Genomic DNA, 66,676 nt, shown 5'->3' with positions numbered 1-66,676 from the left:
TGTTTTATCAAGTTTTGCGAGATCTGATCAGATGCACAGACGCTCGTATATGGACATGTACTATGGATTGGGGTTTGGCAGTACATGTGTACATGCCCTAGATTCCATAATGATGGTGTTGATTAGTGTGTGGTTGAATATGATAAATTGTTATCATATAGGGAGTTATTTGGAATTTGCTAATTTAATTGGCTCTTTATTTAATTAATGGATTTGATGCTCATTGTAATTATCCATTAATAATTAAATAATGAATCTAATTAATACTTTCCCTATTAGATTCTGCTTCTTCACCTGTGTAGTACTTTGAGTTTAAACTGAACTGCCAAACAAAGAGAGAGAGAGAGTCAGACTCTCACAGGGGTTCTATTAAATCCTACAAGGATTTAATTAAATCCAAATAATATATATAGGGGACCAAAACGCAGAAGGGAAAGAAGCTCTCCATGTTTTTGAGCAGACACTCTCTCTCTTGCATTTTTTATTTTCTCTCTCCCTCTTGTGATCTCTCTTCTTCTTGCTTCTCTCATCTGTGTTTGAGAGTTAGGGTTTGAGAAACCCTAGATCTGTGTTGAAGAGTTCGAGAGCATCTGGGATTGGCTTGAAGAACCTTGGTAGCACCATTGGAGGTTCAGATCTGTTTGCTTGGAGCGCTCACTGGAGGAAGAACCACTGTCTATTGGAGGAGCAGCACTTGAGGCACACCAGGTTAGCAGTTCTTTATTAATTCCTTCAGTTTATTGATTATTAATATTTATGAGATGCGAAAGAAACTCGAATCGATTAATTTCTGCTGCGCATTCGGGTATGGGATGGATCCCTCTTGCCATGTGATGGACTAGAGATGAATTTCTTCGTCCCTATTGTGATAATTAATTTTATGGGACACAATAGGGAAGGAGAAACCCTAATATGGACGCCCATGGGAACCCCTAAAATTTAATGGGGCACCTATGGGACACCATGGGATAACCCAGGGCATGCAAAACCCTAATTTTTTTGTATATTAGTTTCCCTAGGGAACCATGGTTTGATCCTTGGACCGTTGCTTGACCAACACTACACTCTTTCCCCTTCTTCCCTAAACTAGTTTTAGCAAATCTCTCCCCTGCTCTTTATTGGCATATTAGGCATATTAGAATAAGCTTTTTATAAAGTGTAAGACACACATGGAAAAGGGAGATGAAGTAAATAAAGTTTACTCTTTAGAGTATTTTTCAGAGCTTCAATAGAGTCTCTAATTTGCAAATCGATTCCCTGGTTTTGATTCAACTCCATATGTGTTGGTGACTGCAAAAATTGACTCTCTCGATCCTGACTTCCATCGCGGCTGCACCACTACAGCTCTGTATCGTCGTTACCTCTGAGTTCTGGGTTTGATCTGCAATTAGCATATGGAAAAGATGATTGCTGGTTCGGTTTTGGGTTAGGTGGATTATAAAAGGGATACAAGGTTGAAGGAGCAGGGTGGAGTTGTAGGAAAGGGGTTGCAAGAGGAGAAAGAAGAAGAAGAAGCCCTCTGTTCTTGCTTCTTCCGCCATCAGATCGAAGACGATGAAGAGAATGATGGATCCGACTCCTCTACTTCCAAGGCAGGCAGTACTTCCGTGCGCCCAGTTTTGCCCCACATATAAGGCTAGCGGAAAGTACCGCCTTACCCCCGCTCGGGTAGGGGGGTTGCAAGAGGAGAAAGAAGAAGAAGAAGCCCTCTGTTCTTGCTTCTTCCGCCATCAGATCGAAGACGATGAAGAGAATGATGGATCCGACTCCTCTACTTCCAAGGCAGGCAGTACTTCCGTGCGCCCAGCTTTGCCCCACATATAAGGCTGGCGGAAAGTACCGCCTTACCCCCGCTCGGGCAGGGCGCTTGGGCAGGGGCAAGGCGGTACTTTTCACCGCCTTATATGTGGGGCAAAGCTGGGCGCACGAAAGTACAACCCGCCTTGGAAGTAGAGAAGTCTCTTCCAGAGAGGATATGATGCATTTGGGGTTTTACCCTTAAGGGTATTATGGTAAGTTCATCCTTTTTTAAGGGTAAATTGGCCATTATAAAAAAACTAACAGCACAAGCCTAACAGAGTGGACTAAGTTGAAATATAATCATAAAATAAGGGTAGTCTGTGATATTTTTCAAAGTTTGGCATGTCTGTGACATATTGTATACTGAGAGGGGGTGTCTGTGAAATTTACCCATATAGTTATGTGTGTCCTTGTGGTCCATAGATCAGCTTTACAGGCCAATGATCTCAATATTATATTAAAGCCCTTGATCTGATTATGGGTAATCAGATCAAAAGAGCTTGAGTAAGTTGTGAAAGGTGGAAAATGAAATCTCTAACATTAATTAGATAACTCCATGAATTAAGTTGGCCTAATAACCATGCCATGGAGACAAGGAAAGATGATGCAAGGAAAATATAAGGGAGAGAGAGAGAGAGAGAGAGAGAGAGAGAGAGAGAGAGAGAGAGGAAATTAAATGTAAGAAGATAGAAATTCAAAATATTCTTGTGAATCAGAAATATGTCTTTAACCTGTATCCATTAGATGCCAATGCCAGCAATCTCTTTTCCACAAGAAGGAAAGTTTGTACAGATTTGACATAGTTACTAGTAAGACCAAAGAAAACAAAAAAAATAAGCTGAAAACTATAGCAGCTTGGCTTCTCCAAAGAAACACAAACATCCCCAGATTAGAGAGGGGGGGGGGGGGGGTATGAAAACCAAGAAGTAAATGAGAACTATTCAAGAAACTAAATTAAGAAAATTAAATCCCATGCTATCATGCACTTTTCGACCACTACTTGAGTCTTAAAAGGATCCAAACAAGAAAATTCCACACATTATAATCCGCTCAACTAGTTAAGCAAAAGTAATACAAAAAAGATTACACTTCCTATTTCAAACTTCCATGTGGGACAACATTTTAATCTCGGAAGAAAAGATGAATAATAGAAATAGATACAACAATACGCCATATGCTAACAATATTTCTAATATTAAACACTACATAGTGTTGAGAATCATCTCTATGTGTTTAAAATCGAACAGGGTCACAAACAGGATCGCAAACATGATCACGAATAGTAGTGGATGATGAGGACTTGTCAGGCTTGTGGTAGCTAGCTCACCCACATGAAGGAAAATTTGAATGATCCTCATTTGTAGGACATATGTAAAACCAACGACCGTAATTTTTCTCAGTATATGTTTTCTTCAACATCATCTCACCTTGTCCACATGAACACATAGGTCTTGAAGTGTTCATTGTCCTACAATATTAAGAAATTTTCATTAAAGAATTTAAAGGCATTTGTACTCTGACCAACAAAAGAAGGCATTTCCCCTAGTCAACAACCTATGTCCCTTGCACCCTGATTATATCCAATATATCAATTTCAAACAAGATACTTAATCGTGTGTACCATTCACTGTGCAATGCATATCAATTACAACCAATAAACAATAATCAATCAAGATATCAATGAAAGGAATGGAAAAAAAATTTAACATAAACAATCTGTATCTCTCCTAGATCTTTATTCTGTGTCCCTCATTCCTCTACATCTCAATCTCAATTCATGAGTTTATCTCTGGTGACAAGTCACACCCTAGATATGCAGTGATTTGTAAAAAGTTTGAGGAGCTGGGAATTTAGATGAGCGAAGATGGCTATTCTGTGGAGACTTCTGTAATGTTGTATGATATACAGGAGGAAGAGAAAGAGCAGGCAATTGGTCATCACAGTGAAAAATTGGCAATCATTTGGTCTTATCAGCACAACACAAAGATCTACCATACGGGTAGAATTGCCTTAACCATGGTCGCCCTGACAAGGGCTACCTCTATTGGAGGTGGAGACCCAAGCATTGTACGCTCCCCATGTTTGAACCCTCCACCTTTGTCACACCCCAAACCACCCCCTAGGAGGTTTGAGCGAGCGACCCGGATATCCCACGATATCCGCCAATCCACTAGGATCCAGAAGCAGTACTTACATGTCACAAAACCACAACAAGGGTAGATATATGACAAAAGTATATCAGAGGCAACGAAAGATAAAAACTACCCAAAAGATAGATTATATTAATTACAGTAAAATCTTAAGTACCTATGTTACCTATATTGTATTACCTATGTTAAATCATATACATATCCATTTATGTTCAAAGTACAGTACACAAAAAGATTACGCTTCCGAAAGGATGGAAGTAATAAAACTACAAGATCTTCACGGGGCAGCAAAGTACGGACGTTCTACAGCTTCATTAACAGCTTCATCGCCCATTGGTAAGTGAATCGGTACCTGCAAAATCATCTAAAAATAAAATATTTCCCGAGGGATGAGCTCCACCGAACCCAGCAAATGAATAATAAATCATACAAGCAGGTACAACCATCATCATCATCAATCTACATGCTGGGTTCAATTTTATTACTCTAGTCCACCTAACAACACAACTAAGTCACTAGGTATATGCTACTTGCAATGACTCGGACGACAACCTCAGTCGCTTCTCATCCGTTCTTCGGTTGCCACCTCAATCACTGTGGGTGGAACCTGCGCTGGGATCAGGAGCACCGACTCCCTCCCTTGGCAAACCCCAAGATAACCATAACAACCTATCCTGGATTCTACAACTCCTCGGCTTTCAGGAAGCTATGATCACCCAACACATGCACGCCTGTTGGTAAGGGCTGTAGCATAAGGGTATGTTCACCTAACCCAATGATCTACATGATAAGTATGAGTTGAGTGGTGTCAACCATATCCCATTCTACAGGCTACCACAAACCTCATTGCCAAGTATGAAATGTATGGTGCTCCCACAGCCCATACTACGGCTCACCATACCTTTCATTTTCAAGTAGTCTATTACGACATCTAATCTAACAGTTCACACAACATGCATTTTAGTCATCAATCATTTTATCAACATGATCATAACCACAATCCACAATCACATCTTTAATTTCAATATCCAAACATAATTAAATAATAATATATATCAGATATCAATAAGGAGAAGTAATTTGTTATCTTAAAGTGTTCACAAGGTCATACCTACAAGGATGATCCAATATCCACTCACCTTGACTATACTCCGCTGGTTCCGAAAACTGTGGATCTGCAAAAGTGCTCGGATATGCATCACCGGGAAAATAGTCAAAGCCTAGGTAAATAAATTAGAAGGTTATATTAATACGCACCAAATTACTCTAGGAGACTGGGGGTACCCTTGGTCTAGCTTCTAAACCAAAGTAGGACTCAAAACTGCCATGACAGCAGCAGTGGTCGATTGGCACTGGTCTATCCAATGGACCAGTGGCAATGGACTAGTAGGCTGTTGTGGCCCAAAATCAAAAGGGGTTTATACCATTGGCTCAAAAGAGGTGTTTCAGACCTTGGGGTAGGTTTGAGACAACACAGGGTTAGGTTTCCTGCAGTGGTTGATTGGTACTGGTCCATTGAATGGACCAGTAGCAATGGACCAGTAGGGTCATAGTTGCAAAAAGTGCAGGGGCTTCCAGGTAATGGTTATGGTTTCTCATAAGGGGTCCCAGGTGTTATTCCAGTGGTACCAATCATAGGTTCTTGCCTTGGTTCCATTTAAATAAGGTTTTGGTCACCTGAAACATGTCTCGAGATGTCAGACTGACTGCAAACAGAAGGTATAGAGCTGGGATGGATGGGGTTCCAACACAAAAGGCCTTTCATAGTGTTTCATAGGCCATGGGCTGATCAAGCTTGAAATTGGACAAGGTCTTTGGTAGTGGTCAATTGGTATTGGTCCATCCAATGGACCAGTGCAAGTACAGCTTGAAATTCTTAAGAGCCAGCACTGTTTTGGCTTGGATCTTTGGATTAGTAGCATGCATGGATGATCAGAGGTTACAGTAGGGCTCCATGCATGACAATCAACATATATATGGTGAGAAATCAAACATGCATGGGGAATCTGGGCTTCTTGGCATCATGGTTAGCATGCATGGCTTTGTGCACTTGGATCTACAGATTTTCAGATAAGGAGGAGTCTGATTAACTCCAAATCAGTACTGCAGTGTGGACATGGTTGAGGAACTATATGTTAACAAGGGAAATCATGTCATACACCTTAGAATCATGTTCTAGGTTTAATATAGACATTAGGATCAACCATCTAAAGCTGGGAATGGCTGTTACAACAAGTATTTAGCATAAGGAAGGTAGATGGGAGGTCAGACATGGAAGATCCATACATGCATGTAAGGTTCCTAGCTCCTAAGCTAGCAATACATAGTTGTTGTAGTAGAAAACATGAGAACACATGGTTACTCAGCATGAACCAGAGATTGATCATGGATATAGCCATGGAAATGGCTAGAAATCAGCATAGAACTACTGAGTTTAAGGCTACCTTGTTGAATCCAAGCACAAGGGGGGCGGGTTTCCAAGCCTTCTCCTTCCCCTTCCTCTTCTTCTTTCTCTTTCTCCTTCTCTTTCTCTCTTCCAACGAAATGTTTAGAGCAAGTTTTTGGGCTGAAGGCATGTTTATATAAGCCCAACCACTAAGGCATGTTTGTTGCCTAAAGCAGTTTTATAAAGAATGCATTCTTGAAATTCATTCTACAATGTAATTGGCTTCAAAGTGGGCCCCACATGATCACATTGTTAGGGTAATATCCCCACAAGTCATTCTAGGTACGGGGAGGTGATCTGGGGTGCGAGACACTGGGTCCCACACATCTGAGATGAATTTTGTGCAGTACAACAACACTGGTCGATCCAACTAGTTGATCCAATCGACCAGTAGGGATGGACCAGTAGATGAAACCTTGCTGTTTTTGCATTTGGGTCCCACAGAGGCCTATGCCATGCCTAGGGCATTGTTCTTGTATAGATTGTGGCCATCAAACAATGTTTAAACATTTTAAAATGAATTTAAACCTATTTTGCTTAAGCAGGGGTTGTACCTTAGGTTGTTCATCAACTATTGTATGGAACAACAACACAGGTCGGGTAGTTGCCTCCGGACCGGTAGGTATGACATCACCAGAGTTTTCCCTTCAAGAATGACCACCGGGTCAGTGCACCACAAGTTGCTAGTGGGTAAGACCCAGGATCCATCGGGTTCCGGACCCACATTCAGAGTTCGGGTCAGGGTTTGGGTACAGATGTAACAACCTTTCTCACCCACTTTACTTCTTATAGAGAAGAGTTTCCCTTCACTTTATTAACTAAACGACCCAGACCAGATCTTCTAACCCAGTTCTTGTTATTGGGCGATTAACCCAGGGCAGATCGAGTATGTGATAGAGAGAAATAATAGAGAGATAGAGAAGAGAGAGAAGAGAGACTTACATTGTTGTCTGCACACACACAACAGAGAGCGAAGCTGGGTCACTAGCAAGGTTTCCTCTATTTCTTCTTCTCTCTAAAATCCAGATCTAGGTTTTTGAATCCTTGAATTAGAGGTTCGGCAGCAAGGTTTCAGGAACAGAAAAATGAAAGTTTATAGTTAGGCTCCAATAAAGATGAACCATAATCGACAAACAGAACAGGGTGAGTACTTATAGATCTGGGTTTTTTGATGACTTGAATTCGAGCATCTGCTTGACAGCAGGGTTTCTTCACATAGAGGTAGACGAGGAAGAGCAATTTAGATCTTCGATCTTCGCCAGTCCATATGAGGTAAGATGGTGCAAAAGGACGAAGACGATGGGGTCAAAGTTCTTTCGGGTTTTTGAATCCTTGAATTCGAGGTTCTTCCAAAGTTCTTCACACAGAGGTAGACAAGGCTTTTAGGATTCAGATCTTCGACCTTCGCCAGACCAAAGGAGGGAGTGCAAGAGGAGGAAGACGATGGGGATGGGTTCGAAGGAGGAGGAAGAAGACGATGTGAGGGTTTTCTGATTTTGGAAATGGGAAGAAGGGATTTGAAACGTGTACTTTTGTTTAGTTGTAGACCGGTCCGGCTTGTCAAACAAAGACCGATCCGGGTAGGTTTGGTTTGCCATACTTAAACCACTTTAACTCTTAAATTCAAAAAATTTTAAAAATTACCATTGGATCAACCACTTTACAAGTGTTACGCTAGTATTACAGTGTCGGATGATGGTTGCTATAGCCTGGGCAGTAGAAGATCTGAATCCATGAAGGTGGTGGGTTGGGGGGAATAGACCCTAAGAGAGAGGGCATAGTGGATGAAAAAGGAAAGGAAAACTCATTGAAATGGACATGCCTGGCAATATAAACTTTATTAGTAGCAATATCCATACAACTATAACTAGAGTGAGATGGACTATATCCCAAAAACACTCAGGGCGTGGAACAAAACTCCATTTATGCGAATGGTAGGGCTTGAAAAAAGTAAAGCATAAAAAACCAAAGATGCCTAAAAATTGATAATCAATAAGGCGATGAAAAACTAGTTCAAAGGGAGATTCACCTCTAGTAACACGTGACGGCATACGGTTGATTAGATAAACCGCCATCTCAAATGCAAAATGTCAATATTATTGAGGCACTGATGCTTGAGCAAGTAAAGCTAATCCAATTTCAACCATATGTCTATGGCGACGTTCCACAATGCCCTATTGTTCATGGGTGTGGGGGCATGCAACTCGGTGTTGGATGCCAATGTTTGCAAATTTTTTTGAAAGAGATCTAAACTCACCACCCTAATCAGATTGAATTGCCTTAATTTTTCTGCAAAATTGGCGTTGTACTAGCACTTGAAAACGCTTATAAACATCAAACACGATTGACCAAGGGATAATACCAAATATAACGAGTATGATCATCAACAAAAATTAAGAAGTAGTAAAAACCATTGACAGATATAAAATGAGAAGGTCCCCAAACCTTCGTAAAAATTACATCCAAAGGTGAAGAACTACCAAAGTCTGAATTGTGCAAACTAAGTCTACTAGACTTCCCAGGTTGGCAAGCCGTACAAAGGGAATTAAGCTTAGAAGAAAAAATAGGCAATTTATTACTACTAATACTGCTATGCAAAACACGTTCATGGGGATGCCCATGTCGTCGATGCCACCCGTTAAAGGAAGTACGCTCAACAATATTGGCAGAAGGCGCATGAGGTGCTACAGGAAGTTGGTAGAGACCACCACTACTTGGACCAAAAAGAAGAGTATGGCTGGTTTTCATGTCCTTCAAAAAAAAAAAAAAGAAGAGGGAACATTATTATCTTGTGTAATACACTGAACAGAAAGAAGTGATTATTGCATATCAGGAACACAAAGGACATTAGATAAGCGCAGTGAACCATTGGAAGAGGGAAGAGAAGTTGTACCAGTATGAGTAATAGGAAGACCCTTACCGTTCCCAATGTGGAGCTGATCAGTACCTGAGTAAGCATCATATGAGGAGAGAGATTGCAAATCCGGTGTGACATGATGGGTGATGCTAGTGTCTGGATACCAGGTGGCAGTAGAAGGTGGGGGAAGGGCAGGGTAAGGCATGTAGGGTTGGGGGTAGAGGCTATGGGGTTGGCCAGGGTAGGTTGGAGGGTTGGTGGTGGGTAGGAAAGTAGGAATAGTAGGGGGTGGGGTTTGGGACAGGGTTTTGAGGTTTGGAGTAATAGTTGGCGGTGTTGTGTGTATTACAGTTGCAAAAGATGCACCATAGGCGACCCTGTTGGGGAGGGTGATAGCCACAAACACGTCCACCTCGATTTTGATGTCCACCACCACGCCCCCTCTAGAGAACCCACAATTAGAGGGCATGCGGCTAGGCTGAGCATTGTTGGGAGTGTCACGAGTGGCAATGTTGTCTATAGGTGTAGAGCCGCTGCTTGCATCAACTAAGGACAATTTCTTCATTGAAAAAGAGTGCATAAATTCATGACTCAGGAGCAAAGAGTGAAGTTCATCATAGGAGATAGTTGTTGGGTGTCCCATGAGCATGGGAATGACTTCGTGAAAATCAGACCGTAACGAGCAAAAAATGTGTGAATTGAAATATGAAGTTGATAGAGGAGAATCGGCAACATTGAGTTCATCAGAAACTCCCTTTGCACATTGCAAAAAAATTGCAACCGATTCATCAGGCTTGCGTACTAGGTCTTGTAACGCAAGGTGGAGAGAGAGAGAATGTGAGTTGAAGAAGCGGAAGCATAGATCATTGTCAATGTTTCCCAGATGGCCTAACTAGTATTCTTGCCAATAATAAGAGAGAACACCTCTTCAGTGAGAGATGAGACAAGAAGACTACGCAAAACTACATCTTGTTGACGTCAAGTCACAGCAGTCGCAGGTTTAGTTGGACAAGAGATGGTTCCATCAAGAAAGCCAAAAAGGTTTTGGCCTTGTAGAAAAGCTTCAATCTGTGTATGCCAATATAAAAAATTCTTTGGAGTTAGTTCCAAAGACAAATAATGATGGACATTAGGTATGGTAGGAGTGGTAGACACGGTGGGTAGAGAAGGAAAGCTAGGCAACAGATTGGAAAGCCAAGCAAGAGGATTAGCCAAAGAGGGGAAGGTGGAGGCGGCCATGAGAGGGAAAGACATGGTGGCAATGGGAGCAGTGTTGGTGGAGGAAGAAACTGTGGTTTTGGTGGCAGCGGTGGAGGTCGGATCTCCCATGTGAAGGCAGTTGTGTTACTCGGCTAAGGAGAGAAGAAAAAAAAAATAAAGAGAAGAAAAAAGATGCTCATTGGAGCTATAATGGCTCTGATGCCATACTAGACCAATAGAAATTGTAAATAGAATTGGATTGATGTAAATTGCCTTGTCCTACATGAGACCACTATTTGTTTATATACATGAGAGAATGAGATCCTTGATAGGGATTCTCAACAATAAACTTGCTATCTACAATAAATGATGTATAAGGAAACTTCTTATTCAACACACATAAAATATAAGGTAACTCAAGCTAGAGATTGGGTTACCGTTCGTGTGCTGCACCATAATGGAAACTCCAAGAATGGAAGGTAATACAAAGGCAACCAATTATAGCGTGCCAAGTAAATCTGGCATTGCTATATTCGACTGATAATGTTGCACATCAAATTCAGCATGTAAGGGTCTCCCTTGTCCCATATTTCTCGCCTAACCACATTACACTTCCATTAGTTAGTCCCTTTAATCCGCACATCCATATTTCTCCCATTAATCCTCACGTCCATTCATACATCATTACATCATTTACTCCACCCATGTGTTCACAAGCTCATTCATCTTCTAATCCATCAGTTACTCTTCCCATTTATACACATGTATACTCCTCAACCGTTCCATCAATTACTCGTATTTTGAACTCGTCTATTTCAACTAACCATCCAACTACTTTAAACCCACTCACTTCCTCCATTATTTCAAATATCGTAGAGTTACAAACCCATAACTCTCAACCCATAACCCATAACTCTCCCACTCAGTCATTTCAATATGAGGTATCACAACTATTATTCTTCTTAATTTCCCACTTAATGACTGTCTCTCTTTAGAATCCTAGCCCACCTAATACCATAACTAATGCCGGAGGCCATTACGGTCAATAAACTCTCCATCAACTCATAATAGCCAAAACACAGTTACATTCCAAAGAGATTCACCCATCATCCCATGTTCCTATGGACATCTTAGAGGCTGTTGTGACTACTCTACCAGAGACACCACAAGCAAGTAATGGTCGACAGGATGAACCAAACCGAGCACGCACCAAGTCATCTATCATTGGGTCTTCTCCAAGTCATACCCAACAAGATTATTTTTTAGAGTTGAACCCCGCGGAGGCTAGGGATTTGCAGCTCCACGGGCATATATGAAGTGTCTGAGTTGGAGGGACTGTCAGAGTATTGGGAGATCTCAGACAATTCATTTTCTCATACAACTCTCTCCCATAAGGAGCGACCATATATGATTTTTCTGATGGAAACTAAAGGAAATAATCAACATTAGATAACTTGTGAGATTATTTACAAATGCATTCTATTGTTACTGCTGTTCATTGTCCGCGTGACACTCATGGAGCTCATTGTCCCCCTGACAAGCTTGTTTTACCACACCTTATTCGACAGTTACAGGAGGAAACTCTTTTCCAAGCACAATTAAGAAAGTCGGTACATGTGACCGTAAAGATTTGGTTGCCATTCGTGATGAATTTTGACATGTGTTACTAAGGGAAAGGTTGCCATATATGGTCTCCACACATCTCCACCTTATGACCATTTGAATAATACGAACATGATTGTCAAATTTGCTACTCCAATGCCTACAGTGACTCTACCAAGTGAGAAGGATATTTTTAATATATCCTATTGTTTTGTTAGCTGGAATTCTAACTTCATTTCTAGGGATATTAATGGTTGTGTCCATTCCCTAAATCTCTCTCTCTCTCTCACGTTTCTCTAATTAGATCGCCGCAAAATAGGGAGTTCTATCTATAATTATAGTATTTAATTCCCAGTCTAGGAAAAAATCATAATATTTTATTAAATCATTTTAATTAAAGGAAATCCAATATCAATTATTAAGCAATTGTAGTTTTAATTACGGTAAATAAATAAGAAAAAAATATGACTTCTAAATTTTCTCCTTCAACCTCTTTAATCTCTTTCATTCCCTTCCTTCAACGGTTCAACCTCTATATATAGTTAAATCATATTTGGGGTACCCAACGTTTGGAGAAATTGTACATTAGATATCTTTTTATGAAATTATATTTAAAGTATCTAATTTTATTTTTCCAGTTATACCCTCAATCATAGTTTTACATCGTCAGCACCACAACTACCATCACCAGCTTTAGCCAACTTCCACTATTGCCCCCACCATCACCACTACTGCCATTGCCGCTACAATTGCCACCATTACTACCATTGCCACCACAACTACCATCACCACCGCTAAGCAGCCACACCGCACACCATCTATATAGGAAGGGTGTAATATACCTACTGCTTTTAGCCTCCATCCTCCCACACTCCCTGCTCTTCAATTCCCTCTCTCCCCTCTCTTTATTTCCTCCCCCACCCTTTGATTCCTCTCCCTTCCCTTCACCCTCCTCAACTTCTCCTACAACTCCCACAACTCCCTTACTGGCACTCTCTCCATCCCCTATGCCACCCTCGCTCTGGTCCTCCTCCTCCACTTGCCACCCCAATTACGATTTTCCCATGCTTCCTTTTTCTTCCCTAAAAAGAGTGAATTGAAAGGCATAAGGGTGAATATACGAAAAATTATTGAAAATCCCAAGCTCTACAGATACTCGAGATTAGGCACAAGGGTGCCTTCCATGCTAAAAACCAAGAGGAGTGTCATCTGGAAAGTGATTTTGTCGGACCCACGAATCCAAGCCTGCATAAGAAATACAAGGCAGGCTTCAACTGATTACAAACATTGGAAAATCAAAAGTCTGGGGCATCGAGTGATGGATTTGGGGATATCTTGAAATGGGACTACAACATCATTGAGTAGGAAATCAAAGAGACAGTAGAGATGGGTGTGGCGATCGTAGGTGAGGAGTTGAGGGTGCATTTCGATGATGCGGGGTTGTGGTGTTGTAGGTGGACAAGGAAAGGGATGGTGTGGAAAGGGGCGGAATGGGGCCACAGAAGGTGCCGGGGATGAACAGGGTTGATGGGGAAGGAGTTGCAATGGTAGGGGTTGGGGTCGGGGTTGGTTGTAGAGGGGATCTGGGATAGGGAAAGGGATGGTGTGGAACGGGGTATGATGGGGTTGCAGAAGGTGTTGGGGACGGATATGGATGGTGGGGAAAGGAGTTGCAGCGGCAGGGGTTGGGGTCAATTTGGTTGTAAAAGGAGGAGCGGGGGGGGGGGGGGGGGTCTGCCGCTACAATGCTTTACCTCCCGTTGCTAGAAAACTCAGCCTCTCCATCCCTTCCTCTCGCTAGCTCCACCTCACTGTCCCCACCCCCAACCCTTCGTCTTCTTCTTTGGTTGACTTGCCTCTGCTTCCCTGTCCTCCCCCATCTCCCCTACCCCAGTGAACCTACAACAGCCCCTCCTTTCTTGCCTAACGCTCCCCCTCCCTCCTCCCCTGTGCTCTTTCCCTATTCACTTCCATCAGCCAAGGAAACATGGTAAAATTGGGGTTATAAAAAATAAATAACCTCAAACATACTATCAAAGAAACATGATGTACCTTAAATTTCATATTTTGGGCATATTTGAGTATTTGAGATTTTGATTGACCATAACTATTAAGGAATCAAAATCGGACCATCTCGTCGTTACTAAATGGGATCAGATCCTAGTTTTGGGGCCCCTTGGAACCCGAACCAGTAAGAAACTATATGATTTATCTCGAACTGTCTCATTCGATCCCAAAAACCTTAGAATTGGCCATTCAAATCTGCAACACAATGATCTGGTTTCAAATACCTTAAAATCGACCGCTCTAGAATGGGCAGAATCAGGATTGGTCTAAAAATTCGATTAATCCAGTTCTGATTTTTGAAGCCATATCAGTGAGGAACCTAATTGTTTAAAGACAGTCCTCTTTCATTCACAGGTGTAAATGTAATGTAAGCTATAGAAAGCTGTCTATTACATGTTAAAACTAGCTTACCATCCAGATTGTTTCCCTTCCTCCACCTCTTCTCTTTGGACTTTGATATGATAAACTCTCTCTCTCTTTCTTTCTCGTTATCTCTTTATCTCAATCACTATCCATTAGGTTCCACATCAATGATATAACAGCTCAAAGATAGAACGAATAACAGTGCAAGGGAATCTGAAAAGAGTTCATATGTGCAGGCTGAGGGAGGTAACATGTTGGTATCACCCCTCCCAAGTGCAATAGGTTGGTGACCTCCATTGCACTTGGGAGGGGTGCCCGCCTAACATCTTCCCAAGTGGAAGAGTGTACGTCATAATTTGTGGCAGAGGGGGTACGCGTTCACGCGGCCCTTACCATTTCCAAAAGTTAAAAGCTTTTATTGATCTTCTTCTGTCTTTCATAGATGGTTTAAGTGCTAGTATTCTCTCTGTAATTCAAAGAGTGGCTATTTAATCATTTAGATTCATTAAGAGGACTTGATTATCAATAACATTCCACAGACTGCACGATTTTGACCCACCCAGTCATGATCCCCAAGAAGACAAGTAACAATCCTCAGCCCCCATCAATAACTTAACAATACCCGCCAACCGTTCTGTGAGGAAATATAACTTATGAATTCAGACAAAGTGAATGAATGATACATAGAAACATAGAGAACAAACAATGTTTTGGGTTTGGGCATCAGAGAAGGCATAAACAGGGGAAGTGAATACTGACCAAATCCCACATCGGCCAGAGAGGGAAGAGGGATGTGAAGACAAGGCTTATAAAACAAAAATAGAGACAGTAGACAAAGCATACCTTTCTCGGCCTTTTGGCTAAGATCAAGTGTAGTATCTGTTCTTATCAGTTTAATATCTGATACGTGGGTCATCGATCCACATGATATTAAATTAATTTTTCTAGGGAGAAGGCCCACAACGGTAGCTTGCTGCCAGGGTCTTTGAGCGTCGCTCATGCGTTGCACTACTGCACGGGCCTGGCGCATCCCACCAATTCAAGTTTAAAATTGTTTACAAGAAAGATCATAATCGGATGATGTCTAATGGAGATTAGAAATAAAACTCTCCGGTGATGTCTTAAGAGAGTTTAGAAATAAAACTCCTTTTAACAGGTAGGGAATCATATGGTGGTGGTCTGTTGTAATAAACACTGGTAGAGGAGGTTACTGCTACTCTTTCTTTTAACAGTTCAGGGACAGATTAATTTGGGCCTAGAACGCTAAAACATGAAATCGATTTGTTAGGAATGGTTCAAGAACGTGCCTCTTGGTGTGTTGGTCGTTGCTAGTGCAGTAGCCCTGGCTCAAGTCCAGGGATTTTCGACTCTCTCATCCGATGTGTACAACCTGTTACCCCCCAGCCCTTGGCGGCTTGTCTGCCCTTCCTTGAGTTAGGATGCCAACTCATAGTGGCCTATGGACCCTCCATGGGAGATAACCCAAAAAGAAGAAAATAAAAAAACAAGGGATGGTTTTGGGTGCTTGTTTAGACTGTTAAAAGAGACGATTTGGGGAGCTAGTTTTGAGACCAATTGTTAAATAGGATGCATGGTTTTGAGATGACTTTCCAAATGGGTCTAGAATCAAAAGCCCAATAAGGAAAGTGTTCGAGTCAGAACTGTTAAGACCCATTTAACATGCTTAAATTCATTGTTTAGGGTGAGTTTTTTTTCCTGTAAATAAAGGTCTATTAAAAGACACGTGGTTTGGATGTTGGATTACAAAGCTCCATCAATCACGGAATGGACTTCAGCCAAATTGTTGTACACGTGATAGACATGGTCTTCTTGGCTAAAGAATCCACTACAAAACAAAGTTGGATTCTTTAGTAACATAGGAAAATGAACATTTAACAAAGTAAGAGGCTAAATGAAGGATATCTGCAATGATTGGCTACGTTGATAGAGTAACTGATTGTCTTGGGCCCTGAAGAGAAGATATCAGGTCTTTGCAATCAGATTCAACCATGACAAATTCCACGTACAGCGAAATGGCCTCCAATAGCCCACTGTGGATGGCTAATGAGCAGGCCGATCCTGTAATTTTTATGATCGACGTTCCACAGCGCATCACTATTTAGTATATAGAAAGGCTTAGAGGGCGGAATCCACCCATGGGCTTGGGCAGGATGCTCACCGCTTGGACTATATCTATGGATGAGGATGGAGATGGGCCTTGGGCTTGCAAGAATTCATAGTGAGCAGCTTGGGTCCTTTGCATAACATTGCCTGGGCTCCGCATCTTGCGGCCAAATGTTAGATTGTTTTGAGCAATCCACAAAAACCAAGCAATGAAACTGCATAGCCCGCTATCCCCCTAAACTTTCTGAAATACACTCCAATCTCCAATCCATTGTTGTAGAGTGAAATCACCATGATGGGGACTTCTAAGGGAAAGATCACACCCAAACTATCTGTGACTTATATAAGGGTTATGTTGAAACTATAAGGAAAAACTAAGGATTATTAGTTATGTTGTTAACTATTATTATTAAATGCTAATGACATTGTCACATATTTGTATACTTCAAAATTTAGGACATATTTGAGTGTTTGAGACATTGATTGCCCATAATCATTAAGGAACCAAAACCAGACCATCCAGTTATGAACTAGAAGTAGATCCTAGTTTTGGGACTGTTGAGTAAATAGAACGGTTTTGGAATGGGCCCCTTGGGATTGGAACTAGCTAGTAACTGTCCCGATTACCTAGAACAGTCCCGTTTGACACGCCTGGATTTGGATCTGGATCTGGATCCAGATTTGAACTCGGTCCCAAAAACCCTATAATTGGCCCCTCATATCTGAAACAAAAAGATTCGATCCCAAAAACTCTAGAATTGGAATCGATCATGGGCGAAGCGGTTAACTTGACCAATCCTATTCTGATTTTAAAACCATTTCAGAGAGGAACCTAGTTGTTTAAAGACGGTCCTCTTTCATTCACAGGGTTACATGTAATGTAAGTTATAGAAAACTTGTAGGCTGAAAAAAGGTTAAGAAGTCGAATACTACCTGCAATTTGAAGATCAAACTAATCCGTCCAAAGCAGAGAGTAGAGCAATTCATTTCTGTTAAGTGGGAAGCACACTGCCAAACGGTTTTTTTTGTTCCTTGTAATTTGACTGCTTCTTTTTCCTTAAGATCCCTGGAAACAAAGCCCAATTATCATCCAATTAAGGTCGGTGAATCGCACGGCCTTGACCGATTCAATTGATTCTGCTCTGTTACCGATTGATTCTGACCGATTCCGATCAATTTCGGCTGATCCAAATTGGAATCAACAGTGACCAATTCAGATTGTTTCCCTTCCTCCCCTCTTTTTTCTCTTTGGACTTCGATATGATAAACTCTTTATTTCAATCACCATCCATTAGGTTCCCATATCAACGATATCACAACCCAAGATAGAACAAAGAAGCAGTGTAAGAGAAGATGACCAGAACTCATATGTAATATGATATGCTTGAATTATTCTCATTAAAGGGAAAGAAGAAAGACCACAGAAGGAGCCAACATGAGGTGTGTCTCTTTTTAGTTCCACATTGGTCAGCTACAGAAGTAGATAAGGGGAGAAGTGGATAAATAAGGCAAAACAAGAGAGATGAAACATACTTACCTGGACGGGGTGGATGGGTGACCAAGAAGGCCCATGGCCTAGGTTGGTGACCTCCATTGCACTTGGGAGGGGTACCTGCCTAACATCTCCCCAAGTGGGAGAGTGTACGTCATAATTTGTGGCAGAGGGAGTACGCGTTCGCGCGGCCTCTACCATTTCAACCATTTAAAAGCGTTTTAGCCTTTGTAAGATTTTGGGCTAAATTAATTATTTGGGTTGATTAGATGGAAATTAAGTTACACAGACCGGTTCAATTCACTCTCAAGCTTAGGGATATGCTGGTCCAATCCATTGTGGTTTAGGGTTTAGGGTTAGGACAGTATTATTATATATACTCTATCCTGGGTTCCCACAACATTTATTCGTTCTTCTGCACTTTACCACTAAAACGAGAGAGCAAACAAGGAAGTTTGAAGTGTTGTGGAAGATCCAGAACCAGGGAGGAGAATTTCATTGGGTACTGAATCGAATCATTTCCAACATACCAAGGTGCAAGGTACGCTTCCATTCACCAATTGTTAAATTGATTCGTGTTCTAGTGCTTCTATGGGATATGATTTAGGATTTATGTGATAAACCCCAATTTAGATTTTACATTTGGCATCAAAGCAACCCATACAGGGCTGGAATCAATTAAAGTATGTTATTTATATTGATTTAGAGTTTTATTATTAAAAAAAAATATCCTGGGCAACCGAAGGCGGTGCACGCCCACGGTGAAAGCATTTCCACTGCGTTCATGCTACTTGTTTCTTGCGGTGTTCTGCAATTTATCGCTGCAACTTTGCGAGTAGAATCATGAAAGGAAGTTAACACTAGTTGTCTTGAATAAAGTACTAAAAATAAATTGTGTTAAATGTCTTGGGATTCAGAAGTTAACAATCTCTAATGGGGTTTTTTTTTCTTGTTAATTGTCGATGAATTGTTAACCTTTCCTCATCTCATCTTGGACACAAGAACCAATTAAAAGGATTGTGTAAATGGGGTTTTTTTTTAAGAAGAATGTGAAGTTTTGGTTCGGCTGGACTGGTGGAGATTGAGTTGCAAGTCATATGAGGAGTTTGGTGTGAGGAAGATGATCGATTTTGGGATTTTTAGATCCAAGGGTAAAATAGTAACTCTACACTGGTCAAGGGTAGTTTAGGGATTTAAATATATTTACCTAGCTAACTTCATCAGTTAACAGTGTAAAACTAATAGTAGGGACTAATCTGTAATATAGGGCTCTAATGTAGGGGGTGTTCCGAGTATTTTCAAATAAGAGGGGGTGACTTGAGTATCGTTCTATTTTCAGGGGGTGTTTCATAAATTACCCAAAAGAAAATAGTAATAACATATAGGGGCGCTATTCTCTGTGCCGCAGCGCAGCCTGCGCCCAAGCACATGGGGGTGGGCGCAATGACTACCTTGCCCCCTGCACAAACTGCCCATGTGCCTCGGCGCAGGCTACGCTGCGGCACAAAGATCATTCTCTCTAGGATATAATAGATACATAAATGGAAGGAATTGAGAGAATTAGAAGAGTTAACTGATTTTGGTTCTTTATTTTGGATTCTCAGACATAATATTTTCTTTTTAATCTTCTTCGAATTCCACTTCTACTTTTTGGGTTTTTTTGGTTCTGCAATTCAGTCACAACTAGTTATTAGAATTCTTCCCGTTTCTCAACTCCAATACCCTGTTTTCTAATTTGTTGCTCTAGTTTGGAAGTATATTTGATCTGGTTTTAATACCTCATTCATAGCAAGTACAAGTTTCTGGTTTTGATTCACAAAGTGGGGTTTTGACAGGAGATATAAAAGAGAGAACAGCTGGTTCTCTCTCTCTCTCTCTCTCTCTCTCTCTCTCTCTCTCTCTCTCTCTCTCTGGGTAAAACTTTTCGTTCATTCATGTTGTCAATCCAACCAAGTTCCAGAGGGAGCTACTGGTGGAGTTGAGCATGTCGTAGGACTTTTGAGGACAGCCTGGAGGTACTCTCTCTCCTTTGAGCGTGTCGGCAAGGGAAGGTCGTTCTTGCAGTGGAAGTAGCAGGTAAGGTCGTTACATGGTATGAAACTTGGCTGCCCACTTTGCTGGTTTCTGTTTGTGAAGGTGTTGATGGAAGAAATATCCAACACTCTCACAAAATGGCGTAGGGATAAAATAAGTGCAGGGCGAGCCAGAACCTTTGATGCAGGCTCAAACAGGCTGGGATTTGCCTATCTGACTTTCAACCAGGGAATCTAGGGTTCCCTCGTGCCTGAGTAACTCTAAGGACCTTTGGGTTAGAATTTTAAGGTATCGGTCTCGATGGGATTCTTAATAATAAAGCGCAAGATTGTCAACAGGAACTTATATGATATGCAAAAGACAAACACAGAAATTGGATAAACTGATTGAATAATGGAAAGTAAACAAGCGAATATTAGATCATACCATTCTATTGAGGTAGACGAGATCCTGATTCCTCCCAATGGCTAACTCGATGACTGTAACGTACACTTCCTAGAAGAGAAAGAAAACAAAATGAAGAACTAACAAGTAAATGCTGAAAGGTAAATGCTAAAAGTAATATGTTGAGTTGTTGTGTGTGTCCTTTTGCGCGATAGGTCCCTTGGCTTTTATAGATGGACCCAACAAAGACTCTGCCTGGCGGTTATAGCCGCCATTCCTTCTAGTGGCCTTCATGCCCTATCCCCTCTGGTCACCACGTGGCCCCTTGCTGAGGCGTTTTCCTGATCATGTCCCTTCGTCTATGCTGTTGTGGATGTGGTGGGCCTTATCCCTAAGCTGAAAAAAAGGGAGCACTACTCCCTCTTGGGTGGTTTTCTCTCAACCGTTCTCTTTAACCTGGTCAGCCTATGCCACCCTCATCTGATGACGTGTCAGGCCCATTATTGAGCGTGAAACGGGTCCCATCAATGCCCCTCACAACCTCTTGTGGTGATGCCACGTGGCCTAACAGCCTTAGGAGGTTGTGCGACTCCTAACGTTGGCCTTTAGGTTCCCAAGACCCCACTGATTACAGAGCCTAAAACCTCTCTGCCACGTCAGATTAACACGGTCATTGGTTAACTTCTTCTCATCCTTCTCCAAAGTATCAACCTTGGGGTTCCCCCTTCGCCCCACCTTGGCCTTTGCCTCAACCGTCGGCCTTCTTCCTAATGGGAGAGGCAATCACTCCTCTTATTTGAATTTCAAAATTCAAACCGGTGCCAATTTTCCTCCACTTTGGGTTTTCCTTTAAATGTGTAAAGCCCTAGACTCCATCGCCCTCTACTGTTCATCGTCTTCTTCAACTCCTCCATCTCTGTTTCTGCCTGCGCTATGGAAGATCTTCCACCTTTTCTTGTCATTTCTCAGAAAGAAGAGGAGCTGGAGAGGACTCTAAAAGCAAAACAAGCTCTGCTTCCAACCTCTTCTCGGTTTGAGGTACTCATCCCTAACCCTGAACCTCCTTTGTTTGCACTTGGCCCAGCTAAGCTTTTCACACCAGTCCCTATTCCCAACTTCCCTCAGCATAATGAGGATGTTTTCCTTCTCTGTTCTCCTATGCCCTTCAGTGCCAAGCCAAAGCCTTTTAGCCATCTTTGGCCATCATATCTTCCTGATTGGGAGACATGGTTAGACCAAGTTATAGATAACCAGGATGACCGTTTGTCCGCCTTAGGGATTCTCGATGCTGTGGAGATGTCTAGCATCTCTGTCCCTCCTAACCTTTCCTTGCTACAAGCTGCCTTCTGCTTCTGGTCCTGCTCTACCAATACCTTCCTTTTTCCCTATGGCCTTATGAGCCCCACCCTCCTGGATGTGGTTGCCTTGACTAGCCTCAAATCCATTGGCCCAGAGTTTTATGGACCATCTGCTGGGACCCAAGATTCAAAAGGGTTTGAGGTGCATCATGATCTGAATTTCATGAAAAAGGCCAGCTATGGCATGTACCTGTTCGTTGTTTGTCAAACCAAGGGCCCAGTTACTAAGGTCGAATTTGTGGCCTTTCTCCTCTTTTAGATTTGTTGCTACCTCGCTTGCATTAAGTCCAACAAGATCGCCAAGACCTATTTCCGCTTGGCCAATGCCCTATCCCAAGGCCGTTCTATAGACCTGGCTTCATTTGCCCTGGCATCGCTTTATCGAGGTTGTAATGCCATAGTCCGGTCTAACTTTGAGTCCAGTGGTGGACCCTTTTGGCTTTTACAACTCTGGCTGCGGGCCTATTTCCCATATTTCTACACTCCTTCCCTCATCTTTGAGTGTCAGACAATTGGCCTCTATTTTATGCAGGAATTGAAGGAGGATGAACAACCTTCTCTGGAGGAATATCATTCCTTTTTTGTCCAGCTAGAGAAACATCGCTCCCCTTCCTTGTTTATGCCCTTTCACACTCATAAGGATCTTCCCTCCTGGCTGCTCGTCGCCTTATGCAGTCCCCAGTCTGATCCCGTATTGTGGCAAAAATTCCTATTTTACAGAGATCTCCATTTTGGCGTAACCCTTGAACCTTCAAGGAACAACATGTGCGGGGTGGAGGTGTACAACCCCCAATGTTATGCTCGCCAATTCGGCCTTTGCCAGGCCATCCCTCTTCCTTGCTACTTTTTTGATAATAGGGATGGACCGGATCGGCCTGTCCTAAGGAAGCCAGACCAGATCGATGGAGTCACCTCTTTGAGCGACTTTGTCTTATCCAGATTTCACTCTCAACCCTTCGATTCTGAACCTTCGGCCTATCCTGAGTTCATAGTCTAGTGGTCGACCTTCTTTACTGTCCTGGTTGCTGAAGCCTATCCGCCAACTACTGATGATCCTAATTTTGGTTCCAGCATGCAGATGGAGGACACCAAAGGCAAGAGCGCCATGAAGACCATTCTAAGTAACTCACCCTTGAACTCAATTTTAAAGTATGAGGAGGCTTTTGGCATCAAGTACCATCCAGACCGAAGCATCATGCAAAGGCGGCATGACCTGGCCAAAAATCGACTGCGATGCGATGAATTCCTAGCCCGGCCTGTGAACGCTCATAAGGTTGCCAAAAGGGCCTATGTGGACATGAGTAGCTTTGACCGTTCTTTCAAGAACTTTATGGATAGCCAACAACCTTTGCCTGACGAGGGTCTTGGCATGGCAGAACTTGTCAATCCCCACCTTTGGATGTGGTCAGGTGGCGTTGAATTCTTTGGTGCATATGCCGATGACTACGACATGATTCGTACGAGGCATTCTGTTCAGGCCGTTAACCCTGCCAAGCATGGTATCCTCGTTATCCTGTCCCTATATGCTTTTTTGGCCTTTTCTGACTGGCTGCCCTTATCTTTGTGCTTTTGCTGAAGCTCGCCCTATCTGGCCTGTTTCTTCTTAATAGACTGGCACTGAGGCCTCTCTCAAGCGAAAAGCTCCTCCTCCAGGCCCCACAAGCCCGTTGTCAATAGGGCAGTCCCAAAGAAAAAAGAAGCAGGTCACACGAAAACCCCTGGAATGTTTCCCTTCGAGAGGCAACCACCAGTGAGGAGGTCTCAGAGGTGCCATCAGGCCTCTTGAGGCGCTCTAAACATAATTTGGGGAAAGCCCGTTCGTCGTCCTCCCCAACACTCCTGAACCTTGCCTCAGACTCAGTGGAGGATGCACCTGCCGTGGGCTCCCATGAAGAGGTGACCTCAAAACCACCGGCCCCTGCTACTTCATCCCCACTTTCCAAGCTCATAAGCTCGGGTGAACATTTTGGCACCTCCAGCCCAAGTCCTTCTCCAGCCCGGAGTCCTTCTCCAAATCTCTTGGTATGTTATCATGCTACCTTTCCTGCTCGTTCATTGGTTTTATGCCCTCCTTTGACCATGTGTTCCCTTCCTCCAGGATTTTGATTTTGATTCTGCTTTGGCAGACTACCTGACGGTCCCTGGTGAAGATCTTGTAGCAGAAGCCCTAGGCCCTGCCCCTTCAGAAATCGAGAAGGCCAAGGGGTCGTTTATTGAATTTGTTGAGCTTCTTACTGGGGAGTTCAACTCTGACCGATTGCTCGCTCTAACTACACCACTCTAAGTGCTCTCAGCCTGTACCTCCCTTCCAGATCAGGCCAAGGTGTGGGTCGCAAAGGCTGCTCCTGCTATTCCTGACTTGATTGCTATAATCCCTCCCACTCTTAGGTCTGTTCGAGACCTGAAGAAGGCCATCAATGATGGAGATGCCCTCTCTTCCTAGTGGGAAGAATCCAAAGCCATACTCCAGCAATTAGGCACCACTACCAAGCAACTCCGAGATGAGCTCACCTTTTTAGACTCTGAGATTGTTCATTTGAAGGCCGAACTTACTCCGGCCCGTCGTATGAGGGGGGAAAAGGATCAATTGGCACAGAGCTCGTTCGTAGAATTCAATGCCCTGTGCAAGGCTGTGAAACCTCTTAAGGCCGCTGCTACAGAAGCGTCCAAACTGAAGGCTGGGCAAACTGCACAATTGGCTTTTGCTCAATAGGCAGCAATCGAGTTGAAAGCCCGATGGGATGAACTCTGGGGATCATTCCCTAAAGACAGTTTTATTTTATCCTACACGCTTGTCCAAAATCTAGGGTGTATATCCCCTAGTGTGAATACTTTTCTTATTCTCTGGTATTTTGAGACTTGTTGCGGCCTGACCGAATTGTGTCGGTCATGTTGAATACAATGAGGTGGTTCCTCATCCCAGGTCTCACATCTTGGGGTAGTACCTTTTTAGAAAATTTCCATTGATGGGCTTCAAATGGACTGCCCCTTCTACTTCCTTTATCCTGTAGGCCCCGCCCCTGAATGCTTGGTGCACTATGAACAGCCCCTCCTAAGTAGGGGACCATTTACCATAGACCGGATCCTTAGAACCAACTGGCAGGACGGCCTTTAGCATCAGATCTCCTTTCTGGAAGTTCTTGGTAACCATCTTTCTATTATAGGTTGTAGCCACCCTTTCCTTTTGTGCTAGTAACCAGTCAAAGGCCGCGAGGCGCTCTTCATCTAAGTCTTCAAGCTCAACCAACATGGCTTCATTATAGGTGGCTGATGTGAACCCCTACTGGAACGCTACCCTGGCAGACTTGACACTTATCTCTATAGGTAAGATTACATCGTGCCCATATGTCAGGGCGAACGACGTAGTCCCTGTACTTGTCCATTGCAATGTCCTGAATGCCCATAAGACTTCAGACAACAACTCTGCCCATCTCCTTGCGTTGTCTTCCACCACTTTGACTAGGCAATTCTTCAATATCTTATTACTTGCTTCAGCTTGGCCATTCCCCTGGGCGTAGTAAGGAGTGGAATGTGTTATGGTGATCCCATGGCTTACAGCAAAAGTAAGGACCTGGTCCCCAGTGAATAATGAGCCATTATCGCAAGTGATGGTTTTGGGTAGCCCAAACCTATGGATAATTTGGGTTCATAAGAACTAGATGATATCAGTCTGAGTGACTGATCGCATGGGCTTGGCCTCTGCCCATTTGGTGAAGTAGTCAGTTGCCACAATTATGAAACAATGTCCCTTTGTAGTAGGGGGCGTTACCTTCCCGATTAAGTCTATGGCCCACCCTCTAAATGGCCATGGTTTTACTATCGGGTTGAATTCTATGGTCGGGGCCCGCTGTACTGGACCGTGTCATTGGCAAGCTTGACATCCCTTGGCATATCTTATGCAATCCGTCATGACGGTGGGCCAGTAATACCCATGCCTGCTGATTAACCACCTCATCTTGTGACCGGCCTGGTGTGCACCATAAATTCCTTCATGAACCTCAGCCATTATTACCATTGACTCATTGAGGTTGACACATTTGAGAAACAAGCCATCTTTCCCCTTTTGAAGAGGTCCTCTCCAACCAGAATATAGCTCAAAGCTATGCACTTAGTTCTCCTATCCATATTGAGGCTAGGGTCCCTCAGATATTGTATTATTGGCGTCCTTTAGTCAGGCTGGGTGTCTTCCACCTGGTCTAGGTTGAGGACCAACGAAAATAATTGTTTTTGTATCACAATGGTCTTCTTGAGACAATCTTCCAGGAAACGTAGACCTGATGCTGCCTGAGCCAAGCTGTTGGCCGTCTGGTTCCTTAGCTGGGGGACATATCTTACGGATACCTCATCAAATTGAATGACCAGATTACATACCTATGAATGATAGCGAACCAGGTGTTGGCTTTCACAACGATATTCTCCTGCCACCTATTTAATCACCAATTGGGAATCCCCACTTATTTCTACCTATCAGGCTCCCATTGCGAGGAGGATCTTCATTCCTATAATGAGGGCCTCATATTCGGCCTGGTCATTTGAGCATGCAAAGCCCAAGTGCACCGCTAGCTGGGTTTCCACTCCCTCTGGGGACCGAATGGCTATCCCCGCTCTGGCTACCTAGCTGGTCTTAGATCCGTCAAATGATAGCAACCATGGGTTAATGGCAACATACGCGACTTCCCGTGCTTCGTCCTGTACTTCATCCCTGGTGATTTGGATGAGAGGATGGTCGGTCAGAAAATCGGCCAATGCCTGACCCTTAACGGACTTCTAGGGAACATACTATAGGGCGAATTCCACCAGCGCCAAGGTCCATTTCCCAATTCTCCCTCTAGTGATCGATCGAGTGAGCATATACTTGATAACGTCAGTTTGGCATATTACTTCAACCATCGTGGGTAACAGATAATACCGCAGCTTCGAACAAGAAAAGAATAATGTCAAGCAGAGTTTCTCCATAGTGGTATATCGTTGCTCAACCTCCGTTAGAGCCCGACTAAGGTAGAAGACGGCCTGTTCGACTCCTGCTTCATTATCCTGGGCCAACAAGCTCCCAATGGAATGGTCTATGGCCGAAATGTATAATTTCAAGGGTATTCCCTTTCTTGGCGGTGCCAGTACAAGCGGCTTGGCGAGGTACTCTTTGATTGCTTCGAATGCCTTCTGATGATCGACAGTCCAACAGAAATCCTTGCATGCTTTTAATTTGAACAATGAGGAGAATGCCTTGGTTCGGCCAGACGAGTTGGAGATGAATTGTCGGAGGAAATTAACCTGCCGAGGAATCTTTGTAACTCCTTTTTATTGGTGGGTGGTTTCGCTTCTTTAATGACCTTGGTTTTATTTTGGTCTACTTCGATCCCTTTTCGGTGGACCAAGAACCCCAAGAAATTTCTAGCCGCCACCCCAAAAGCACACTTGACAAGATTCATTTTGAGGCCATGGAGCCTCATCCTTTCGAACTCTTTCCTTAGGTGGCTGAGGTGTTCCTCCTTGACTTTAGACTTAATCACCACGGTAACGATGTAAAGCTCCAGAAACCTGCCAATCATGTCATGAAAGATGGCATTCATGGCCCTTTAGTAAGTTAAGTCGACGTTCTTCTGGTCGAATGACATAACGACCCACTCATAGGTTCCAAGCACTCTTGGACAGCGGAACGTTGTCTTCGGCACATCCTCTTTTGCTGTGAATATCTGATTGTACCCTGCGTGTCCATCCATGAAGGACATTATCTGGTTCTTAGACGCAGAGGCTACCAGCATGTCGGCTATGGGCATTGGGTATTCGTCCTTAGGAGTGGCTTTGTTGAGATCCCAAAAATCGCTGCATACCCTTAGCTTTTCGTTCTATTTCGTCCTTGACTTTTAAGACGACGTCCAGTGCCATACGTCTGGGCAACTATTTTACTGGTCTAAAATTGTCCTTGATAGGTAGCCACTGTTCTACCAGCTTTCGGTCTAAACCTGGCATCTCAAAATAATCCCAAGCAAAATAATCTTTATATTCCTTCAGCAAATTTACAAGCTCAGTCCGAAATGACTAGTTAAGTAGACTGCTAACAAACATGGGACACTTGTCCTCTTTTTCTGTAAATTAATTTCTACTAATGGCTCTTGAACTTCAGCCAGGGTCTCCTCCATCTTGGGCGGCGCAGGCCGTAAATCCTCTATTCTAATTTTCATCCTGAGTTCTGTTCCTCTTTTGGCCATTACTTCGGCCTCCAAGCTTTCTTCCTTTGACATCCTTCTCTCCAGGCCAGACACCACCAACCTTTGTAGGATGTTCGTCACTGTCTTATGGTTTTCTCTTAATATAATTTCCGTTGGCATCTGATTGCCCGTCCCTGGTGGATGGCAACCTCAGTGGTCCAAGAGTTCCCTTCATATGGAAGGTCTCCTCCATTATGGTGGCGAAAGTGATCAAGGATGTTGGTCGCCCATGTTCATCGGATCCTGCAAATCTGATGGGGCCAACCTGTCCTCCATATAAAATGGCATCAGTGTGACTTGCCTCTATAATGAAAGGCCTGCTATCGGCCGTGACTACCTTAATATCCCCTCCATCCTGCCAGAAGATGAGAATCTGGTGGAGGGACGAGGGAACATAAGCGTTGGCTTGGATCTAATCTCGTTCGAGCAAGGCATTGTAATGGGCTGAGGTATCCATGATGAAGAAAGCCATCATGGAGACACATTCACCAATCCTTAATTCTATCGAAAGGACCCCTCTTGGTTTGGTGGCCCCGCCTAGGAAATTAGTTACAGACACTTTTTCCGAAATGAGGTCTGCTTCATCCTTCTCCAGTCGCTTCATCATTCTAGCCGGTAGGACGTTGGTTGCGGCCCCGTTATCTACCAGAACTCAAGGCACAAGCTTGCCTTCCATATGTGAATGAACATACAGGGGTTTCAGGTGTTGGCACATCTCCTTGGAGGGTCTTCCCAGCCCATCTGGTATCCTTTCTTGGACTATGGGGGTGCGGACTGTATACTCGATTTCTCTAGTAATAACGGTTTGCACGCCTTCTGCTTGCTTATCTTTTTCTTTGAGGGGAACGATCTTACTGTGCATCACCCCGGATGTCATCTCTTTCAATACGTCATCGTAAGGCTGATTTGCTTGACCTGGTTAGTACTCAAATATTCTAGGCAGGATGTAAACCATGGAAACCTGGACTTGTGTCTGAACGGATCCAAACATCATACTCACGAAGTCTGCAAAGTCGGCCTCTTCTGGTTTAGCCTGTTCTTTTGGACGTTCAACCTGTTCGATTGTGTGGTTGGCCTCCTGGCTCGAGGGCTGCTTTTTAGAGATCTTGAAGTTGCTTTCTTCGATCTTGTAGTCGGACACTTCAGACTCCTGGACTGGTTTCCCCCCTTGGAGTTTTTGGCCTCTTGACTTAGCTGTGGGGCCTCCGGGGTTGGTTGGTTCTTGGTCATTATTGCATCCGTGGTTTGGCCTTCCCTCAATGTCCTCTGAGAACGCCTAATGGTCACCTGTCTTTACTGCCACCTTCTTCTTTGGGTCCTAGTCATTTCGGTCCACTTCAGTTCAGCTGGAAATTTGGGATGGCGGGCAACGGTCCAGTCTTCCCACTTTATTGGTTTTGGCATAAACTCTCTCGATCTGATGGTGACTTTCGTGCGGTAGCGGCCACTGGTGTCCGCTGGATACGCTAGCCCTGGTTGGTCGTATGTCAAGCGTTGCCTTAATGATATCCTTCCCAAACAATCTTTGGCCAGTGGCCATGCCGTATGTCTCTCTTCGTTTGGATCATAATGAGTTCTGCTTGACTTTAGGCGCGGCCATCTGTTGGCCTTGCCCCTTAGCCTCTCTTGGGACATTGATGATGCTTCCACTTCAGAGAATGGTCTGTCCCCCCTTCGTGGTTGTTCTTCGATCAGTCGCTTACAATGAGTGCAAACACCCCACTGGAAAGTCTGTGGTTCTTTGGATGCCAGAAAGGCAGGCCCGTCGCTCCATTCTTTAAATGAACTGAATGGTTTCGATCGTGCCACCCTTTTTTCCTTTATTACCTTCCTAGGAGGCTTCCTCACGCCCTATAGATACTTTATATGCTGGGGTCACTTCTGGGCTACTTCGGACACTTTCACTGTCACTCTGTCTGATCCAGGTGCCCTTGCAACCCTTGGGGAGACAGGCACAGTCTGAGTAGGACCTGCCCTGGTTTGAGAGAGTATGGTTTGTGGGTTTAGACTATTCTTCTGGGTGATCTTGATCTGTCCTGAGAATTCAGGCTTCTTTGGTCTGCTGGAGATAGCCGCGGCATGGCCTAGGGGTTTGGCCATTTTTGACAGATCGACACTTATCATAGTAACGGGAAAAGGGTTCTCATCGACAAGCATCACCCCTTTCTCCTTCTCGAGAAATTTGATTTGCCCTTCTGTGATGGCTTTCTGCAAAGCATTTCACAAAACAACACAGTTAATGATTGTATGTATGCGAGTATTCTACCACTTACAATATTTCTGATATCTGAGATCACCACTTGTCGGTATCTGATGGCCTGGGGTCAATTTGATCTGCTTATCCTTAAGAAGTTGATCAAAAATAAGCTCGGCCTTTGATATATCAAAGGAATATTTAACCCCGACGTCAAAAGTCCGCTGAGGGGCCAACCTCATCTGTTCGGGCTGCCTATCGGTCGCAGCTTGTTTAGTCAGAGCCTTACAAACATAGGGTTTTCCTTCAGCTATTTTTGCTACATCGACTTCACAATCCATAAAGCCGACTGTTTTATGTTTGCCGGCCCCTAGAAGCAAGTAACTGCCATCGGTGGGGTCCTTATAATAGGTCCCGATGGAGGACGCTTTCCACTGATCGTCCTCTCTCAATAGTGCCTCGTAAGGTACTACCTGGACCACCAATTGGCCGAGATCTGTGAAGTTCTAGCCAGCAAATCGTTTTCTAAGTTTCAGGTGTAACCCGCCAAGCGCCATTTTTACATACTCGCTTTCATGTAAGATGGTTGGGCATTTATACTTGGCTAACTTAAAGCGGTTGACGTATTTATCCACTGCCTCCCCTGGTTCCTAGCGCATTCGGGCCAAATCCCCAATGGTAGTCTCCGGTTCAGTCCTATAGAACTGTGTGTGGAACAATTCCTCCAGCTCCTGCCAACTTTGGACCGAGTTAGCTGGTAAGTGGAAATACCACATAAAGGCAGAGCCCGTTAGTGAATTGGGGAAGAGTCTAAGTTTGATAGCATCATTCGCTCTTAGGTTTCCACACTGAACAATAAAGTGGGCGATGTGTTCAATGTTAGACATATTGTCTTCACCGAAAAACTTAGTAAACTCTGGTATCTTCCAGTTCCTCCTGAGATCGATGTTGTCCATATAATCTGGGTAGGGCTTCCTATAAACAGGCCGTGCGACTAGCCTGTAAGCAGGATCTATGTTGTTCTGTATCAATTGGGCTAACACTTCATAATCAACTGTCAGCCTGTTCCCTATGGGTGGCTTTGGGTTTGTGGCCGAGCTTGGTCCTGGCCCCCATGGACCGGTTGTAGGCCATGTAACCCGTGGCTGATCGGGAATATCCTCTGGCCTGGAGCTATATCCTACTCCCCTTCGACCTGGGTTAGGAAAAGGCATCCCGGCCAGGTTCTGATTGCGGTATCCATCCAAGTGTTGGCCAAGTGTGTGTCCATCAAACCCGATTCGGTCTGGTTCAACCCGGTTCACCTTTGTGTTGAACATTCATACATTCTTGTTTAATATTGTCACATGCTATATAAACTTTTTGAGCATTATGTGTCCGTAAGTGATACTTAAAATGGTAGTCGCGACTAGAGTTTGGGCTGGGCACCCTTATCATATGGTCATCGCATTGGGTATGCCTAGACATGTGATGTCAGGGTACGAAGGCGAGTGCTCACATGTTCGATGTGTGCATTGGCAAAGAATCTACTTTGTTGATTCCCTCATGTATTACTGCCAGATGTAGGAAGGGATAGACATATGTCACCGACACCTTGTACCTAAGGGAACCCTGTCACTGCAAAGTGTGATCGCATTCTTTGGTTCATCAATGACTGAGACTCAAGCGAGTCAAAGCCGGTGTTCTGGGAATATGTGAACACTTTGTGAGTGAAGGAGTTATCCAACACGGTCACCACTACCCGATTGGGGAACATCAAGATAGAGATTGTCTGTGCATGGTTGGATCAGAATCTGGATCTAGTGCCATTTTGGAAATGGTTTTGCAAAAATCTATTTTACATAAAATGATACATTATTTATAATTATTTGAACAAAGTATTTTATTGAGTTTTGCGGGACCCGATCAGATGCACAGACGCTCGTTTATGGACTTGTATTATGGATTGGGGTTTGGCAGTACATGTGTACGTGCCCTAGATTCCATAATGATGGTGTTGATTAGTGGGGGATTGTATATAATAATAGTTATCATATAAGGAGTTATTTGGAATTTGTTAATTTAAATGGCTCTTTATTTAATTAATGGAATTGGTGCTAATTATAATTATCCATTAATAATTAAATAAAGTAGCTAATTAATACTTTCCCTATTTGATTCTGCTTCTTCCCCTTTTAGAAGCACTTTGAGTTTAAACAGCATTGCCAAACTGAGAGAGAGAGAGACAGACTCTCACTGGGATTAAAGTAATCCATCCATGGTTTAATTAAAACCCTAGATCTATAAAAGGATCAAAAATCGCAGGAGGGGGGCAGAGGTCCACGTTTTTGCCTGGCCCCCTCTTCAGCGTTTTGGTCTCTCTCTCCCTCTTTGAGATCTCTTCTTCTTCTTCTAGTTTCTCTCATCTGTGTTTGAGAATTAGGGTTTGTGAAACCCTAGATCTGTGCTGAAGAATTTGAGAGCATCTGGGATTGGCTTGAAGAACCTTGGCAGCACCATTGGAGGTTCAGATCTGTTTGCTTGGAGCGCTCACTGGAGGAAGAACCACTGTTTATTGGAGGAGCAACACTTGAGGCTCACCAGGTTAGCAGTTCTTTATTAATTCCTTCAGTTTATTGATTATTAATATTTATGGGATGCGAAAGAAACTTGAATCGATTTTATTCTGTTGCGCATTCGAGTATGGGATGGATCCCTCTTGCCATGTGATGGACTAGAGATGAATTTTTTCGTCCCTATTGTGATAATTAATTTTATGGGACGCAATAGGGATGGAGAGGGATGCACCAGGGTTCCCATGGGTGACCATGGAAAACCCTAAAATTTAATGGGGCACCCATGGGACACCATGGGATAACCCAGGGTGTGCAAAACCCTAATTTTGTATTATATTGGTTTCCCTAGGAACCATGGCTTGATCCCTGGACCGTAGTTTAGCCTACAGTGTGGTATCAGAGCCACCTTTCCCACCCATGAATATTGAATAATTAATGGATTAATATGATTGTCATGAGTGGGATGCAAGTTGGCACATGGGTGGTTATAACATGGTTGTTGTAACAACCTTCCCATGTGCACATGGGTAGTTACAAGGTTGTTGGTGTAATAACCTACCTATATATGATGGATTTGATTATTGATTTATTTATTCCAATTATTGAAGCATGTATCCAAATAAATGATTTTTTTTATTTTTAATTTTAATCATGTGTGTGGGATGGGGGGAGCGCACGCTGCCAAGCCTCTATGCACGTCCCATCCCCTTTTCCCTGCCCATTTGCGTACTTTCCTTTTCTTTAGGCTGCTGCCTACGGTGCCAGTCGCTTCTACCTACGGTGCTAGTGGCTACTGCCTACGGGAAAAACAGGATTTTTGGTTTTAAAGGAAGAAGATGGGTGAAAGGATCCCTCCCTCCACCTGCTTGCAATTAAAATATGATTTTAATTTTTGAGTTTGGATGCATGTTATCACATGTGATGTGGTGATTCAATAATTGAGGAAATCCATGTTATTTTTAGTTTACTTGCTTTAATGCCCATGCATGAAATTATATTATGATGTGATTATGGGAATGGTATTCTAATAAATGGATGGATTGTTTATGTATGTGATACATAGGAAAATGGGCGGATGTGAGGCTTCTCTCTCTTTCTCTCTCTCCCCCTATCTTTTTTATAAACAAATGTACTCCACCCCATGCCCAAATGGTGGGTTGGTTTCTCCATGCGGGGTTTCTTTATTATTATGAAAAGGAAAGTGTATAGAATTTTTCCTAGGTTTTCATTGTAATTTTAGAGGAGTTAGAACTCCCAGGGCATGTAGATGGTGATCCACATATGTAGATGGTGATCCACATATGGCGCTCAAAGCTTATGGAGATGCAAGTTACCTACTTTGAAGACATGATCGGGCAGAGGAGATGATCGAGGCGTGGCATCCATGACATGATAAATGCACCCAAAGTTATTAGTTTTATTTTTATTGGGAGGATTCTTTAATTGCTTCTGATAAAAATGCCGCCATCCCATAATCACTTTTAATTAATGTTGATTAATTATGTTGTTTAAATCTATCCATGTATGTGAGAGTTGTTTAATCCCTCTTTAATCATAATACATGTATGATATGGACTAGTCTTAATCGGTAGACATGACCATGGTCTCCTATTGAAGATAAATGTAGAGATTGTGTGATATGCCCCGCATACGCCGACAGGACATTGCCAGGATCACTGTCACATACTTATCTATATTTACCTCTATCTAGATACGTTAGGGTATGGATAGTGAGAGGGCACTGCGACAGTGGGCCATTTTTCATGATTCCATGATTCTAACTAATGTAATAGGTAAGTACATGACTTGGGTGTATGTCAGCCGACAGGATCTGGACATGGCACCCAGGTGGCCGAAAATATTGGAAGCACATGAGGTGGACAGCCTAGTCCACACTACCACGGTGTGTATAATGACTCCCGACAGAGTAAGTTATGCATGTAAGGGTTGTAGGTATCCAATTCATCTTTTGGGTTATGAGGGAAACCCAAATAATGAAAGACCATTGATGTGTGTGTGCTCAATTTATTATTTTCAATGGTTATTAATTAGCATGTGGTTATTCACTCGTGCATGTGTAGATAATTATACAATAACTGTCATTAATTCCAACCTTTTGACACTCATTAGCGAATACAAACTTAATGGTACAAACTATGTCGATTGGTACCGGAGCATTAAGTTGCTCCTAACTGCTGAAGAACTGTATACAGTTCTAGATGAACAAGTTCTTCCTCAATCCAACCCGAACGATTTTGAGGCAAATGAAGAGATGCAGGAGTTCCTCATGAGGGATTCCAAGGCGTCACTTTATATCCTAGGATCGTTGGAAAAGTTAGTTCTGGACTCGGTCAAGGATATACGTACTGCTGGGGGTAAGATGGATAAACTTGTTGAATTGTTCAACATGCAGTTGACACACGCCCATTCTGATGTGGTGAGTCAAATCCACAACACCAAGATGTCCTAGGGGACTCCAGTGATGGATCATGTAATGAAAATGATCAATCTGTTTGAAAAATTGGAATCCATGGGGACTGATTTCAGCCTACAATACAAAACCGATGTGATCTTAGCGTCACTCACTTCTGCCTATGCACCCTTTAAGATGTCCTACAAGATGTCCGATAAGGAGATGGAGCTCACCGAGCTTGCTAATGCACTGGTAGAGGCTGAAGCATCCTTGAAAAAGGACAAGGCTGAGGTCAATGCAACTGAGGCAAAGCCTGCTTCAAGTGGGAAGAAGAAGAAAAAGGAAAGTAAGGGTAAGACCCTGAAACCCAAGGGTGGGAAGTCTGACAATAAAGGCAAAGGCAAGTGCTTCTATTGCAAGAAGGAGGGTCACTGGAAAAGAAACTGTCGTGCTTACCTGGCTACTGTGAAAGACAAGAAGCCGGATGAAATAGAGGCTGCTAAAGAAGGTACATTTGATGTTCACGTTCTTTATAAGTCTAATTTATCTTTTGAACCGACCAATTGTTGGTTGGTGGATAGTGGTTCCACTGTTCACATTTGCAATGATTTACAAGGGTTCAAGGAGACAAGGAACCTGAAAAGAAATGAGGTGCGTCTTCAGATGGGCACTGGAGCTGAGACCATGGCGATGGCTGTGGGAACTTTTATTTTAAATTTTAGTTCTGCTTGTTTAGTTTTAAAGGATTGCTATTATGTACCCTCTTTCAAGAGGAAGATAATTTCAGTTTCAAAACTTGTTTTGGACGGATATAGTTTTTCCTTTAATTCTAAGTTGATTATTCGTTTTAATAATTCCTTTGTGGCATCTGGATATATGCAAAGTGGGTTGTATTTTCTAGATTGCCCTATTAGAACGAATGTTGTTTCAAATGTTGATTTGAAACAGAAAGCAGCTCCAGTGAACTCAACATATCTATGGCATCTAATATTGGGTCACATTAATGTGGACCGAATCAGTAGATTGGTGAGGGATGGACCCTTAGACAGTCTAAGGGTGGAACCATTCCCAACCTGTGAGTCATGCCTTCAGGACAAAATGACCAAGAAACCCTTTAGCAATAAGGTACTAGAGCCACAGATCTGTTAGAGTTAATACACACTGATGTGTGTGGACCCATAAACATACAAGCGAGATATGGGTATGAGTACTTTATCACATTCACCGATGATTACTCTAGATATGGTTACATATACTTGATGCGTAGAAAATCGAAAGCCTTAGATAAATTCAAAGAATTCCAAGCCGAGGTCGAAAGACAGCTCGATAAACGCATCAAGTCCTTACGATCAGATCATGGAGGGGAGTATCTATCGGATGAGTTTAAAGATCATCTTATATCTCAATGGATAGTTAGTCAGCTAACTAATCTAGGCACACCACAACAAAGTGGTGTATCCGAACGATGCAATAGGACCCTATTGGATATGGTTCGGACGATGCTCACTTATAGTGAGCTGCCTCTCTCTTTCTGGGGGTATGCTTTAGAAATGATAATTTACATCTTGAATAGGGTTCCATCCAAGTCTGTAGCCAAGACACCCTTTGAGTTGTGGAAAGGGCGTAAGCCCAGTATTCAACACCTTAGGGTATGGGGTTACATAGCACATGTGCGAAAGCAACAAACAGACAAGTTGGAATCCAGGACTTCAAGATGCCATTTCATAGGCTACCCCAAAGGCACGATAGGCTATTATTTCTATGACCCAGTTGACCAGAAGGTCATTGTAAGTAAACACGTCACATTTCTGGAGGAAGAAATGATGATCCAAAAGTCCGAACTAGTAGTCATTAAAGAGCTATCAGATAGCTCAGAAAAGTCACTTCCTGAAGTGAGACCAATTGGTATACCCGCTGAAATACCAACACCTGAAGAACCTCGACACAGTGGGAGGACTATTAGACCACCCACCAGGCTTACTCTTCTAACCGAAGAGGAAACTGTGGAAGAGTTCCACATGGTATCGGTTGAATCGGATGATGATCCGATGAAATACTCTAAGGCTCTAAAGGATGTTGATGCCACTAGGTGGCTGGAGGCAATGCGCTCTGAAATCAATTCGATGCATTCCAACAAGGCCGGGACTCTAGTCGATCCACCACTTGGCGTTAAGCCGATTGGATGTAAATGGATCTTCAAGAGAAAGAAGGACGCAGATGGAAAGGTCAAAAGATTCAAAGCGAGGTTGGTGGCAAAGGGCTATACCCAGAAAGAAGGTATAAACTATGAGGAAACCTTTTCACCAGTGGCGATGATGAAATCCATCAGGATTTTATTGGCTATCGCTGCACACTTTGATTATGAAATCTGGCAGATGGATGTGCAGACAGCATTTCTGAATGGATTCCTTCAAGAGGAAATCTACATGGAACAGCCAGAGGGGTTCTCTTCCTTGGAGGAAGAAAGAAAGGTGTGCAAATTGCAAAGGCCCATTTATGGGCTGAAGTAGGCTTCTAGGAGCTGGAACATCAGGTTTGATCAATCAATCAAATAGTTTGGTTTTGATCAAAACATGGATGAACCATGTATTTACAACAAGATCAGTGGGAGGGCAGTATGTTTTATTATTTTGTACGTAGATGACATATTGTTGATTGGTAACGATGTAGGTTTTCTTTCATCAGTAAAATAGTGGTTATCCATAATATTTTCGATGAAAGACCTTGGTGAAGCTAGCTCCTTGGGATCAAACTCGTAAGAGATCGCTAGAAAAGGATGCTAGGCTTGTCACAGATAACCTATATAGACAAAGTCCTGGCTAGATTTAGCATGGAGAACTCCAAGAGGGGAAGTGTTCCCTTCAGACATGGAGTCAGTCTTTTCAGATCTCAATGTCCTCAGTCTCAGACAGACATTGGAGAGATGAAGAGGATTCCCTATGCCTCAGCAGTAGGGAGTCTTATGTACACTATATTGTGTACGAGGCCGAACATTTGCTATGCAGTAGGTATGGTAAGTCGTTATCAATCTAACCCTGGACGCGAGCATTGGAGTGTTATCAAGAATATCCTTAAGTACCTGAGGAGGACTAAGGAATATTTCTTGGTTTTTGGATCTGATCAGTTGTCAGTATTGGGGTACACAGATTCAGATTTCCAAACTGATAAGGATGACAGAAAATCCACGACCGGGATGGTATATCTAATGGGTGGGGGCGCCATTGTATGGCGGAGTGCGAAACAAAAGTCTACAGCCGATTCTACTACTGAAGCAAAATACCTTGTAGCTTGTGATGCAGCAAAAGAAGGTGTTTGACTGAGGAAATTCCTATCAGATTTGGAGATAGTCCCTGACCTTGTCAAGGGCCCTATTCCCCTGTTATGTGACAACAGAGGGGCCATTGCACAAGCTAAAGAGCCTAGGGCTCATTAGAGGAGCAAACATGTGCAGCAGAAGTATCACCTCATCAGAGAGATTATCCAGCAGGGCGACGTGAGTATCTCCAAAGTGGACAAAACTAAAAATGTGTCTGATGCCATGACAAAAGGTTTGTCACCAGGAGTGTTTGAGAAACACATGGAGGGCATGGGTTTAAAATGTACGGGGAATTGGCTTTGATGTACAAGTGGGAGATTGTTGGACAAGTATGTGTCCATCAAACTTGGTTCGGTCTGGTTCAACCCGGTTCACCTTTGTATTGAACATTTATACATTCTTATTTAATATTGTCACATGCAATATAAACTTGTTGAGCATTATGTGTCCGTAAGTTATACTTAAAATGGTAGTCGCTACTAGGGTTTGGGATGGGCACCCTTATCATATGATTGTCGCATTGGGTATGCCTAGACATGTGATGTCAGGGTATGAATGCGAGTGCTCACATGTTTGATGTGTGCATTGGCGAAGAATCTACTTTGTCGGTTCCCTCATGTATTACTGCCAGATGTAGGAAGGGATAGACATATGTCACCGACACCCTGTACCTGAGGGAACCCTGTCACTGCAAAGTGTGATCGCATTCTTTGGTTCATCAATGACTGAGACTCAAGCGAGTCAAAGCTGGTGTTCTAGGAATACGTGAACACTTTGTGAGTGAAGGAGTTATCCAACACGGTCACCACTGCCCGATTGGGAAACACCAAGATAGAGACTGTCTGTGTATGGTCGGATTAGAGTCTGGATCCAGTGTCGTTTTGGAAATGATTTTGCAAAAATCTATTTTACATAAAATGATACATTATTTATAAATTATTTGAACAAAGTATTTTATTGAGTTTTATGGGACCCGATCAGATGCACAGACGCTCGTATATGGACTTGTACTATGGATTGGGGTTTGGCAGTACATGTGTACGTGCCCTAGATTCCATAATGATGGTATTGATTAGTGGAGGGGTTGTATATGATAATAGTTATCATATAGGGAGTTATTTAGAATTTACTAATTTAATTGGCTCTTTATTTAATTAATGGAATTGGTGCTAATTGTAATTATCCATTAATAATTAAATAAAGTAGCTAATTAATACTTTCTCTATTTGATTCTGCTTCTTCCCCTTTTAGAAGCACTTTGAGTTTAAACAGAACTGCCAAACTGAGAGAGAGAGAGAGACAGACTCTCACTGGGATTAAAGTAATCCATCCAGGGTTTAATTAAAATCCTAGATCTATAAAAGGATCAGAAAACACAGGAGGGGGGCAGAGCTCCAAGTTTTTGCCTGGCCCCCTCTTCTGCGTTTTGGTCTCTCTCTCCCTCTTTGAGATCTCTTCTTCTTCTTCTAGTTTCTCTCATCTGTGTTTGAGAGTTAGGGTTTGTGAAACCCTAGATCTGTGCTGAAGAATTTGAGAGCATCTGGGATTGGCTTGAAGAACCTTGGTAGCACCATTGGAGGTTCAGATCTGTTTGCTTGGAGCGCTCACTAGAGGAAGAACCACTGTCTATTGGAGAAGCAACACTTAAGGCTCACCAGGTTAGCAGTTCTTTATTAATTCCTTCAGTTTATTGATTATTAATATTTATGGGATGCGAAAGAAACTCGATTCGATTTAATTCTGCTGCGCATTCGAGTATGGGATGGATCCCTCTAACCATGTGATGGAATAGAGATGAATTTCTCCGTCCCTATTGTGATAATTAATTTTATGGGATGCAATAGGGAAGGAGAAACCCTAATAGGGATGCACCAGGGTTCCCATGGGCGACCATGGGAAACCCTAAAATTTAATGGGGCACCCATGGGACACCATGGGATAACCCACGGCATGCAAAACCCTAATTTTAGTATATTGGTTTCCCTAGGGAACCATGGCTTGATCCCTGGCCGTAGTTTGGCCTACACCAAAGGGGTAGCATTTGCCCCTATTGCTAGGGGATTCGGATGGGTGCTTGCCCCTGGTAAACCAGTATTGATGCTGGGGCCCTGTGGTGCCCCTATAGATCCAAAGGGGTCCATGGCTCCCGGAGGAATCTTATTCGCCATTTGGCCAATGACAGCCGCCGATCGATAGGCTAGGATTGCCCCTAGCAGGGCCATGTAGACCGGTATGGCCTGCGTCCCATCCGTAGTTGCGGGATTGGCAGGGAAGAACATGGTGTTTGCGGGGGTTCTGGTTCCCATTTGGTACAGTGGGTATCCGTATGTCGTCTATTGGTCACCCGGCGCCGGAGCCTGGCTCGAACTCCTGACAAATGCACTTTGCTATCCGTGGCCTATCTGGACAGTGTCTAAATTGGGTCCAGCAATTTGGAAGGCCACTGCCTCAGGGAGGAGAAATCCCAAAGGCTGGACTGGCCTTGGTGGGGCTGCCTGTCTCTAAGTCGTCAGGACCATGATGAGTTGGTTGAGGCGAGTATCCTAACTGCTAATGAAGTGATCAAAGTGAGCTTGCTAGTTCTCAGCGACCTGGTTTTGCATGTGGATCAGGTGGCGGATATCCTCTGCGATCGGTCTAATGGTAATCACTCGGTGTCTCATGTCTGCAGACATAGGTTTGAGAGCGTTATGCATGGCAGTCATGAACTGATGCGATAACTCCTCGCTACTACCGGTGTCTTGAGAATCAGAGCCCTCGGTCTCCTAGCCGTCTTTGGCAACCAAGGGATTAACCATGTCGTCTTCGATGACCACTTCCTTCCTGTTGTGGGTCTTTGCTGCTTTCTTCTTTGGTCCCATTATAATACCTAAGTCTATGAGGGTCCCACCGGGCGTGCCAAAATGTGTTGGTGGAAGAAATATCCAACACTCTCACAAAATGGAACATGGATAAAATAGGTGCAGGGCGTGCCAGAACCTTTGATGCAGGCTCAAACGGGCTAGGATTTACCTATCTGACTTTTAACCAGGGGATCTAGGGTTCCCTCATGCCTAAGTAACTCTAAGGACCTTTGGGTTAGAATTTAAAGGTATCGGTCTCGATGGGATTCTTAACGACAAAGCGCAAGATTGTCAACAGGAACTTATATGATATGCAAAAGACAAACACAAAAATTGGATAAACTGATTGAATAATGGAAAGTAAACAAGCCAATATCAAATCATACCATTCTATTGAGGTGGACGAGCTCCTGATTCCTCCCAATGGCTAACCTAATGACTGTAACGTACACTTCCCAGAAGGGAAAGAAAACAAAATGAAGAACTAACAAGTAAATGCTGAAAGGTAAATGCTAAAAGTAATATATTGAGTTGTTGTGTGTGTCCTTATGCGCGACAGGTCCCTTGGCTTTTATAGATGGACCCAACAAAGACTCTGTCTGGCGGTTGTATCCGCTATTCCTTCTAGTGGCCTTCGTACCCTATCCCCTCTGCTCGCCACGTGGCCCCTTGTTGAGGCATTTTCCTGTTCATGTCCCTTCGTCTATGCTGTTGTGGACGTGGTGGGCATTATCCCTAAGCTGGGAAATAGGGAGCACTACTCCCTCCTAGGCGGTTTTCTCTCAACCGTTCTCTCTGACCTGGTCAGCCTACGCCACCCTCATCTAATGACGTGTCAGACCCATTATTGAGCGTGAAACGGGTCCCAACAGAAGGAAACAGTGACAATGAAGGAGGAGGAAGGCATTGCACTGAGAAAGGCCCAAGGGTGAGGGTAGGGGTAGAGGTAGGGGCATGGGTTGGGGTAACCAAGGTTAGGGTACGTAGGGGTTGGGGTAACCAGGGTTAGTTAAGAGTTAAATACTTACATTTAAATTGTGATCATTAGATTAAACAGTGCCACATGTCATGATTCCAGGGGTACTTACAAGAACTTACAGATCTCGAACTTGAGAGAAGAAAAATCCAAAACCAAGAAGAGTGTCATTTGAAAAGTGATTGTGTAGGACCCACGAATCCAAGCCTGCATAAGGAATACCAGGCAGGCTTCAACTGATCACAAACACTGGAAAATCAAAAGTCTGGGGCATCGAGTGATGGATTTGGGGATATCTTAAAATGGGACTACAACATCATTTAGTAGGAAATCAAAGAGACAGTAAAGATGGGTGTGGGAATCGTAGGTGAGAAGCTGAGGGTGCATTCCAAAGATGCAGGGTTGTGGTGTTGTAGGTGGAGGCAGAGGTGGCCACGACAAGAGGAGGGGGAATGGGGACAAGGAAAGGATGGTGTGGAAAGGGGTGGAATGGGGCCACAGAAGGTGCTGGGGATGAACAAGGATGGTGGCCGAAAAAAGGAGTTGCAACGGTAGGGGTTGGGATCGGGGTTGGTTGTAGAGGGGGTCTGGGGATAGGGAAAGGGATACTGTGGAAAGGGGTATGATGGGGTTGTAGAAGGTGTTGGGGACAGATATGGATGGTGGGGAAAGGAGTTACAGTGGCAGGGGTTGGGGGCCGGGTTGGTTGTAAAGGTGGGGTGAGGGGGGGTCTGCCGCTACAATGCTTTACCTCCCGTTGCTAGAAACTCAGTCTCTCCACCCCTTCCTCTCGCTAGCTCTACCTTAAACCATCCTTGGTTCCCTTCACTGTCCCCATCCTGAACCCTTCAACTTCTTCTTGAGTCGACCCGCCTCTGCTTCCCTGTCCTCCCCCATCTCCCACACCCTAGTGAACCTACAACAGCCCCTCCTCTACCCAACCCCTCCTTTCTTGCTCACTCTCCCCCCTCCTTCCCTGTTCTCTTTCCCTATTCACTTCCATCATCGAAGGAAACATGATAAACTTGGGATTATAAATAAATAACCTCAAACATACTATCAAAGAAACATGATGTACCGTAAACTTCATATTTTGGGCATATTTGAGTATTTGAGATTTTAATTGAACAAAGTATTAAGGAACCGAAATCGGACCATCTTGTCGTTATTAAATGGGATCAGATTCTAGTTTTGGGACCCCTTAGAACCCGAACTAGTAAGAAAATATGATGATTTACCTTGAACTATCTCGTTTGACACCCTTAAATCCAAATCGGATTGGAATCGATCCCAAAAACCTTACAAGTGGCCACTCAAATCTGAAACACAGTGATCCGATTTTAAAAACCTTAAAATCGATTGCTCTAGAATGGGTAGAATTAGGATCGGTCATGGAATTCGATCAATCCAGTTCTAATTTTTGAAACCATATCGGTGAGGAACCTAATTGTTTAAAGACAGTCCTCTTTCATTCACAAATGCACATGTAATGTAAGCTATAGAAAGCTTGTAGGCTGAAATAAAGGTTAACAAGTGCAACATCTGCAATTTAATTTGAAGCTCTCACTAATTTGTCCAAAGCAGAGAATGGAGCAACTCATTTTCTGCTAAGTGGGAAGCATACTTCCAAATCTTTTTTTTTTTTTTCTCTTTATCCTTGTAAACAGAGCTCAATTATCATCCAAAACATGTCTAAACTCTGTCTATTACATGTTAAAACTAGCTTACCATCCAGATTGTTTCCCTTCCTCCACCTCTTTTCACTTTGAACTCTGATATGATAAACTCTCTCGCTCTCTCTCTCTTTATCTCTTTATTTCAATCACTATCCATTAGGTTCCACATCAATGATATTACAGCTCAAAGATAGAACGAATAACAGTGCAAGAGAATCTGAAAAGAGTTCATATGTGCAGGCTGAGGGAGGTAACATGTTGGTGTGCCTTTTTTTAATCACACATCGGTCAACTATTGAAGGAGATAAAGGAGAGAAGTGTTTAACTTAAGAGAAGTAGTGCCTAGGGAACATACTTGTTGCATATAGGTTGTCATTGTTGGCAACCAAGCGCAGAGCAGTGATGAGATGGCCAGTCTTGAGGCTATGGCAGTGTCTAGTGGCTCAGGAAACCTTGGTTGGTAGCAGTTCAAAGCATTGCAAGCATGGGCAGCAGTGATACAAAGTGTTTGGAGGCTTATGGATTCATACTTGTGTCCTAATTCACAGGTCACTGCAGCTGTGGTACTTTCAAGGATTTTTTCAGTGGGTCCTGCGGTAGATTTTGGAAAAGGTATGAACGGGAGAAAGTTAGTTCGTCGAGCCCTCTTTCCATCGGTTCAAACAGTTCGTTAATCCGATGTCAGACGAGGGAGTTATGAATTTTTTCATATGGGTGCGTAGAAAAGAAGCAAACCTGAAACTGATTTGAACTCAATTCATGCTCTCGGCCAGCAACGTAGGTTCAGTTTCTTATCTCAGGGGTTTAACTACAAATCATTAAGAGTTATGTCTACAGTGGCATAAAAAGGTGAGACAAGGGGGTCTTTTGAAATTAACAAGAAGTTGGAGAGATATTTCATAAAGATGGGTCGTTGGTTTATCACGTGAAGTCCGTGAGTGGCTGAATTAAAGAAGGGTTTATGAGCTCTCAGATTCCTTTTTAGAGCATTTGATTAGCTCTTCAAAAAGGCATCTTGAAAGCCGTGCAATTCTCTTTGAATTTTCCAAGAAGTTCATTTATCTTTGCCCAGGTTGAAGATTCTTTTTGTGAAGAATTGATTGGTTCATCTAAAAGGGCTATTTGGTCCTTTTACAAAGTCTTTTGTTGTTAAAGAGAAGTGGTTTTCTTTCTTCAAAGTGTGAGCTACAAAATCGTTAGTAGTAGGAAAAAAGGGGTTTTCCATTTTTAGAAGAAACAGAGCAACAAAAAAAATGGAACGAACTCCTCTCTCTCTCAAGCTTTGCTTTTGAAAAATAGAAGGCTGTTTCATATGCATTAAAGCTTATTCTCAATGGGTTTTTGAAGATTGAGCATTGTTGCTGAAGCTCTATTCATGGAGAAAGTGGGGTTTTGATTGTGTTTTTGAGAAAATACAAGAAGAGGAAGAAGACAAGAAGAAATGAGCTATTGTGGTCCCCTCATGCCAGTGCTTACTTGAAAGCTCAAATCTCTCCACAAAGGACAGAATTGATACTTACAGTGGGCTCCAGTTGATCTCTGTAAAGTTCAGACCTCCTGTGTGAGGGTTGTAAGCATTCTTAGCTCTCTTTATTTATTTATGCTTCATCCCTTCCAGTGAAGTATGCTAGAAGTAGGTGAATATTGTTGATAGACCTATTCTAGTTTGTGTTTACCTGTAGGGCATTGCTATAAGCCCAAAACCCTATTATTTTTGTGCTGTATTTAGTGGGTGCTAAATACAGGGAGTGGGTGCTCTTAGGCATTGGGTACTATTTTGTACTGGCATTATTTGCCCTGTTAGTTCTATAGTGAGAAAATTTGGGTGTGGGTGCTCCCAGCTATAGGTGCAGCAAAGTTGAGTATTGAGCAACTACGAAGCCCATAGTGGCATTGCTCCGTAGATGTAGGCAATTTGCCGAACCACGTATATCTTGTGTTGTGCGTGTGGAATTGTGTGTTTTTTCATTCTTGCATTTGAAGTGTGTGAGCTGCAGGATGGGTGCACACACTTGGTAGAGCCTTTGAGTCTTGCTAGGGTGTGTACACGACCTTGTGAGTTGTATTCAGTTTTTGCCAGTAACTATCAGTAACAGTGGGGAAGAAATTGAAAGAATTTCAATCACTGATTCACCCCCCTCTCAGTGACAGCCATCGAACAACAATACTTACCTGAACGGGGTCAATGGTTGATCAAGAAGGTCCATGGCCTAGGTTGGTGACCTCCATTGCACTTGGGAGGGGTGCCCGCCTAACATCTTCCCAAGTGGAAGAGTGTACTTCATAATTTGTGGTAGAGGGGGTACGCATTCGTGCGGCCCCTACCATTTCCAAAAGTTTAAGTCTTTATATATTGATCTTCTTCTGTCTTTCATTGATCACAATACTCGTTCCTCTTTCGTGAATCTGGAACTTTAAAATACCTCATCTAGTTCTCTGTTTGAAAAATAAGAAAATTAAAGGAACGAGGACATAGAGCTCTGCTAAAGTTTTCTACTACTATTTGTTGCTCTTCTTAATGCTCTGAGAGCATTTCTGAAAGATGTCCAATGATGGAGACTGGGAGCTTGACAAACAATCATGTTTCTTATCAGATTGTTTACTCTTATCTGTGGAACAATATGGTAGAGGCGTTTTGGATAATATTTTGGTATCGGCAATACGTCTCATGATATATATGGATAACAGAGTGATTGAGGACTTCAATCCTTTCATAGAGACCACAGTCTTACCTTCACTGACCAATGTGGGACTATCTTTGTCGCCCCTAAGGCTAGTTTTTATGCTCGCCCCTAAGCCTAGTTTTTACCCACAACACTAAGTGTTTGATAGAAATCAAAGAAGCCTCTAACCTGACAAAAGCGGGTGAAGTTCAATCTTTCTAGTACACATGGATGAGAATAACAGGTTTGACAGTATATTAAAGGAATTGAAGCAGCCAAAGTCTACTAGTGTTAAGGTGTTGGCTCCTACCTGTGTGCCATTTACCATCATTTTCTTGTCCATTCCCCAGTTCGAAGGGCCTTTTATCTTAGCACTGGTAGCACATCATAGACAGTTTAAGTGCTAGTATTCTCTCTGTAATTCAAAGAGTGGCTACTTAATGATTTGGATTCATTAAGAAGACTTGATTATCAATAACATTCCACAGACTGCACAATTTTGACCCACCCAGTCATGATCCCCAAGAAGACAAGTAACAATCCTCAGCCCCCATCAATAACTTAACAATACCCGCCAACAGTTCTGTGAGGAAATATAACTTATGAATTCAGACAAAAGTGAATGAATGATACATAGAAACATAGAGAACAAACAATGTTTTGGGTTTGGGCATCAGAGAAGGCATATAAACAGGGGAAGTGAATACTGACCGAATCCCACATCGGCCAGAGAGGGAAGAGGGATATCAAGACAAGTCTTATAAAATGAAAACAAAGACACAGAACAAAGCATACCTTTCTCGGCCTTTTGGCTAAGATCAAGTGTAGTATCTGTTCTTATCAGTTTAATATCTGATACGTGGGTCATCGACCCACATGATATTAAATTAATTTTTCTAGGGGGAAGGCCCACCACGGTAGCTTGCTGCTGGGGTCTTCAAGCGTCGCCCATGCGTTGCACTACTGCATGGGCCTGGCGCACCCCACCAATTCAAGTTTAAAATTGTTTACAAGAAAGATCCTAATCGGATGATGTCTAAGAGAGATTAGAAATAAAACTCTCCGATGATGTGTAAGAGAGATTAGAAATAAAACTCTTTTAACAGGTAGGGAATCATATGGTGGTGGTCTGTAACAAACGCTGGTAGAGGAGGTTACTGCTATTCTTTCTTTTAACAGTTCAGAGATAGATTAATTTGGGTCTAGAATGCTAAAACATGAAATCTATTTGTCCTATTGAATGGAATGGTTCAAGAAAGCGCCTCTTGGTGTTTTGGTCGTTGGTAGTGCAGAAGCACCTCTTGGTGTGGTGGTCGTTGCTAGTGCAGTAGAGCCTTGGCTCAAGTGTAGGGATGTTCGACTCTTCCATCCAATGTGTACAACCTGTTACACCCCCACCCCCACCCCCACCCCCACCCCACCCCACCCACCCCTTGGCGGCTTGTCTGCCCTTCCTTGAGTTAGGATGCCAACTCGTAGTGGCCTATGGACCCTCCATGGGAGATAACCAAAAAAGAAAAAAATAAAAAAACAAGGGATGGTTTTGGGTGCTTGTTTAGATTGTTCAAAGAGACGGTTTGGGGAGCTAGTTTAGAGACCAATTGTCAAATAGGATGGCATGGTTTTGAGATGACTTTCCCAATGGGTCTAGAATCGAAAGCCCAATAAGGAAAGCATTCGAGCCAGAACTGTTAGGACCCATTTAACATGCTTAAATTCATTATTTAGGGTGAATTTTTTTTCCTATAAAAAAAGGTCTATTCAAAGACACGTGGTTCGGATTTTGGATTACAAAGCTCCATCAATCATGGAATGGACTTCAGCCAAACTGTTGTACACATGATAGACAAAGTCTTCTTGGCTAAAGAATCCGCTACAAAGTTGGATTCCTTAGTAACATTGGAGAATGAACATTTAACAAAGTAACAGGCTAAATAAAGGATATCTGCAATGATTGGCTGCTCTGATAGAGTAACTGACTGTCTTGGGCCCTGAAGAGAGGAAATCAGGTCTTTGCAATCAGATTCGACCAAGATAAAATCCACACATAGCGAAAGGGTCTCCAACAGCCCACTATGGACGGTTAATGATCAAGCCAATCCTGCAATTTTTGTGATCGGTCTTCCACGACGCATCACCCTTTAGTAAATAGAAAGGCTTAGGGAACGGAATCCAACAATGGGCTTGGCTGGATGCTCACCGCTGGGACTATCGATGGATGGAGGTGGAGGTGGGACTTGGGCTTGCAAGAATTCAACTACAGATCGAATAGTGGTAAATAAACCCTAATTAAACTAATTAGAATAGTGGTGGTAAATAGGGATCGAATCCACGGGGAACTAAAAGGCTAAATGTACTAAAATTGATGTGAATGTTGATTTGAAAATCAAATTTGCAAAATTCAAAACTAAATAAAACTAAGTAAAAGCTAATTAACAAAAATGTGAATTAATGAAAAGAAACTATCCTTAGGCTTTGAATCCGTTTTGGCATTATTAGCTAATTTCTGGCGCATACTTCGGTTCATTAAAATTACAAGTTCCAATGCAACCATAAAAAAAAAATATGATTCCAGGCTACCCTAAGTATAACCTATCCTATCAAGCACTATCGTCCATCGCTTTCGCTTGGCACGCTTAGTTTGATTGGTTAAAGGCTATCTTCGGTGCTTGCTAAAAAAATCACATACAGAGAAACCATTGTTTGAATAGAATAAGTGAATCATAGAGACAAATATTCTAAACTGATTTAACTTATTAAAAATCAGCCACACTTTAACATTAAACAATCAAGTATGCTTTACAACCAGAAATCTAATAATAATAAACCAAATTTCATCTAAACCTAAGGATAGACAGAAGACTTAGGTGATCATGGTGCAAGTCGACAGGAGGACGCTTTGGAGACGATGATCCATGGAGTCAAAACGCAAGAGGCTGAATTGATGCAATGTTGATCGATGGTGCTCAATGGAAGCGCTGGATGGAAGTGTGCTTGGCGATCTCTGCAAGTTGTTGTCCAGGAAGAAAACGTTGGAAGAAAGAAGGGTTTTGGAAGAGAAGTAATGGTGGAAGATGGAAGGGCTACTATGCTAGATCGTGGATTGAGAGAGTTCTAGTCTCGTCCGTGAGAAAAAAAAATGAATAAATAAATAAGAGAGCATGAGAGAGATGGAGAGATTAGAGGATTTTTTACTCTCCCATCCACTTTCTAATCTCCTTTCACTCTTCTTCCACTTGGCCCTCTTTTTCCCATCCCATAATCTCCCTCTTTCTCCCATCAAATCCTTCCATTCAGCATCTTTTATGCGCATGACCCTGTAACACCCTGTATTCACAATTACATAGCAAAATGGAATTAATTAAATCAAAAATATTAAATTGAAACCAACAATTAAATAGAAATTCAATGCATAATTACAGCTCGATCACACTCCCCAACTTGCACTTTTGCTCGTCCTCGAGTGAAAGAAAACAAAAACTATTATGCTTATCACTCCTTTAGCTTAATTTAACCACTTAGAAGCAAGTAAAATCATCATCAATGAATCAATAGCAAGGACCCTTAAGCATGTCAATAAAATCTAACAGGAATCTAAACAAAGAACAAGAAACTCTTCAAAGTTAGCCATCTCGAACTCATGCATTCAAAATCATTCATCTTAAGCTATGTCATAATGTTCAGGTGTTACACAAGCCCACCATTCATTATCATGCTTCAATTTTTTTTATTATATATATATATATAAACTTCTTCAATCCGTGTGATGTCCTGACCCCTTAAGCTTTCTAGATGGATCATTTAGCAAGCTTTGGGTTAATTACTCTCAAGCCAGAGGGCTTTAGGGAATTAGGTGTAAAAACACCCGTCGAACTTACTTACTCAACCCAAATAGGCTACAAGTCAAGACTAGATTAAAGAGTCAAATTTTTTTTTCAACATTCCAATCGTTTTATGCGAAGCTCAATGTTCGTGACAGAGAGACCCGGTTACTGAGTAGAAAGTTTTTTTTTTTTCGAATAGACATTCCAATTGTTTGACGTAAAACTCAATGTTTGTGACAAAGAGGCCCAGTAACTGAGGAAGCCATAAATGCATGATTTTGAAAAATTCTCAACCACAAAGGCTTGCATAGTTACACATGAATCATCATAAACATTCACTAAAGATGAAAATCCATATCTCAAGCAAAAATTTAACCAACAATGGAAGAGAAATAATATTCTATGTTTAGATAATTGGTAAAAACATCAACAAACTCTAGAATCACCTGTTATAACTCCTGATAATGACATTGAATGCTCTAGATTGGGAAATTTTCAGCATGAATTCGCAATAAAGATCAGAGTTCAAAGTTGTGCCCTCCCCAACTTAAATGATATTGTCCCCAATGGCATGCAAAAGAATATGACACTATAAAACTATGGGAAACAAATAAAAACAAAGGAAAGGAGCAATACAACCTTGTGAAGTGGAACACTACGACCATCAACCCGCACCTGCCATGGCTATCTACTGTCTACTTGAAAAAGTAAGAAAAATAAAAACCGAAGCAAAATGGTGAGTTGCCTCTCACAAGTGCTAAGTTTACTGTCTTCAGCCAGACAAAGAGTGGGGGCTCAAGAAAACTCATAAATCGGGTCAATCACGTCAATAGACTCAATGACCTCCCCATCTGTAATACCATCCACATAGGGTTTAAGGCACTGCCCATTAACCTAAAAAGAGTGCCCTGTTTTAGGATTTTGAATAGTAATAGCACCATGGGGCGACACTTTAATGACCACAAAGGGGTCATCCCATCGAGAACGAAGCTTACCAGGAAAGATGCGTGATTTAGAATTGAAAAGCCAAACTTTCTGGTTAACCTCAAAAGACTTACGGATAATATGTTTATCATGAAAAGCCTTTGTCCTAGCCTTATAAATATGTGTGCTCTCATACGCATCATTGCGCATCTCCTCCAACTCTAAGAGTTGAAGACGACGGGTGGAATTAGCATTTACAATATCAAAATTAAACTGTTTAATGGCCCACAAAGCACGGTGTTCCAACTCGACAGGTAAGTGACAACCTTTCCCAAATACCAATCGGTATGGGGACATGCCAATGGGAGTCTTGTAAGCAGTACGGTAGGCCCACAATGCGTCATCAAGTCTCAACGACTAATCTTTCCTATCCAGCCTAATCGTTTTCTTAAAAATGCACTTGATCTCCCTATTGAACACCTCTACTTGACCACTGGTCTGCGGATGATAAGGTGTGGCAACCTTATGAGTAATAGAATACATCTTCAACAATGTCCCAAAATTCCAGTGCTCAAAATGAGAGCCACGATCACTAATAATGGCATGTGCAAATCCAAAGCGATTGAAAATATGGCTCTGTACAAACTTAACCACCACCTTGTGATCATTGGTTCTAGTGGCCAATGCTTCAACCCACTTTGACACATAGTTTACCGCAACCAAAATATACTCAAAGCCGAAAGACAAAGAAAAGGTCCTATGAAATCTATAGCCCACACATCAAAGATCTCAACAACTACAATATGATTAAGGGGCATCATATCTATATGAGACATATTTTCGAATTTCTGACACTGGACACAATTACGACAAAACTCATGGGCATCTCTAAAAATAGTAGGCCAAAAGAAACCACTCTGTAAAACCTTGGCAACAGTTTTCTTGCCACTAAAATGCCCTCCACATGTAAGAGTGTGACAAAAGGTAAGGATACTAGTAAACTCACTCTCTAGGATACAGCGATGGACAACCTGGTCAGGACAATATTTGAACAACTCCGGATCCTACCAATAATAGAGCTTTTGTTGGGAGAAGAAGCGGTCTTTCTCTTGCATAGACCAACCGGCAGGAATCTTCCCAACAGCTAAATAGTTCAGTATATGAGCAATCCAAGGAGAAGGAATATAAGAAACCGCAAACAATTGCTCATCAAGGAAGGATTCCCTAACCAACTCAGTGGTGGAGGGAGACTCAATTAAGGTCCTAGACAGATGATCTGCTACCACATTTTCAGAACCATTCTTGTCCCGAGTTTCTAAATCAAACTCTTGCAACAGAAGAATCCATCTAATCAATCTAGGTTTGGTGTCTTTCTTGGCAAGTAAATGCCTAAGAACAGCATGATCAGAATACACCACAACCTTGGATCCTAAGAGATAAGACCAGAATTTATTGAGAGCAAACACTATAGCAAGTAACTCTTAATCAGTCGTGGTATATTTCAATTGAGCTTCTGAGAAGGTCTTACTAGCATAATATATGACAATGGGTTTCTTGTCGACTCTCTATCCTAACACAGTTCCAACCACATAGTCAGATGCATCACACATAATATCAAATGGCAGCGACCAATGCGAGGGCTAGATTATGGGTGCTCTAGATAATGAAGCTCTAAGGGTATTAAAGGCTTGGAGGCAGGAATTGTCAAGGATAAAATGTGCATCCTTGGCAAGCAGATTGCACAAGGGTCTGGATATATGGCTGAAGTCTTTAATGAACTGCCTATAAAAGCCAGTATGGCCTAGAAAGGAATGGACCTATCGAACAGAAGTGGAGGGTAGGAGGTTGGTAATCAAATCAACTTTAGCCCTATCAACCTCTATCCCATGTTGAGACACAATGTGATCAAGCACAATCCCTTGTTGAACCATGAAAGTGGCTCTTCTCCCAACTTAAAATCAGATTTGTCTCAATACAACGTTTCAGGACTTTAGTAAATTTTAGGAGACAATCATCAAAAGGCAACCCAAATACAGAGAAATCATCCATGATGACTTCATGAAACTCCCCCACCATGTTAGCAAAGATAGACATCTTGCATCTCTGGAATGTGGCGGGTGCGTTACACAAACCAAAGGGCATCTGCCTAAAAGCGAATGTACCATAGGGGCATGTGAAAGTGGTTTTCTCTTGGTCCTCTGGGCACACAGACACCTGATTATAACCCGAATAGCCATCTAGGAAATACTAATGGCTTTAGCCTACTAATTTCTCAAGTATTTGGTCTATGAAAGGGAGAGGGAAGTGATCCTTGTAGGTGATAGCGTTCAATTTTCTATAATCAATGCATACCCTCCAACCTGTGGTTGTACGAGTAGGGACCTTATCACCCTGGTCGTTCTCAACGACAGTGATGCCCGATTTCTTAGGCACAACCTGAGTGGGACTAACCCACTTGTTGTCTGAGATGGAGTAAATAATGCCTGCATCTAATCATTTTACCACATATTTCTTGACAACTTCGTGCATGTTAGGACTCATTCTCCTTTGCATATCCCGAAAAGGTTTAGCCCCATCATCACAATAGATATGATGCATACAAATTGATGGGCTAATACCCTTCAAATCAGCCACGGACCACCCGATGGCAGCCTTATATTCTTTGAGAACACCCAATAGTTTACATTCTTGATCAGATGTCAAGCTAGAGGCAATGATGACAGTTAATGTCTCATTTGATCCCAAAAAAGCATACTCCAAAGAGGCTGGCAATGGTTTAAGCTCAAACACTGGTGGGGACTCAATAGAACTCAATAATGGCTTCTCAGCCAGGGGAGGAAGTGACTGATACTTGACAGTCCATGAAGGACGATCAAGAGGAGTAGGGGCATCTAATAACGCATTGACCTCAGTAGTATACACATCAATATCAAAATCATCACCTCCACAGAAGGTCAGACACTACTGCAATGGGTCATCTGCTAACATCACCGGTGTGCACTCTGCTACTACCTCATCTATAGCATCAATAGAAAAATACTCTTCCTCACATTGGGGCCCTAAAGAAGCATTAAAGATGTTCAATTGGAGCTTCTTATTATCAAAAGAAATATCCATTGCACTTGATCTACAGTTGATGCAAGCATTGGCAGTAGCTAAGAATGGATGTCCTAAGATAATCGACTGTGGTTTCCCATTAGTTTGTGTTTTCATGTCAAGGACTAGGAAATCCACAGGAAAATAGAGCTCATCTACTTTAACCAATATATCCTCAATGAAACTTCTAGGCACTTTAATGGAACGGTCAGGAAGTTGAAGAATAACCTGTGTAGACTTCAATTCTCCAAACCCAAAATGATCATAAACCGAGCTAGGTAAAATATTAACACTCGCCCCTAGATCAAGAACCACTCGCTCAATAGCAAGGTTGCTAATGGTGCAAGATATAAGAGGGGCTCCTGGATCTTTAAGCTTGTGGGGGAGTTGATTAGACAAGACTGAACTAACCTATTCAGTAAGATGGATAGTCTTAGGAATGTGGGTCTTCAGCTTATGCTTTTGAGTGCATAAGTCCTTCAAGAACTTAGCATAAGCTGGAACTTGCTTGATGGCATCTAGAAGGGGGAGGTTGATCTGGACTTGTTTGAATAATTCCCTCATCTCTTCCATTCTTACACCTTTCTTGCCAAACGCAGAAGAAGATGGAGATTTTAAACAAGAGGGAAAATGGGCTCTAGGCATGTAAACATCAGGGTTGTTACCTTCCCCAACTTGTTCAATCTCATAGTTCTTGGAAGCTTGGGAAGCTTTAGGATTGCTTTCTGGATTCACCTCTTTCTCAAAATTCTCTGCAGGGGAACTCTGTTTAGGGGTTCCCAATACTCGACCACTCCTTAAAATCATGACTACCTTAGCTTGTTCATGGAAAACTCGGTTACTACGCTGACTGTTAGGATTTCCTACCACTTGACTTGGTAGTTGGCCTTCTTCTCTCCTACTTATGGCATCAGCTAACTGATCCAATTGAGTTTCTAGCTTAGTGAGAGATTGAGTATGGGAATGTAAGAGCTAAGTGTTCTGGTCTAACCCATTCAAAGCACACATCACCTTTACCTCTAATGATGAACTCATAGGTGGTGGAGGAAGTGGTTGTTGTGGCTCTCTATAGGCATTCTGTTGATTGGAAAAATTTTGCCTATAGGGTGGAACCTGGAATCCATTAGGTTGTTTCCAACCAAGGTTTGGGTGGTTCCTCCAACCAAGGTTATAGGTATTAGAGAATGGATCATTACCCGGTTTAGAGAAACTACGTGCAACCTGGGCTTGTTCTTGAACATATTCAGGGAATTGCCCAGCTAAGGGACAATCAATCATATAATGAGAAGGATTGGCGCAAAGAGTGCACACATCCTGAAAGGTTTGAGGAGAATTTGTTGGCCTAGGAATCTGCCCTATAGATAACAAAGGATTTAACTTCTGAGAGAGCATGTCCACTTTGGTGTTTCTGGCCACAAATTGACCCGTGGGGGCCACCTTTTTTTTGGGATCCAGTCATGGGAATTTCAGTCCTAGAGGCCGACACATGATGCAATGAATTCTCACTAAGGGTCTCAAACAATTGCCAAGCCTCATTCTCACTCTTATGCATGAATGCACCTCCACAAGAAGCATCCACCATCTGTTTTATGTCTATCAGTCAGTACATCATAAAGCATTGAACTAGCTGCCACTTAGGTACAGCATGATGGGGACACTTTCTAATCAGGTACTTAAGTCTTTCCTAGGTCTCATGAAATTGATCACCATCAATTTACGAAAAGCTAGTGATGGCTCGCCTAATTTGATTGGTCCAACCTATGGGGAAATATTTTTTCAGAAACTCTTGTTGCATCTGCACCCAAGTAGGGATCGCTACAGCATCCAAGGAATTGAGCCATTATTTGGCTTTATACTTGAGGGAAAATGGGAACAAGATCAACCTCAGAGCATCTTCAGAAAATTCTGGATTTTAACAGTTGAGCATATCTCTAAAAATTCATCCAGATGTTTGTAGGGTTCCTCATTGTTAAGTCCATAAAAAGAAGGGAGCATCTGAATAACACTGGACTTAATCTCATATTGGGCTGCCTGAACAACAGGAACCCTAATGCATGAAGTTGACGTATAGGTCGAGGGAGGGAAGTGTTCACTCAATGGGCGTTGGTTTGGTTTGTTCTCTCCTATTCTTTTATTTTTCTGAATTAAATGCAAAGTTTTCTCAATTTCAAAGTCTAAATCGGTCAATGTAGGATGACAGGAACGACGACCAAGCATCAACTAAACTAAAAACTATAAAAAAAACTGACAATAAGACTCACAACCAAGATGGGAAGACATAAAAAATTAAACTAAGCAAATCAAATAGAAGAGATAGGGTATATACCTAAAACGCCTAGCTCCAATGACGATTGATCCTCACTTGAACTTTGCCGCATCCAAGAATGAATAACCTACACAAAGAAAATTACACATATGATCTTAAGGGGAAGGGAGAATAAAATTCTGCTTTAACAATGATGAGAACAAAATAAAAGAATGGGAAAAAATGTGCAAGGTGGATGAATGCAAGTTCAACAAGTTAGGCTGAATATGGCGTACTCGTCCTTGCTCTGCAAACTGGGCTGCCTGCAAAACAAAATAAAAGCAACTTAGACTGAACTAAAATTAAACTAAAAAATAAATTAAAAAGAAAATTTTTGATTGTGTTATTTTTTTTTTTTTTTAATCTGAAATTAAAACAAAAACAAAATAGAAAAATAAACAACTAAATCAATCTTAGCAACAGTGCTTCGGTTCTTGGCAACGGCGCCAAAATTTGATCGTATCGTTATGCGGCAAAAAATAAACCCTAATTAGAACTAATTGGAACAGTGATAAATAAGGATCGAATCCACGGGGAGCTGGAAGGCTAAAATGCTAAAGATGAAATATAGTCGTTTCAGGTTTTGATTAAACTAAAAAAAAAAATAATAACTTAATTAATTATAAGGGATACTAAAAATAAATTTGAGAGATGAAAGAGAGAGACTGTCTTCAGGTTTTGAATCCACATTGATTCATTAGTTAATTTATGACATACACTTACGGTTCATTACAGCTACAAGCCTAATGACATCACAAAATGATAAATTGCAATTCGACCTAATTATAACCTATCTTGCCGATCACTATCATCTTTCGATTTTTCTTAGCACGCTTAGTTCGGTCAGTTATAGACTATCATCAGTTTCAATTACAATCACAGGAATACCATTGCTTGAATAGAGAAGATGAATCACATAAACAAATTCCCTAAACTAGATTTAGCAATAAAATCCATTCAATGTAATAAAATTATAAGTCTTAACATCAAGCAATCAAATGTATCATCCATAAATTTAATTAACAAAATTCAATGTTTCATCTACACCTAAAGACAGAAGATACTTAGCCACTCAAGGGGCTAATCGACAGGGGCAACAATGGTGATCTTCCATGGTGATGAAATGCATGTGGAGAACTGGAGCGCTACAATGATGGATGAAGCTGTTGATTCGTGATGGGGTTGCAATGCGGTGAAGACGACACTACTGAAACAATGATGGCAAGGTTTCTCCACTTGGGCTCCCAAGATAAAATGAAAGAAGAAGAAAGGGATTGAGAAGAGAAGAGGTCTTGTCCGTGAGAAAAAAAATAGAATAAATAAAAAAAAGAGCGTGAGAGAGATGGAGAGATTAGAGGAGTTGAGATTTTGAAGCTAGATAGAATCGTGTGGGGTGAGAGAAATGAGATAGAGATAGTTGGGAGAGAGAAGGAAAGTGAAAGGGACATGTGGAGAAAGAGAGAGAGATTCTAGGAAATTGGGATTTTTTTTTATATTTTATTTTGGGAAGAGAAGGGGGAGAGAGTGATTGGTGAGGAGTTCTAAAAGGAGAATTTAGGAGAGAGAGAGAGATAAGTGAGAAAAAGGGAAAGAGAGCTCTCCACGTGAATAGGGGAAAAGAGAGAGATTATGGGATGGGAGAAAGAGAGCCACGTGGAGGAAGATTAGAAAGTGGATGGGAGACTCAGAAATCATCTTTTCGAAAATATCGCTCCATCTTGGCCCCGGATGGACCCAATCCAAGAATTAAAGTTGTTCCAATTAATGTTATGGACGATATGAGCCCAATATCGAATATTTTCTGAAAATATCTCAATTTTTTGAAATTACGATTATGCTCTTAGTGCTTGATTTTCCTTTGCTGCCCAATTTCTTGGTCATACTTCTAATTTGAGGAATCTCTTCAATGGCCTTGGGTCTTTAGTGAAACTTCTTCCCATCTCGCCCTTGATCACATGTGAGTTGATCCATGGGTAGACCGGTGCCTAAATTGCATCAAATCCTTTCATTCAACATCTTTTATGCACATGACCCTGCAACACCCTACAATCACAATTACATAGCAAAATGAAATTAATTAAACCAAAGATATTAAATTAGAACCAATAATTAAATAGAAATTCAATACATAATTACAACCCGACCAGACTTGCAAGAATTCATAGTGAGCAGCTTAGGTCCTTTGCATAACATCACCTGGGCTCCACATTATGCAACCAAATGTTAGATCATTTTGAGCAATCCATAAAAACCAAGCAATGAAACTGCAATGCCCGCTATCTCCCTACACTTTCCGAAATATACTCCAATTTCTAATCCATTGTTGTTGAGTGAAATCACCATAATGGGGGATTTTAAGGGATAGATTACACCCAAACTAGTTATGACTTATACAAGGGTTATGTTGAAACTATAAGGAAAAACTAAGGATCATCAGTTATGTTGTTAACATTTATTACTAAATACTAATGAGATTGTCACATATTTGAGTCTTTGTATGCTTAAGAATTTAGGACATATTTGAGTGTTTGAGACATTGATTGCCCATAACCATTAAGGAACTAAAACCAGACCATCCAGTTATTAAATGGAACTAGATCCTAGTTTTGGGACTGTTGAGTAAATAGGATGGTTTTGGAAGGGGCCCCTTGGGATTGGACTAGTAGCTGTCCCAATTACCTAGAACAGTCTTGTTTGACACGCCTAGATCAGGATCTGGATTGGATTCGGAGTCAGTCCCAAAAATCCTATAATTGGCCCCTCATATCTGAAACCCAATGATCTAATCTCAACTCTAGAATCGGACAATCCAGAATGAATAGAATCGGAATCGATCATGACCGATTTCAATCTAAATCGGTTGATTCGACCAATCCCATTCTGATTTTAAAACCATGTCGGAGAGGAACCTAGTTGTTTAAAACGGTCCTCTTACATTCACAGGGTTACATGAATGTAATGTAAGGTAATAGAAAGCTTGTAGGTTGAAAAAAGGCTAAGAAGTGCAATACCACCTCCAATTTGAAGCTCAAACTAATCCTTCCAAAGCAGAGAGTGGAGCAACTTATTTTTTGTTAAGTGGGAAGCACAGTTCAAAATTGGGTTTTTCTTTTTCTCCTTGTAATTTGACTGCTTCCTTTTCCTTGAAAACAAAGCTCTATTATCATTCAATAAAGGTTTTAAGAATTAGTTGTGAATTGTATTGGTGAATCGATGGCCATGATCGATTCAACAAATCCTTCTCTTTTACTAATCGATTCTGGATAATTCCCGATCAATTTCGGCAATTCAAATTGAAATTGACAGTGACCAATTCGATTCTGGACTCCGATTTTTAAAACATTGCATTGAAATGATCTTTATCATGTTAAACTCTTTACCTTTACCAATCGATCCTTCTCTTTTACTTTGTCGTTTTAAACTAGATTACCGGCCAATAAACTTTGATATGATAAACTCTTTATCTCAATCACCATCCATTAGGTTCCCACGTCAATGATATCACCACCCAAGATAGAACAAAGAAGCAGTGTAAGAGAAGATGACCAAAGCTCATATGTGCAATAGTTGACCTCGAATTTCTTCAACCTCAAAGCCGTATGGGAATATACGCAGCTCCACTATGGCGATCTTAGGTTCTACTCTCGCCCCGGTAATCAGAGGACTTAACAGGAAGCAAAAGCAAATTGAGAATAGTGAAAAGAGAGTTTGCTATAAACTATTCGGAATGAACAATCTACAGTGCAAAGCATAAGGGTGCCAAAGGCAAAATTCCTTGAGTTACACCATTGTAAAAACAAAGAGACCGGAAAGTAAAGATAAGTAAAAGTGCAATTGTGGTTGAGTTGCATCAATGAAGACACTCTCCTTAAGGTCTAAAACGCCTCCTATACCAGTACAACCGGGGTTCTTTACGTTTTACCTCCAAGATAAATCAACTACCAAACCTTGGTCTTATGCACAAAGACTTTGGTTATAAAGGAGAGCAAGGGTAGACTCACTAGATAGTTTGGAAAACGATATTAATGCAATCGGAAAACCATTGTCTCTATTCAAAAAATCTTAAAGAACTAGGCAACACCCCCTCTCTATATATAGGAGAGGAAGAGACAATACTAAGGGTATCTTCAAGAGACATGCCCTAACATCATGCCTTTTTCTAAAATACTTCTTTGTTGACCATTCAAACAAGTCGTCCAACAGTCATACCTATTGGTCATTTAGGTGTCTATTGGTGCCTATTAGGAAACGACATAATCCTCTAAATATTTCGAATCTTTAATCAAATAAAAAATCCAACACATCGAGTGATAGATTTGGAGATATCTTGAAATGAGACTACAACATCATTGAGTTGGAAATCAAAGAGACGGTAGAGATGGGTGTGGGATCGTAGGTGAGGAGCTGAGGGTGCATTCCGAAGATGCAGGGTTGTGGTGTTGTAGGTGGAGGCGGAGGTGGCCACAAGAAGAGGAGGGGGCATGGGGACAAGGAAAGGGATGGTGTGGAAAGGGGCGGAATGGGGCCACAGAAGGTGCTAGGAATGAACAGGGATGGTGGGGAAAGGAATTGCAGCGGTAGGAGTTGGGGTCAGGGTTGGTTGTAGAGGGGGTTTGGGGACAGCAAAAGCGATGGTGTGGAAAGGGGTATGATGGGTTGCAAAAGGTGTTGGGGACGGATATGGATGATGGGTAAAGGAGTTGCAGTAGCAAGGATTGGGGTTGGGTTGGTTGTAAAGCGGGGGGGGGGGGGGGGAGGTGTTCTACCGCTACAATGCTTTACCTCCTGTTGCTAGAAAACTCAACTCAGTCTCTCTACCCCTTCCTCTCGCTAGCTCCACCTCAAACCGTCCTCGCTCCCCTTCATTGTCCCCACCCCAACCCTTCGTCTTCTTCTTGGGTGGACCCGCCTCTGCTTCCTGTCCCCCCCCATTTTCCCCCACCCCGGTGAACCTACAACAGCCCCTCCGTTTTTGCTCACTCTCCCCCTCCCTCCCCTATGCTCTTTCCCTATTCACTTCCATCATTGAAGGAAGCATGGTAAACTTGGGATTATAAATGAATAACCTCAAACATACTATCAAAGAAACATGATATACCTCAAGCTTCATATTTTGGGCATATTTGAGTATTTGAGATTTTGATTGACCATAACTGTTAAGGAGCTGAAATCGGACCATCTCGTCGTTATTAAATGGGATCAGATCCTAGTTTTGGGATCCCTTTGAACCCGAACCAGTAAGAAACTAACATGATTTACCTTGAACTGTCTCATTTGACACTTTGGAATCGATTCCAAAAACCTTAAAATTAGCTACTCAAATCTGAAACACAGTAATCCGGTTTCAAAAACCCTAAAATCGACTGCTCTAGAATGGGCAGAATTGGGATCGGTCATGGAATTCGATCAACCCAGTTCTGATTTTTGAAACCATGTCGGTGAGGAACCTAAATGTTTAAGGGCTGTCCTCTTTCATTCACAGGTGTACATGTAATGTAAGCTATAGAAAGCTTGTAGGCTGAAAAAACAGGTTAATAACAAGTGCAGCATCTGCAATTTAATTTGGAGTTCCCACTAATCTGTCCAAAGCAGAGAATGGAGCAACTCATTTTCTGCTAAGTGGGAAGCATACTTCCAAATCGGTTTTTTTTTTTTTTTTTTTCTCTCTCTCTTTCTCCTTGTAAACAGAGCTCAATTATCATCCAAAACATGTCTAAACTGTCTATTACATGTTAAAACTAGCTTACCATCCAGATTGTTTCCCTTCCTCCACCTCTTTTCTCTTTTCTCTTTGTTTTTATCTCTTTATCTCAATCACTATCCATTAGGTTCCACATCAATGATATAACAGCTCAAAGATAGAACAAATAACAGTGCAAGGGAATCTGAAAAGAGTTCATATGTGCAGGCTGAGGGAGGTAACATGTTGGTGTCACCCCTCCCAAGTGCAATAGGTTGGTGACCTCCATTGCACTTGGGAGGGGTGCCCGCCTAACATCTTCCCAAGTGGAAGAGTGTACGTCATAATTTGTGGCAGAGGGGGTATGCGTTTGCGCGGCCCTTACCATTTCCAAAAGTTAAAAGCCTTTATTGATCTTCTTCTGTCTTTCATAGATGGTTTAATTGCTAGTATTCTCTCTGTAATTCAAAGAGTGGCTACTTAATCATTTGGATTCATTAAGAGGACTTGATTATCAGTAACATTCCACAGACTGCACGATTTTGACCCACCCAGTCATGATCCCAAGAAGACAAGTAACAATCCTCAGCCCCCATCAATAACTTAACAATATCCGCTAACAGTTCTGTGAGGAAATATAACTTATGAATTCAGACAAAAGTGAATGAATGATACATAGAAACATAGAGAACAAACAATGTTTTGGGTTTGGGCATCAGAGAAGGCATAAACATGGGAAGTGAACACTGACCGAATCCCACATCGGCCAGAGAGGGAAGAGGAATGTCAAGACAAAGCTTATAAAAGGCAAACAGAGACACGTAATAAAGCATACCTTTCTCGGCCTTTTGGCTAAGATCAAGTGTAGTATCTGTTCTTATCAGTTTAATATCTGATACGTGGGTCATCGACCCACATGATATTAAATTAATTTTTCTAGGGGGAAGTCTCAGCACGGTAGCTTGCTGCCGGGGTCTTCGAGCGTCGCCAATGCGTTGCACTACTGCACGGGCCTGGCGCACCTCTACCAATTCAAGTTTAAAATTTTTTACAAGAAAGATCCTGATCGGTTGATGTCTAAGAGAGATTAGAAATAAAACTCTCAGTTGATGTCTAAAAGAGATTAGAAATAAAAGAGATTAAAAATAAAACTCTTTTAGCAGGTAAGGAATCATATGGTGGTGGTCTGTAATAAACGCTGGTAAAGGACTTGTATCGGGGAGGAGAGGCAGGATTCTAAAGGGACAGATTAATTTTGGACCTATTGAATGGAATGGTTCAAAAAAGCGCCTCTTGGTGTGATGTGTACATCCTGTTATTCCCGTCCCTTGGCGGCTTGGCTGCCCTTCCTTGAGTTAATTAGCCAACTCGTAGTGGCTTATGGACCCTCCATGGGAGATAATCAAAAAAGAAGAAAATAATAAAAAAAACAAGGGATGGTTTTGGGTGCTTGTTTAGGACTGATTGTTAAAAGAGACGGTTTTGGGAACTAGTTTTGAGATCAATTGTTAAATAGGATTGCATGGTTTTGAGATGAGTTTCCCAATGGGTCTAGAATTGAAAGCCCAATAAGGAAAGCGCTTGAGCCAAAACTGTTAGGTCCCATTTAACATGCTTAAATTCATTATTTAGGATGAGTTTTTTTTTCCCCGTAAATAAAGGTCTATTCAAAGACACGTGGTTTGGATGTTGGGTTACAAAGCTCCATCATTCACGGAGTGGACTTCAGCCAAACTGTTGTACACATGATAGACAAGGTCTTCTTGGCTAAAGATTCCGCGACAAAGTTGGATTCCTTAGTAACATAGGAAAATGAACATTTAACAAAGTATGAGGCTAAATGAAGGATATTTGCAATGATTGGCTGCGTTGATACAGTAACTGACTGTCTTGAGCCCTAAAGAGAGGAGATCAGGTCTTTGCAATCAGATTCAACCATGATAAAATCCACGCACAGCGAAATGGCCTCCAACAGCCCACTGTGGATGGCTAATGATCAAGCCAATCCGGCAATTTTTATGATCGGCGTTCCACGACGCATCACTATTTAGTTTATAGAAAGGCTTAGGAGACGGAATCCAGCTATGGGCTTGGGCCGGATGCTCACCACTTCGACTATCGATGGATGAGGATGGAAATGGGCCTTGGGCTTGCAAGAATTCATGGTGACCACCTTGGGTCCTTTGCATAACATAACCTGTGCCCCACATTTTGCAGCCAAATGTTAGATCGTTTTGAGCAATCCACAAAAACCAAGCAATGAAACTGCAAAGCCCGCTATCTCCCTTAACTTTCTGAAATATACTTCAATGTCCAATCTATTGTTGCAGAGTGAAATCACCATGATGGGGAATTTTAAGGGATAGATCACACCCAAACTAGCTATGACCTATATAAAAGTTATGTTGAAACTATAAGGAAAAACTAAGTATTATCCGTTATGTTGTTAACTTTTATTACTAAATACTAATGAGATTGTCACATATTTGAGTCTTTGTATGCTTAAGAATTTAGGACATATTTGAGTGTTTGAGACATATTTTGGTAAATAGTGTTTGAGACATTGATTGCCCATAATCATTGAGGAACCAAAACCATACTATCCAATTATTAAATGAAACTAGATCCTAGTTTTTTCACCAATTAATAGTTGAACATAATAGGTACATTAGTATCCATACAATCCGATTTAGAGCGGTTTAGTCTGGCATAATTAGCTAAGTTATCAACTGGATGGAGATAAAGTCTAGGTTGTTTTAGAATAATTATAGACTTATAGACTTAAATAAAATAAGAAATGAGTTAATATCAAATAACCAACTAAAAAGTTCCCAAGGTCATTGAAACTCTTCCGGGGATGTCAATGGCCTTGGGACTGTTGAGTAAATAGAACGTGTTTGTACCCAAATTTCACAAATTGGGATTCGTTTATACGTGGCATAAGGCCGTGCATTACACGCTGCCATCAAAGAGTTATCCTTTTAAATTTGAATAACCAAGTGGAAAGGTGGGACCCGACATGACAATAGATGGTGGGAGGTTACAAACCCCACATGGCCACATGGCGCAGGAGATTAGCACTTTGGAATGAAAGTGACCCCAATACAAGGAAGCAGGTGGACGTGTTGGTTATAGGAGTTACCAAATGAATATCTTCTATATAAGACAAAAGCCAAGCAAAAGAGAGGGACATCCAACGGATCAACAAAACACTCTAGTTTTTATCTTTATTTTATCCTTTCCTTTTTTATCTCTTAGGATGTAGTCTTTCATCCTGCTCTGTAATTTTTGCTGGAGTTGGATTCCAGCCACCAATGCCTCATTGGCTTGTGTTTCAAGGGGCACTCATGTAGGTCTTGCTTGAAGAATAACTCCAGCACCTATGTCTTTTGGCCCGTGTTTCAGAAGACAACCATCATCATCAAGTTGCAAACTTCATCAGTCCATGGCTGGCAGAGTTGTGGAAGCTTCATCAAAACTATTTTTGAGAGATGCTTGGAGAACAACTCCAGCAATCTTGTCTTTTGGCCCCTGTTTCAGAAGGCGACCATTAACATCAAGTTGCAAGCTCCATCAATCCATGGTGGCAAAGTTGTGAAGCTTCATCAAATTCGTTTACGTGAGATTATGCTATCTGGTCGTAGAACGCTTGTATGTAAACGCTCAAGTCGTAAATCTCATCAATGTCGATTTTGCAAGTTGTAATGACTCCAATCGGATGATGCAAGTAAGCAATTTGATCTTCAATCTTTTTCATTTGCTTCGTCCATCGCGATTTGCTTTTACCCAAAAGACCTTAGAGTTACTCAGGCACGGAAGGATCCCCTTCTCGTCCTGGTTAGAAGTTAGAACAAGCCGTTTTTGGCCTCTTAGAACAGGCCATTTTGCCAGTCAGAACAGGCCGTTTAGGCCTGGCTAGAAATTAAAACAGGTCGTTTTGTCTTAGAACAGGTCGTTTAGTCATTTGGAATAGGCTGTTTCGTCTCGGTCGGAAGTTAGAACGGGCCATTTCGTCCTGGTTGGAAGCCAAGACAGGCCGTTTCCAATTCCGTTTGGGCTTGCGTCAAAGGCTCTGGCACGCCCGCGCTACCTCCCCCATGTGCTTTTTGCCCCTGTGTGTAGGTG

The 66,676-nt window shown here is 42.2% G+C and overlaps 7 non-coding genes across 7 annotated transcripts; all 7 read left to right on the top strand.

Moving 5' to 3' along the window:
* Nucleotides 1-14,719: 14,719 nt before the first annotated feature.
* Nucleotides 14,720-14,877, top strand: LOC122644364. Its single transcript, XR_006330300.1, has one exon. It is a non-coding gene; the product is annotated as a U1 spliceosomal RNA (small nuclear RNA).
* Nucleotides 14,878-15,324: 447 nt separating this feature from the next.
* On the top strand, nt 15,325-15,520 carry LOC122644375. The gene has a single exon (XR_006330311.1). It is a non-coding gene; the product is annotated as a U2 spliceosomal RNA (small nuclear RNA).
* Nucleotides 15,521-18,138: 2,618 nt separating this feature from the next.
* On the top strand, nt 18,139-18,299 carry LOC122644349. Its single transcript, XR_006330287.1, has one exon. It is a non-coding gene; the product is annotated as a U1 spliceosomal RNA (small nuclear RNA).
* A 27,924-nt stretch (nt 18,300-46,223) lies between these two features.
* Nucleotides 46,224-46,384, top strand: LOC122644353. Its single transcript, XR_006330291.1, has one exon. It is a non-coding gene; the product is annotated as a U1 spliceosomal RNA (small nuclear RNA).
* A 1,129-nt stretch (nt 46,385-47,513) lies between these two features.
* Nucleotides 47,514-47,709, top strand: LOC122644366. The gene has a single exon (XR_006330302.1). It is a non-coding gene; the product is annotated as a U2 spliceosomal RNA (small nuclear RNA).
* A 15,068-nt stretch (nt 47,710-62,777) lies between these two features.
* On the top strand, nt 62,778-62,935 carry LOC122644365. Its single transcript, XR_006330301.1, has one exon. It is a non-coding gene; the product is annotated as a U1 spliceosomal RNA (small nuclear RNA).
* Nucleotides 62,936-63,382: 447 nt separating this feature from the next.
* Nucleotides 63,383-63,578, top strand: LOC122644374. Its single transcript, XR_006330310.1, has one exon. It is a non-coding gene; the product is annotated as a U2 spliceosomal RNA (small nuclear RNA).
* The last annotated feature ends 3,098 nt before the right edge of the window (nt 63,579-66,676 follow it).

Source organism: Telopea speciosissima, chromosome 10 (genome assembly GCF_018873765.1).
Source record: "Telopea speciosissima isolate NSW1024214 ecotype Mountain lineage chromosome 10, Tspe_v1, whole genome shotgun sequence".
NCBI lineage: Eukaryota > Viridiplantae > Streptophyta > Magnoliopsida > Proteales > Proteaceae > Telopea > Telopea speciosissima.
Note: the sequence above shows the minus strand (reverse complement) of the source record. Positions and strands in the feature narration are given on the sequence as shown.